Source organism: Protopterus annectens, chromosome 9.part0 (genome assembly GCF_019279795.1).
Source record: "Protopterus annectens isolate FY-2018-M chromosome 9.part0, PAN1.0, whole genome shotgun sequence".
Lineage (NCBI taxonomy): Eukaryota > Metazoa > Chordata > Ceratodontiformes > Protopteridae > Protopterus > Protopterus annectens.
The window spans coordinates 1,326,620,116-1,326,678,592 of record NC_056743.1 but is presented as its reverse complement, the minus strand read 5'-3'; the positions used below and the strand labels follow the sequence as shown (position 1 = coordinate 1,326,678,592).

At 43.7% G+C, this 58,477-nt stretch overlaps 1 long non-coding RNA gene across 1 annotated transcript; it reads left to right on the top strand.

The window, feature by feature from the left end:
• The first annotated feature begins 10,736 nt into the window (after window positions 1-10,736).
• Window positions 10,737-50,217, top strand: LOC122810949. The gene is made up of 3 exons (XR_006366162.1): window positions 10,737-10,828; window positions 38,290-38,410; window positions 50,087-50,217. It is a non-coding gene; the product is annotated as an uncharacterized LOC122810949 (long non-coding RNA).
• Window positions 50,218-58,477: the final 8,260 nt, after the last annotated feature.

The window sequence follows — 58,477 nt, the reverse complement described above, 5'->3', positions numbered from 1 at the left end:
GAACTACAAACAAGTAATCTCCGTGGTATCCCCGAAGTCTCTGAACAACCCACTAAAGTGTAGTGGGTCTAAAAACAAAACAGTGTAAGAAACTTGTGTGTGTGGAAGATTTTCAGTCCATATATTTCTAGTTAATCACTCTATATTAATCAGATCAGACAATAGTAGTAGAAGTAGTGAAAGTAAATTCGTCAAGTCAAAAAGTAATAATAGAAAATATATAATTCTACAGCATTACTAAGTATTCGAAAGTAATCCAAGAAAGGCAGGCAGTCTGTTGGATCTTCCAGAGCTCCTATGGAGGCAAAGAGGTAGGTGAGTAAAAGAGTTTTATCTTCCCTACAAAAAAGGGCTCCGGAGGATAGGTGGTATAGTTTGTTTTTAAAAGGTATCCCTTGGGCAGGGCAATAGTCCATAATCTGCAAAGCAGGATGATACCCAACCCCCTGCAGATTGACATATAATGAATCTCCCTGACAGGCATCATCTAGCTGGGTGGCTCAGTGGTAAAATTATAGGTTCAGCCCTTAACTCTGCTCACTGTCTGTGTCATATTTGCATGTTCTGACCATGTCTACATGCTTTCTGTAGATAGTCTGATTTCCTCCCACTTTTCGGAAAGATGCAGCTTCATAGCCAGACTAAATTATCTTAACGTATTGTGTTTACACACACCATTGTGGACTGGATTATGACTGAAAGGTCTCCAGGAAGGGCCAATTTACTTGCCTATTTAACAAATAAAAACTGTGAAGCAAGTTGTTGTATCTAATTGTTTTACCCAAAATATTGATGCTATCTTGTATGATGGTAGGATCTCACTTTATACATGTGCTTTTTATGCCTCACAGTAGGAAGTTGAGAGGTTTGCCGCATCATTCTACATCTCTTTAAAGTTGAAGTTCTTTCTACATGAACAGTGGCAATGTTGAAATCATCCCTAGTGCCCTATACCCTTTTAGTGCACTAGACACATTTATTTTGCCTCCAGGAAGATTGACTGCATTGATTCATTCTGTCAACATTAGTTGGCGCATTGTCACTATGGATCATCAGATTCATAGATATCCAAGGTCACTGAATCTTATGACTATTTGTCTGCATCTCCTTTCTTGAGTGGGCCATACCAGTCAATCCCTTAGTAAATTTGTGGATATTCATTCAGTCTAGATTATGTTTAAAGGGAGGTAGCAAGTCACATGGCTTAGCATGCAGGGGAAGTTGTTTTCAGGTGTCTAGGAGGTTTTGGGTTATTAACCTGTCCCTCCATTGTGCTTTATTTAGCTGCTGGAGAAGATTTAGGTCCATGTTTTAGAAATGGTGGAAAGATTGGACTTGTGGAGATACAAAAGCCTCACAGCAACTGGGTTTCTAGTGCTATGGTAAGTGCGACAGAGATCCCCACTCAAAAGTCTGTAAGCCTCAGAGTAAAGAGTGAGAGGGGTTCCACCTCTCTTGGTAGCTCAGGGACTTGTGCCTGTAATCTTTTTGGTTAGGAGCATTTGGGGTCTTTCTAATTGTTTGAAATGTTTAGTGAGATGTACCTTGAAGGAAGAGTTGTACTCTATAATAACTCATATTAATGCTGAATATAATGGAGTGATTACTTTTTTAGACCTTAATGATATTCCTTTGGAAATTAGCTATGCTAACTAAAAGAATTTTCCTATTGCTGTTATGTGATTAAGAAAAGAGGGAGTTGTCAAGTCGTGCTTCCATATCCTTAACTACATTTTCATTTTGCAGGTGTGATTGTCTGTACAGTATGATTAGGGGGTGCCCGCCAAAACTGATAATACTTCACTTTTTAGCATTTAGTTTGAGGTAAGTTTTGGTACAGCAAGAGTTTAGAAGGGATAATAGTCTGGAGGGTTTGGCTGTCAGTGAGTGACATAACATAAGCCTCTAGTTTGCAGTTGTCTGTAAGCTGTTAACCATCTACTTTAAATATTAAATATAATAAATATTGAAAAGAAAAGGTCCCAGTATCAAGCCCTAAGGAACACTGCTGGTCAGTTTCATATTTTCTGATGAGGCACTTGCCACTTTGACTGTGTGGGTTTTCTCTCTTCCATTCTGTTTTATCCACCATGCCACATATGGGGTAATTTTTTTAATGAGCATTTAGCTTCAATGTGCTGCTATCATAAGAAATGGTGGTGAAAGCCCTGACCAGGTTGTGTTCTGACAGATATCGTCTACAGCCTCCATAAACCTCTTGAAGAAGTTTACTAGATTCAGTAGACATGGTCTTCCCTCACAAAGTTAAGACTTTTGAGGGTCACGTCTAGTAATGACAAAGTATAATTTCAGTACTTCAAAAAATCATTCTTAATGTCTGAAAAGAAGAATTTAGAAAGTACCTTCATTCCTGTTACCCAAGTACTTGCGAGCAGCGAAATAAAATGGAGAGGGCCTTATAAATGTTGTGGTTTTGGCTAATATATTTTAAGTTGTTTCTTGTATAATGATACCTATCAACATTGTAAGCACAAAAATTCTGGATAAAGCCAAACAAATGTGCTAGTTTTAAAATCTTGCTCGTATAAACTTAAAAGTTGATGGAATAATAGGTTTTGCTTTAACATGCATTTTTCTGAAGGATATGAAGTCTGAAATTCCAATCCCTATCATTGTTTAATTCAATTGTCAATGATTTACCAGAAAGATGTGAGGAAAAGACCAACCATATGAGGAAAAATCTCGACAGTTGAGAAGTACTGATGTGGACAGTGGCTGTTAAAGGTGAGAAAATAACCGGGGTTGTGGTCCAGGATAAATACCTGTTGACAACAGTCTAAAAGCTATGCAGACCTGCCAAAATCAAGTACAGATTTACAGCTAATATGCTAAATTGGTGTGTAATAAAAGTATTCTCAACTCTGGTATGATGTGCCTAACATACATTTCTCAAGGATTCAAAAGCATGTAGTCTAAATTATGTAGCATTTGTCCTAACCTGGATGTAATGCCTGATTAGAAAATATTGTTTTACCTTTAATTATGGACATACGTCAAATTTAGATAGATTCTCATGAGTTAATTTGTTGGCTACTGTATCATAACATTTCTCCAGTCTTTGAAGTGTTTTACCCTTCTCTGTTTAAATGGTTTAGAACTCTTAGGTCAAACATCACTGCCTCATTGATACCAATTCTTCCTTATTTTATTAGTACTGTCATCCTTCGGGGCTTGTATGGCAGTATACATTCAACTTAATTTGCTGTTCAGAATGAATTATTTTTGAAGAGTTATTGGTATTGATTTCCATTCCCAAGGAGGTGCTGCTTTTGGAATTATTAAATGCATGTATGGTGCTCCACCTTTGTATGCATTTTTAAAGTGTCAGTTCTCAGCAAAGAGTCTGTCACTGAAATGTTTGCTTATGTGGGTTTACAGCAGAGGAGACATACATAGCACAACCTGAATGTGTTACATAACCTGAGTAAGCACCATGTGTATCACAAATAAGTAGTAAAAACTCTTTAGTACAAAATGATTCCAAAGTGGGACATTTAAATTGCTGTTAATATAATATGTATATTGCATTAATTGTAATGCCGACATTTATATGTCTGTTTTACTTTCTACATTATTTCTTCTGCTTATGTTATTCTGTTTTTTTTTTTTAATTGGGCAAATCCACTAGGCATTAATGCATCTTTCAGGGGCAGCCTTGGAGCATTGTCTAGGAAAACAAGGAAAACTCTATCAACCCTGTTGAAAAATGGGGTTCCTTTGCCCATTCTATGTTGATCACTCATTGATATGGTGCCATATCAATGAGTGATCAACATAGAATGGGCAAAGGAACCCCATTTTTCAACAGGGTTGATAAAGAGTTTTCCTTGCCACATGCTAAGCAGACCACAACTAGAACGGCCAAGAATAGGCTCACCATTTCTTTTACCAACAGGAATAGTCACATCAAGCGAATTATCAGCAACAATTGGAAGTTGCTAATATGTGACGATCACATTAGACGGTTAGTGAGTGACCAACCCATTATATCCTATAGAAATATGAAATCCTTAAACAGGATTCTATGCTATGACAACACCGTAGATGAGCCCAATAGGTCAAAGAGAATAGGCACATTTCCTTGCCGTTCATGTAATCAGTGCCAATATATAGATGATGACCAGACCTTCAAACATCCTATTACTGGACATGTCTATAGGTTTAGAGGGTATGCTGATTGTAGGACTACTAATGTAGTCTACTTAGCTCAATGTCAAGTATGTTTTAAGTTTTACGTGGGTAAAACTAATAGGACATTGAGAGAGCGAATCAGAGAGCATATTTATGCTATACACAAGGAAAACACCAATAATGCCCTGGCTCAACACATACTTGATAACGGACTCAGACATTCTTTTAAGTTTAAAGTATTGGAGAAACTTCAGAGAACACATAGATTAGGTAACCTCAAAAATAAGTTAGAAGAGATAGAAAACAGATGGGTGGTGAGGTTACAAGCACACATTCATGGATTGAATGATAAAATTACATTGAAGCCATATTTGGCAGCACGATCCTTGAAACATTAATTTTTTTATTCATAATTTTTACTTATTTTTATTCAAGTTAGTTTGATATATATCATATTTATGTGATGATGCAAATATTGTTTCATATTCTACATGTTAGCACTCATTTGATGTGTTTTTATGCATTTAAGTCACATCGCATGTTTTTTAGTAGTATATGCTTTTAATTCAGCTTCGATCAACTTCAATCATTTTAATTGTTTGTAATTAGCTTGGTTAAGTACATCAATTAAGTTGTATATAAGGAGTGCAGTTTTTGGGTATTTTATGAAGTCTGAAGAAGCGTCATTGTTGGACATGAAAGCGCTCATTTTACTTTTGGATCCTGCTTTTATCTTTTTCAAATAAATGGTGAACCAGCCGCAGTTGTCCGTGAACATTTTTTGAGGTAATCCAGCCATTGGTGCACTCTTGTTTTTATGCTTTTCAATTGACTGTGATTATTACGGAGTGCTTCACCCGGCAATTTTCATTTTTGTTCCTGGTTTTAAAAGGTGTCAGTGTGGGCAGAAAATGTCCATCACTGACAACCACACTTCCTGCGTCTACTGTCTTGGCCCTCTCCACTTGCAAGAGGATTGCTCTATATGCCATTCCTTCAGTGGGAGGGTCATGACAGATAGACGCAGGAAACTTATAGACAGGGGACTTCTTAAGCCTGCTTTCCAGGAGGCTTTGGACAAGTCTGACCAGGCTTCTAAGTCCTCGAAGGGGTCAAAGATGTCGGAGCCCATGTCATCGGCTCCGAGTTCATCTTCTAAAGTTCGTTCGCCGGTTCCACAGACTTAGGGGCCGAGCATCGAACGTTTATCTTTCACTGAGCCCCAGGTCTTGGAACCGGTGTCGGAGCTACCGCCACCTTCCATTCTTCGGTTCGTGCCATCTTCGGCCCCTTCGACCCGATCTTCCAGACCGTTATCCGATACTGATGTGGATCGTGTCGTGCAGAAACTTATGGTGAACACGGCCCTTTCCAAGTCGATTGCAGTTTCCTCCCAATTGGTGTCGAAATTAGAAGGCCTCCCTTTATCTCCAACAGGTCCTCCTTCGAGCCCCATCCAGTCGGCGGAGCCAGAAGAGGATGAGCCAATGATAGTGGAGCCCTCGGTGCCGAAACCGTCCATTGCACGATCGACACCATTGACGTAGACTCCTTCGGAACCTATAGGTGAGTCGCGGAGTCGACGATCTCTCCTTGGTTCCGGGACCGAGAGTCGTACCGACCTTTCGGTGCCGACTCTCCCTCTCGGAGCCTCGGCGCAGATTGGCTTGGCTCCGTCCTCGGGGTCGAGACCCGTGGGCCCCATGTCTGGGATTCTTCCATTTTCTTCGGAACCGGGGGAGTCCTCGACCCGAGGTTCAGGGGTTTTTGACCTTATGAGGAAGGTTTTGTCTACACAGACAACCACTTCATCAGAGGTGTCTTCTCCCTCCCCTAAGGATCCGCTCTCTGTTTCTGTTCCCACGACACATCCAAAGCGTGGAGCACCATTGCCTCAGCCACCCCCAGAGGGTGCCCCCTGTTCCTCGGAGGCCTCACCGGAATCCCCCTCCGATGAGGTTCCGAGGAAAAGATTGTGCAAGAGGAGGCACTTAGATTCCCCGCAGGAATCTCTAACTTCTGACACTGACTTGGATGAGTCAGAGGGGTCCCCAAAATCCCCCTCTGAGGATGTCTCATTTGCGGACATCTTGGAGATTTTAAAACAGAGGGGTGATTGGCAGTCCCTAGCCCCCACTGAGGACAAGTCGGTGTTGCTTGAGGTTTTTGGTGCTCAACCTTCTACCTCCTGGGTTACTCCGCCCTTCGATGAATTAATGGATTTGATTGCTCGAAGGGCGTGGGAGACACCGGACACAGTGGAACCGGTCTCTCGAAAACCAAGCAAATTTATTACCGCTCCCCAGGACAAGACTTATCTCACCAAAGGAGTTCCGGTTGACGCTATGGTGGTGGCTGCAGCCACTAAAAAGGAGATGTCTGAGTCTTCCTCTTCTGTTCATCCTCCTAATAAGGATTCTAGGACTATGGACAGATACGGGAAGCGCGTTTTTAGTTCAGCGACTTTTTCCATACGTTCGCTAAACTATTTGACACATTTTACACGTCTATAGAGGGATCTCATCAAAGAGCTGAGAGATACCCTCCAGGGTAACACAGATGCTGCTGTTTCAGATAAGGTAACAGCACAGTTTAACACCCTTACCTCCATAGTGAACTCGTCCATGAGGCTCATCTCGTATGTGGCTGAAGGGTCGAGTAGAGCCGCAGCTTCAGCGATTGCTCTACGAAGACAATCCTGGATGCGGCTGTGCTCATTTGCGGAAGCCTTCAAGTCTTCCTTCGCCAACGCCCCCTTTGATGGTGCCATTCTTTTTGGGCCCAAAGTGAAAGAGACACTAACTCGGTGTGAGCAAGAAGGAAAGACTCTGTCTGCTGTCGGAGTCCGTTTTTCCATTCCATCTATACCGTACCCCAAAGGGCAACAAGGCAGAAAAATGTGGTTCCGTAAAACTCAGGGATCTTTCCAGGGCACACAGAGTGACCCCCCCCCCAGAGGCAGAGGGGGGGGCAGACATGGATGACGTCGCCCCAGTGGCAGAGGGGGTCCGCAGAACCAAGGCGACAGAGATCCTATCCCTGGTAAGCCTTTCCAGCACTCCTGAACGGGGGCCCGACTGTCCTGCTCTGGAGGCAGTCGGGGGTCGCGTGGCTGCATACCCACAGGCCTGGCTAACTCTCACCTCAGACTCCTGGGTAAAAAGCATTGTAACCAGAGGATACAAAATCCCCTTTATGTCAACTCCACCCCAACAAAGAAGGTTTCCAGATGTGCCACCCCGTCTGCGAGGCCAAGCAGCAATAGAAATTTCAAAGCTGCTCAAAAAGAGTCATTCAGCCAGTCCCGGCGGACCAAATAGGATCCGGAACTTACTCAAGGTTCTTTTTAGTTCCAAAAAAGACAGGGGACTGGAGACCCATTTTGGATCTCAGCAATCTCAATACCTTCGTGAAGAAGGAAAAGTTCCGGATGGTCACGCTTCAATCGATCCTTCCATTTTTGCAGAAGGACGATTGGATGTGCTCGATAGATCTCAAGGACGCATACTACCACATCAAGATGGCCAGACCGTCCAGAGATCACCTGCGCTTCCGGCTGGGAGCCAGTCATTTTCAATTTCGAGCCCTGCCCTTTGGGCTCACCTCAGCCCCCAGGGTATTCACCAAATGCATGGCAGTGGTAGCGTCTCACTTGAGATGTCTAGGATTCCAGCTGTTTCCCTATCTGGACGACTGGCTCCTCACCGCCACCACCGAGCGTCACCTCATACAAGCCAGAGACTATACAGTCAACCTTTGTTCCCACCTAGGGATTTCCATAAACTTCGAAAAATCTGCCTTACTGCCCTCACAGCATATTTCATTCATCGGAGCAGACCTAGATACGCGCTTAACACTGGTAAAGCTCCCTCCAGTAAGGGCTTCATCCCTCAAGGAACAGGTTCTTCTTCTACTGCAAAGCAGGAAAGCCCCGGCCAAACTGGTGTTGAAGGTTTTGGGACTCATGGCAGCGTCCCTGATTGCAGTTCCTATGGGGAGATTGCACATGAGGCTCCTCCAATGGCTGCTGTGTTCCAGCAGTTACCCCTAACGCACGAGATTCTGATAACAGATTCTTGCAAGCGAGACCTCTCATGGTGGGTGTTCAGTCAGGATCTCACTATGGGTCGTCCATTTGTTCTACCGAATCCGACGGCCACGATAACCATGGACGCTTCCCTGATAGGGTGGGGGGGGGGCTTTTTCAGGGAAGAACAGTCCAAGGGGAATGGTCCAACATGGAGTACAACCTGCACATAAATGTTCTGGAAATGAGGGCGGTGTTCTTGGCGTTGCAACACTTTCAAACCCTCCTACCTCTAGGAACAGTAGCAGTTCAGACAGACAACATGTCTGTAGTCTGGTACATAAACAAACAAGGGGGAACCAGATCTTACCCATTATGCAGAGAGGCCATGAGAATTTGGCAATGGGCAGAGTCCACGGGTCGCTTTCTGATAGCAACGCACATCCCGGGGTCATCCAACGTCATTGCGGACAGGTTGAGCAGAGCCATCCTGTTACCTCACGAATGGTCCCTCAAACTACAGGTGGCGGAAAGAATTTTCCGCAGATGGGGCCAGCCTTGCTGCGATCTATTCGCCTCCCCAATGAATACCAAATGCAGAAGCTTTTTTGTCCTGCTACCCCCTCCAGGGGATGTCCCCAGGGACGCACTGATACACGATTGGCCCCCGGGTCTCCTATATGCATTTCCACCTACCCCTTGATTCCCAAATTTCTTCAGAAAGCCATGAACCTGGAAAGGACAATTATACTCATAGCCCCATTCTGGCCTCGACAGATATGGTTCCCCTTTCTTCGAGCCCATCAAACAGAGGAACCGTGGATCCTGGACCCAGTATCAGATCTACTGACGCATTCGTCGGGAGTTCCTCACCCGTCTCTTCTATCCCTCAAACTAGCAGCTTGGCTGCTCCACTTCCCCGCCTAGCCAGGTCTGATATACTTTCTCCGGCAGTTCAACGCATTTTGGTTGCCTCTCATAAGGCTTCCACTACAAAACTCTACAGGAGTAAATGGAAACGCTTTGTGTACTGGGCATCTAGCCAACACTTGGACCCCCTGGTAGCTCCTTTACATAAAGTTCTAGAATTTCTATCCATCCTTTTCCATGAAGGAGCCTCTACTTCCACACTAAGAGTACAGTTGGCGGCCATATCCAACTTCCATGTTGGTGAGGACGGTTCTTCTATTATGTCCTGTAGGCTTTGTAAGGCTTTTATGAAAGGTTCCTTCCATCTTCGACCGCCCGTCAGAGACCCTTTATTCCCATGGAATTTAAATTTGTTGTTGTCGCAACTAATGTTGCCACCCTTCGAACCAGCCTCTTCTTGCCTCCTGAAGTTTTTGTTGTGGAAGACTCTTTTTCTTGTAGCGGTTACTTCAGCTCGGAGAGTGTCAGAGCTGCAAGCACTATCAGTTAAACCACCTTACTTAATTTTCCACCCAGATAGTTTCCTAACGAACAAACCCATCTTTCCTTCCTAAGGTATGTTCTGTCATAAATATTAATCAGTCCATTGAACTCCCTACTTTCTTCAAAAACCATACCAGCAAGTTGGAATATATGCTGCACAAGTTAGATGTCCACAGACAGTTAAGATTTTATTTGGACAGGACTAAGGATTACAGAAAAATAGATCAACTTTTTGTTGCATTTGCAGACAATAAAAAGGGCATGGCAGTTACAAAACGTACACTTTCTAAATGGCTTACTGATTGTATAGCTTTTGTGTATTCTAAGTCGAATCAGGCCTTGCCCACCAAACCTAAGGGCCATTCTACTAGATCTGTTTCCACTTCCTTGGCTCATGCAGCTCGCCTGCCTTTGGACACCATTTGTGCAGCAGCCACGTGGTCTAAACCACATACTTTCATCGCTCATTATAGAGTTGACAAAGCCTCCAAAGACAGGACATCTTTTGGTTCCACTGTGCTCAGGAACGTTCTTCCATGAGTCACTCAGGGTGACGGAGCTAGGGACGCTACCTGTGTGTAAGAACAAACGGTGAGATTGAACACTCTCACATAAAGAAGTTATGTTCTTACCATAACGTTCTATGTGGAGTGTTCATCTCGCCTTTGTTCTTACATTCCCCCCCTTCCCTCCCTCACGTGTTTGGAAGAACGAGTAGGACTAGAGCCTGGTCCACATGCCTTTACCTCTTCTAGGTATATTGCCTTTTACCTCATGGGGTTTGTTTCATTACCCTTTAGTTAATTTATCAGTGAGATAGTGTCTCTGAATTTTTGTGGCGGTATGTAGCCTTAGCACCTCAGGGTTATGGTTGGTCTGGTTTGCTTGCAAACTAGATCTGAGTAATGGCAGGGAGGATTGTGGGATATAGCCTGGTCTCAAGCTTCTCTAAGATGCAGAGCTTTGCTATGCGGCCGACTCTGAGCCGAGGATCGGCTCCGAACCCGTGTGTAAGAACAAAGGCGAGATGAACACTCCACATGGAACGTTATGGTAAGAACATAACTTCTTTTTTTAGTTGTTGGGAAAGGATATTCATAAATGGTGTACATGTATTGGTTCATTTATCTGCTGAAAACATTACTTTCTTTTTCTATCTTGCAGGAGATTCTTGAAGATGGTATTTCCACTGAGGCACAGGACATTGCTCAGTCTGAGAGGTATCAAACTTTGAAGGTAAGACTTAGTTCAGAGAAAGCCTTTCTAGGTTGTATATTTTAAAGTAAACGGAGTTCACCAGTTCCAGCTTGCAATTGCATCCTCAGCTGTATACTCAAATGATTAATTTGCAAATTGCTTGAAACTTTTGTGCCTTTCTTCAGTATTGGCTTCTACTTACCTGATTTAACTGTGTGTTCCAGTCACTTCTTCCTGAATGAGGCAGTGCTTTTCTCCTTTCTGTAATGGTACTAACTTATGCAGGTGTGAGTTTGTGTAAATGCAGTATTGGCATGAGACCTCCTCTCTTCTTGCAGCCTTAACTTCATTTTTGGTCATTTCAGGCTTCATTCTTATAGCTGATGATAATGTCTTGCTGTAACTTTCTGTCAGGACTAAGTCTTAATTGTTAATATTTTCTTCTTGGTGGTGACTTCCCCAGTAAAGTCTTGTGCTTATTGTAGACAAAGTGCAACCTGAAAGTTTTATAAAAATTATTTGTCCTGTTTGCCTTCCACTGTTGAAAAGGTGGAACGTCTGTTTGTACGGTCAGTGAACTGACTTTGGAAACTGACTCAAGCTGCTCGTAGGTTTGGCTGTGTGGAGGGTGGGGTTGGAATGAAGCAGCCAAAGGACAGCTCTTCCTTCCTGGAAGGAGTGTTTGGAGAAATTTGATGCCTGGGATACCACTGCTGAAATCCAAGAGGCTACACAGAAGATTTCATATTAACTTGGGGGAGGTAGCAGTTGTGTCCTTGTTGCTCCCCACATGTAGGGACTATGACTGCAATGAGAATGGTGGCTGCTGGACTCCTGGCTGCACGCTCTCAATTCTCCTTGGGATCTCTCTCTTGCTCTCCTGTAGGCTGTGTAAGGTCAGGGCAGAAAGAATGTAAAAAAATGTACTGTTTCAGTGGTTCTAATAATGACAAGTAATTGGGAACATTGACTTCTGAAAGTCCCACTGAAGAGGGCACCTGGACTCCCCCGAATCCCTCATCACTGACACTGACTTAGATGAAGGAAAAGGTTCTCCCAGGTCACCTCCCGAAGATGTCTCCTTCAGAGAAATTATGGAAATCCTCCGCCAGAGGGGAGGTTGGTCAGCCCCAAAACCTTCTGGGGATGAGTCAGTGTTCCTGGAGGCCTTTGGCATGGGCTCATCTGCTTCCTGGGTGTCCCCACCGGCAGACCCCTTGGTGGACCTCATCATCACAAGGTCATGGAAGGAGCCCGACACCGTAGAGCCCATCCCCAAACGTCCTGACAAGGTTTTACCTCCTCCTTCGGGTAGACAACCCTGGTCAAAAGGAGCCCCAGTTGATGCTATGTTGGTTGCAGTGGCCACAAGGAAGGAACTAGCGCAGGAGAGTTCCTTCGTCCACCCACCAGACAAGGAGTCCAGGTCAGTGGATAGGTTTGGAAAGCGCATATACTCTTCAGTGACTTTTTCTATCCATGTGCTGAATTATTTGGCACATGTGATTCGACTTCAGCGAGACCTTGCTTCGGAATTCGGTGAGTCTCCCCCAGAGTCTTTATTGCCGCAGGACAAACAGCTGTTTTCGGCGAAAATGTCTACTCTGAAATCGGTCTCGAATACATCTATGCGGCTACTTTCCCACGCCACAGAAGGAGCAGCTAGAGCGGCTGGGAAAATGCATAGCCATGAGGTGTCATGCCCGGCTCAGATTGTGTCAGTTTGCAGACCCTTTCAAGGCTTCATTTATCAACGCTCCCTACGACGGCTGTTCCCTCTTTGGGAAGACGGTACATGACGCACTGGTCCAGAGCAAAAAGGATGGGAAGACTTTGGCTGCAGTCTGAGTCCGCTTCTCTAACCCTCAGCAGTCCTTCTCTAGGAATCAAAGAGGGCAGAAGAAGATGTGGTTGTGAAAATCTGTTTTCCCAGGATTCTCAGGACAGCTATTCCCCCCAGAGGCAGAGGGGGTCCCAGGAATTTCAGGTCTAGGGGAACCCTTTTCTTATAGACCCGGTCAACAGCCCTGAGGGGTTGCCCGACTGTCCTACTCTGGAGGCAGTCGAGGGACGATTGTCCTTACACCCAGTGGCATGGGAGTTCGTTATGACAGATCGCTGGGTTCTTCAGATAATATCCAGAGGTTACTCTGTTTCTTTCATTGCCCCTCCAAACATTACAAGACACCTCCCGGATGTTCCACCTGCTCACAGGGAGGCCGCAGCTCTAGAGGTTTCAAAGCTGCTTGTCAAATGAGCCATTGAAAAGGTTCCCCCTGACCAGTCCCAATTAGGTGTCTACTCAAGGTTCTTTTCGGTGCCAAAAAAGACGGGGGACCTCAGGCCCATACTAGACCTGTCCACATTAAACCTGTCGGTAGCAAAACAGAAATTCCGGATGGTCACTCTACAGTCCATTCTACCTTATCTCCGAGAGTGCGACTGGATGTGCTCGTTAGACCTTCAGGATGCTTACTCTGCCACATCAAAATACACAGAAGCTCCAGGAGGTTTCTGCACTTCCGGCCGGGAGCCAGTCACCTTCAGTTCAGGGCCCTACCCTTTGGTCTCACCACAGCCCTTAGGGTGTTCACCAAGGTAATGGCAGTTGTAGCGGCCCACCTGAGGCTTCAGGGTATTCAGGTGTTTCCTTACCTGGACGACTGGCTCTTCGCTGCGCACAACAAGCATCACTTGTGTCTGGCCCGAGATTATTTCATTCGATTAGCAGACTCACTGGGAATTACAGTCAATGTTCACAAATCCCATTTGCAAAAAGTACAAATTCTGGGCTTCATTGGGGCACAGTTAGACACTTTGCAGATGAAAGTATTCCTAACCCCAGACAGGATTCTACATCTCAGGGGCCACATATCTCAGATAGCGAACTCCCAGTCTTCAAAGGCGAGCGAGGTTCTCCGGGCTCTGGGCTCCATGGCTGCCGCCATATCTATTCTCCCATATGCACGTCTTCACATGCAGGTTCTTCAATGGACTCTGGTGGTCCAGTGGTCCTGGCTAGACCTACCCATGGAATTTCCAATCAAGATCAGCCACGTCTGCAGGACATCTCTTCTTTGGTGGTTAACGTCACCGGAGATATCAACAGGATGTCCATTTGCATCAACCCCAGTCCAAACCACAGTGACCATGGACGCCTCCCAACTCGGTTGGGGGGGACACTGTTTGGGAAGGACAGTCCAAGGCACGTTGTCCCAAACGGAAACCAATTTGCATATAAATGTTCTAGAGATGAGGGCAGTGCTTTTAGCGTTGGAAACCTTTCACACAGTCCTCCTTGTCTGATTGATTGATTGCAATTCAGTCAGACAACATGTCAGTCGTCTGGTATATCAACAAGCAGGGGGGAACCAGATCCTACCCTGTATGTCGCGAGACCATGAGAGTGTGGGAATGAGCGATTTCCACCGTTCGGTGTCTGATAGCAACGCACATCCCGGGGCGCTCCAACATCTTAGCTGACAGATTGAGCCGGGCCATTCTGATGCCCTACGAGTGGTCTCTGAAACAGTCAGTAGCGGAGGAGATTTTCCGGGCATGGGGCAGCCTTGCTGCAATCTCTTCGCATCTCCTTCTAACGTGAAGTGCAGTGAGTTCTTCGCTCTGATTCCCTCACCAGGGGAAGTCCCCAGAGACGCTCTAGTCAATGCTTGGCCCCCCGGGCTTCTGTATGCTTATCCCCCATTGCCACTCATTCCAAAGTTTCTTCAGTAAGCTTGCCCACTATGGTGCAAAGTGATCCTCATTGTCCCGTTCTGGCCTCGTCAAGTTTGGTTCCCATTCCTTTGGCCTCATCTATTAGCTCCCCCGTGGGTTCTGGATCCCTGCCTGGATCTAATTTCCCATCCATTGAGGACACGTACACCCGATCTGGGCAGCCTCAAGCTTACAGCTTGGTTGCTCCAGTTCCGTTAATCGCCAGGACTCTCTTTCATCCCAGGTCAAATCGCTTCTAGTGGCCTCTCTTAAAGATTCCACTAGAAAACTATATTGCAGTAAATGGAAACGCTTTTCCATTTGGGCTTCACAGAGAGAAGTAGATCCCTTTACAGCTCCTGTTCCAGCGGTGTTGGACTTCCTGACTAGTATTTTTCAGCAAGGAGCTAGTTCCTCCACAGTGAAAGTACAATTGGCAGCCATTTCCAGTTTTGACGTTGGCAAAGACAACATGACCTTAGCCTCCCCTAGGCTGTGTAAGGCTTTTCTCAAAGGTACTCTTCTGCTACGGCCCCCTGTCAAGGATTCTGTACCTCCTTGGGACCTTACTTTTGTTTTACAGGCATTGGTTGCCCCTCCTTTCGAACCTGCAGAGTCAGTGGACTTAAAATTTTTGTCCTGGAAGACAGCTTTCCTAGTAGCCATCACTTTGGCTAGGAGAGTTTCTGAGCTTCAAGCTTTGTCTGCCGTGCCTCCCTATTTGGTCTTCCATAAGGATAGGGTTTCCCTCTGTACTAACCCTTCCTTCTTAACTAAAGTGGCATCTGAAGCAAATATAAACCAGTCCATTAATCTGCCCATTTTCTTTCCCAACTTTCAAAATAAAGGTGAATACAAACTCCATTTGTTGGATGTTCATAGACAACTTCGCTTTTATCTTCATAGAACAAAGTCTTTCCACAAGACTGACCAATTGTTTGTTTCTTTTTCCAAAGCATTTATGGGAAAAGCTATTTCTAATGTTTCTTTAGCCAGATGGATCACTCTTTGCATTTCACATGGTTACAAAGCAAAAGGTTTATCTCCTCCTGGTATAGTTAAGGCTCACTCTGCCAGGTCCATGGTGACTTCTGCTGCTTTTTGGTCCAGGGTACCTTTGGACGATATTTGCGCAGCAGCGACATGGGCCAATTCACATACCTTCATTTCCCATTACAAATTAGATCTGATTTCGAGGAGTAGATCATCCTTTGGCTCTGCGGTGCTCAGGAATATCCTTCCATAAGGGCCTCCCAGGATCGGAGTAGCTGGGGACACTGTCCCACAGGTTGCAGATAAAATGAAGTTAACTACTTCAGATAAAGAAGTTATGTACTCACCATAACGTTCCATCTGAGTAGTTATACTTCATTTTTCTGCAACATTCCCTCCCTCCATCCCCCGGACCTTATCCTGTTTTCAGGTTGGTTATTGGGTTGAGTTGCATATATATTGTTAGTTGCAGCAAACTCGATCTGAGGGAAGATGGGAGACGGTAGGGCATTATGGGTAAGGGGAGGAGCTCGGAGCTTGGAGCAGATGCTAGAAAAAAATTGCTTGCTCGGATCCGATACGGATCCGTATACCCACAGGTTGCAGAAAAATGAAGTATAATTACTCAGATGGAACGTCATGGTGAGTACATAACTTCTTTTTTCTGAACTCACTTCTCGGTGCCATCCTTCTAAATGCTTTCTCTTTGGACTCTTGTTTTCCTGTGTTGCTCCCAAGGCCTTTCTAGCTCCCCTGGATCTAAAGGACATCTGCCTTCATATTCGTATCCATCCTCTTTTCAGGAAATGTTTGCATTTCTGTGATGTTCTTCATGTTTCACTGTTGCAGTCCTTACATTTGGGTTATCTGCCTGCAGGTAGCCCTCAGCCGGCCTGAGTATCAAAGTCTTGAAACCCTGCATCGGATGCTGTCACTTCTTCCATGACGTCAGGTCATCAGGGGTATAAAGCATGCAGCCGATGCCATTACATCAGTCTTTCTTGCCACGCAGTGCCCGAAGCAGAAGCAGTTCGCAAGTGCCGGTCAGCCGACTCCTGAAATTTTCGTTTTTGAGTTTCAGAACCGAAGTCTTCAAAAAAACTAAGTGCCCCATTGGGGATCCTTTTTCTTGCTCTAAACCGATGTCATTAAAAGTTAACAATTGTATTACCTGTGGAAAGCAAATACCTCATAAAGATTTTCATTCATACTGCATTTCTTGCCTAGGCCGAGACCACAACGTCCCTCGCTGTCGATTTTGTGCCTTATTCAGTCCTCGCACTATTCGTCGTCAGTTCATTTTTGCATCAGACTATTTCAATACTCTGTTTAGTTATCCAGAAATGGCTTCGGTAAGCCATCCGACTACCAACATTCTGAAAAAAATGTAAAGATAAAGACAAAGACAGACTGCATAGGTCCAAAGCTGCTGATGACGCTTCCGTTAAGCTAGTCGCCAGTTTGCCGGTACTCAGGCGCTTTTGCAGCCCCTGATACCGTTACTTCAGATTCACAGGCCTCTACTGAGACCCATGCGGAGTCCGGTATGCCGCGAGATGCTTCTTTGACCATGGAACCTGTGGATGTCTCTACCTTGGATGGGTCCAGAGCCACTGTGCAGGCACCGGCTTCTGAGGGTGTATTTAGGCCTACCGATGCCATCTTCTTCTTGAAGGCCTAAAACTCAACCAACGCCTAGACGTCCGGACCACATGGTCAGGCCCATATGCCTAAAAAAAAATAAGAATGGCTGAAGACCTTATTACTTTAATTAGGGGAAGCTAGCCTTCCCTCTCTCTAAAAGACCTAGAACTGATTTTCCTTCTGATTCTTCTGATCAGGATTCTGAAATTTCTGTTTCTTCTAATTACCAGGATTTCCCCTTATCTACCTATGAGGATTCTGATGCAGAGGACTCCATTCTCTCTGCTTCCCCTCCAGAAGATTTTTCTTTTGGTGAAACCTTGCACACTCATAGGGAGCATTTCCGCTGGGAAAGCCAGGATTACTCTGACTCCAAAAAGAGGCTTAGGGAATTCTTACTTCTCCCTCAACACAGGCCTTTAGCTATCCCTCCTGTCCTGGACATTGTAGATGATGCCTTTTTGGAATGTAGCATGGCCCCAGACACTTCACCTCCAGCTCTCAGGAAACCTGACAGGTATTACAGAGTATCTGACTCTCACAAGTTCCTCTTCAAGAATCCTACTGCGGTCCCAGAAACCATTTCCCAGGGACCTAAAGGCATTAAGGCTACTACTGCCAAAAACCCTACCCCCTCTGATAGAGATTCCAGGGCCTTGGACAGATGGGGTAAGAAGATATACACTTCTGCTACGTTGGCCATTAGGGCCTTAAACTGCCAGTTTCGTATGTTAAAGTATCAGCAGCATGTTATGGGACTACTTAAACAGAAAATGATGCTAATTCCTTACTGTGCTGAAAATAAAGAATTACAGGATTTAATGCATTCTCCTGAACAAGTTGGTAAACATACTTTACAATGTGGATTTGACTCTTTAGAAGCATCTTGCAGGGCTGCTGTCACTGGGTCTGTTCTTAGAAGGCATGCTTGCCTTAAGGAGCAAAATTTGCCAGATCATGTTAAAGCTAAATTACTGGGTGCTCCCTTAAACCAAGACCACCTGTTTGGCAACAAAGCAGAAGAAGTCCTCAAAAAAAGATGGAGGAAAAAGCTAAATCTATGCAAACTGTTAAAGATTTTCTGCAAGTACAACCTCCCAGATTTAGTAGGCATTGGCCTTCTAAGAATTGGTCCTTTCCTGGCTCTTCCAGGCCTTCTCAGTCCAAACCCAGGAACTGCAGACCACCTAGGCTACAGTCTCAAGGTACTCACAGGCCTAAGCAGTGGGGGGCTCCCACTTCCAAAGCTGGAAGTAGTAAAACACCCCCCTATGGAAAACTGTCACAATAACTTAACCTTAAACCTTCCAAGCCCTGCTCAACTGCCTGCTCCCTTAGGGGGAAAGATCACCTTGCATGCAAAAAACTGGGAACTCATTACCCAAGACAAACTGGTTTTAAATATAATTTCCCAAGGATACAAATTCCACTTCCACACCTTACCAACCTCAAACGGTTGGCCAGATCTACCCCCCAAATCAGTGGGCAGAGGCTCAAAAGCAGGTTATCTCTTCTTAGTATCAGGGCTATTCAACCTATCCCAGTAGAAGAAAAGGGGACAAGGTTTTTACTCAAGACTTTTCCTGGTATCCAGAAAAGACAGCTCCTAGCGTCCTATCCTGGACCTCTCTGTGCTAAACACCTTTTTGGTAATCCCAAAATTCAAAATGCTAGCACTTCATCAGCTGCTTCCTATGCTAGGCAAAGATACCTGGTTGGCAACCTTATACTTAAAGGAAGCTTACCTGCACATTCCAGTAAGGGAATTTTGCAGGAAATACCTACGCTTCAGGGCACTACCAGTTCTCTGCAATTCCCTTTGGCTTATTTACTGCGCCCAGGGTATTCACTAAGTGCCTAGCTCCAGTCATTGCATTTTGCAGGCAAAGAAATATTCAAATATACCCATACCTGGACGATTGTTTAATTCAGGCAGAAAGCCAGGACATGCTTCTAACTCATCTGGCATTTGTAAAGAAACTTCTAACCTCACTGGGGTACACCATAAGTGAAAATAAATCTCATCTAGTCCCCTGCCAACAAATTGTATTCCTGGGAGCAAGCTTGAACACAACTTCCCAGATGGCTTACCTCATGCCAGAGAAACCAGTTTATTTGACAGATTACTTCAAACTACAGGCCACAAATACCCAGCTATCTGCAAGGAAAATCCTACAAGCCCCGGGGTTCATGGCCTCTTGCATTCTGCTAATTCCATATGCCAGACTGCATATGAGGAAACTACAATGGTATCTAAAAAGCCTATGGTGTCAACATTCTCAGGACCTGGAGTCAATGATTCCTATCATTCCATGTATAAGGACAGAGTTCCTTTGGTGGGCAGAGGCCTGCTACCACAGCTAGGGACTGCCATTCACTCTACCCCCTGCCACCCAAACCCTAATAACAGACGCATCAGACTATGCATGGGGGGCTCACTTGGCAGGGCAGTGCATTCAGGGTAAATGGAACCCGGGTCAGATGCACCTGCATATCAGTCAAAAAGAAATGTTAGCTGTACAGAATTCCCTGACAGCCTTCAAGGACCACATTCTTCCAGGACAATTATTGGTAAAGACAGACAACACCACTGTTATGTGGTACATAAACAAACGGGAGAATCCCACTCGTACCCTGTCTGCAGAGTAGCAATGGCTCTGTGGAACACAGCCTTGAGCTACCAAGTGCACCTACAAGCTCAATTCCTGCCAGGCAAGCTAAATTCACTGGCAGACGACCTAAGCAAAAGTCTCTTGGACCCACATGAGTGGAAACTGGAACCAAAGATATTCAGCCTTTTGAGAAACAAATGGGGGAACCCGGAGATAGACTTGTTTGCCTCCCCTCAGAACTACCAATTGGACAAATTCTGCACAAGGACTTCCCACAGTCAAGCTTGGAATGTGGATGCCCTGTCCTTCACCTGGGAAAGCCTCTCAGTTTATGCCTTTCCCCCTCTGCCTCTCCTCCTGAAATTTCTGCTAAAGATCAAACAGGACAAACCAAGGACAGTACTGATTGCACCAGACTGGCTACGCCAGCACTGGTACCCCCTATTTTTCAATATGTCACTGCTGGAACCATAGCACTTGCCTCAGACCCCTTCCCTGCTGTCCCAGCAGGAGGGCCAGATTCTGCACCCCCAGCTTCAAACCCTGAACCTTGCAGCCTGGCTAATTCCCTGAACTCTCCAATAGCATCCCTCAGTAAGCAGGTGTTAGATGTCATTCTGGAGGCAAGGAGGCCTAGTATCAGAAAATCCTATGCTGAAAAGTGGAAAAGATACTGTTCCTGGAGCCAGACTCAGGGATTGGGCACAACAGTGCCCAACTTACCGCATATTCTTCAATACTTAACAGAGATGCTACACACGGGCCTTTCCTTCTCCTCAATTAAAATTCATGCCTCAGCCATTTCAGCACATTATAATACTGAGCCCGCCCCTCTTCTCTCACTCCCTGCTGAAATAATTCCTCAGAGGGGCCAAAATTTAAGACCACCCAGGAGAGCACCTACTCCAGCCTGAGACCTTAACTTTGTATTGGAAAGGCTCACTCTACCTCCTTTTGAGCCAGCTGCAACTGCAGAGTTGAAATTCCTTTCTTGGAAAACAGCCTTCCTTCTAGCCATCACTTCAGCAAGAATAGTGTCTGAATTACAGGCCCTCATGGCAGTGGAGCCATTCATAATCTTCCATGTAGACAGGGTGTCCCTCAGGACCAATCCTTCCTGTATGCCCAAGGTGGTATCCAGTGTGGCCCTTAATCAGTCCATTCATTTGCCAGTCTTTTTTCCTAATCCACAGAACAAGGGAGAACAAGTACTGCACTCTTTGGACATGCACAGACAACTTAGATTTTATTTGGACAGGACTAAGCCTCTCAGAAAAACTGAACAGCTGCTAGTTGCCTTTGCTGTAGGGGCAGAGGGGAAGGTCATTTCAAAGCAAACCATTTCTAAGTGGATAGACCATTCCATTTATTTCTGCTACATGCACCATGGAAAACCTACCCCATAGGGGATAATGATGATCACATTCCACCAGGGCTGCATCTACCTCTCCAGCCTTTCTCAGAGGTGCCCCTACCAGGATCATCCTAGAAACTGCTACCTGGAGCTCTGTATACACCTTCGCCAAGCATTACCACTTGCCTATTTTCTCTAAATCCAGAGCTGGTTTTGTCAATGCGGTCTTGCATGGCTTAATAGCTGGTCCTAATGCTCGCTAACTTCCTCCTCCCTTCCTTAGCTTTGGGAATCTACCCAAATGTAATGACTGCAACAGTGAAACACGAAGAACATAGTACAGTTGTGTATACTTACCATAAATGTAGATGTTCAAGTGTAGTCACTGTTGCAGTCCTGGTTACCCTCCGTCCAATCTCCCTGACTTCTCTTGGCTATACCTTTTTTCTTGTTTAGTGCATTTCACCTTTTTGGTGTATTTGCTTTTTGTTGGAGGTGTAACCTTATATATAATTGCTTCCCATTATGGGGGCACCTGACATCTGGGGCAAGAAAAACTGATGTAATGGCGTTGGCTGCATGCTTTATACCCCTGACGACCTGACGTCATGGAAGAAGAGACGGCATCCGACGCAGGGATCCAAGACTTTTTGATACTCAGGCTGGCTGAGGGCTACCTGCAGGCAGATAACCCAAAAGTAATGACTGCAACAGTGAATACACTCTAACATCTACATTTATGGTAAGTGTACTCAACTGTACTTTTCTTCCTCTCATTTTCAGTTCTGTTCTTTACCTTTCGGACTTTCAACAGTCCCAAGGGGGTTCACAAAATGCTCAGCTCCTGTAGTTACTTTTTACAGGCTTTAGGGTATATGTTTCCCAATTTGGACAACCTTTTACTTCAGGCCCCATCCTAAGCCAAGCTACTGCAGGATCTCCACTATCTTATATTCAGCTTCTGTTGCACAGTGTGGGGTTCACTGTCAACCTTCAAAAGTCAGTGTTGACTCCATCTCAGGATCACGTTTTTCTAGACTGCAGGATCCAATCTTATTCAATGCTTGCCTTCAAAGTTTTGTCCCTCACAAACTATTTTCTATCCCTGCTTCCCTGTCCTGTTTTCTGACCAAGGAGTGTCTCAGGGCTTTGGGATTCATGACCTCTACCATCCCCATGCCTCCCTGGGCCAGACTTCTTATATGGAAGTTTCGTTGGTATCTCAGATCAGTAAGACTCCAACACTGCTATCTGCTAGAGCATCTAGTTCTCTGCTGCTTTGTCTCAAACTGGAATTTCACTAGTGGATTAAACAGATATCTCTCAGTCCAGGTGTTCCTCTCCTATTTCTTCAACTGCTCCAGGAAATCTTCACGGACTCCTCAGAGCTGGAGTGGGGAGCCACTTATGGCACCCAGAAGATTCATGACCTTTGGTCCCCTCAGTAGAGAGCAGATCACATCAACAGCAAGGAAATAAGGGCTTTCCACTTACTCTGAGTACCATGTCCCTTAAAGGTTTATACAGACAATGCCACAGTCATGTGGTACATCAACAAACAAGGGGACACGAGGCCCACGAGGCCTTACCTTATGTGCAGACTAGCCCTTCAAGCCTGGAGAAATAGCCATCAATCTGCAGGTGACAGGTTGCCCTGACCCAGCATATATTCTACTTATTAACTCTATTATACTTTATGAGAATGCACATGTTAAATATTGCCTTTCTCATAAATTCCCAGGAAACCCTATCAAATGGTTTCTCTGCACCCAAACTAATCACCAGTAGTGGAGTTTTTTTAATATTCTGATTTTCCCTGAATTATCATTATTATGTTAATGTTACCAAATACTTGTTTCCCAGCCACAAAAAAAGTACAGTAGTGTAAAATCTTACTATAACAGTAGATGTCCTTTTCACTGCTGCAGTATTCATTAACTCTGGGATCTCCTGGCAAGGATAGCCCAACATTCTGCCAGCATACCAAAGCCTTTATTACCTAACAGCATTGTACGCCAGATGTATGCTCCCCGCACAAGGGTAGAGAATAAAGGTGATGTACGAACGTTCTCCAAACCAGTACAGAAGTGCACCAGTAGAACGTGGGCCCAAAGTAGAAAGGAGAACATGTAAATCCAGAAAAAGGAAAAGAAGGAGAAGCACTTCACAGTCGGAAAGAAAAAACACCCATGGAAAAGGTGAAAAAAGAACGGGATGGGAGTAGTAAAGGCAGATGCTTTGTTGGCGGCATGTAGAGTTGAGGTCCTCCTTAGTTTAGGATAAATGTGATCCCTGAGAGAAAGTAGAAGGTGGTTCTGTTCTTCATGACATAGTGGTGCAGCAGTTTGCATTGTTGCCTCACATCAAGAGGTTCTCTGGTTCGATTCATGGCTGGGGTGCCGTTTGTCTGGAGTTTGCATGTCCTCCCTGCATTCGTGTGGGTTTCCTCCAGGTATTACAGTTTCCTCCCACATTACAAAGATACGCATATGGAGCATTTCTCCCCGGGCCTCTGCTGAAAATTGGCTCATTCCAAGTCGGACTTTCCCAGTAAACAAATGTTAAATAAATAAATAGGTTCATAGGTTGGTACTAGGCTATCTGCCCTAAGGCCTATGCAAGCCTAGCTATAACAATTCCCTGGAAATTTTTTCCCACAATGTTTACTTCTCTGGGCCCCTGTCTAGCAGGGTGACTGACATGATCCCCGGGGTGAATTTCCTATCTCCCATCCAATCATCAAGGTTCCTTTTGAAGAGGGCCAATGAGGTGCTCTGCTTGACATGTATGGGCAGTCTATTCCAGAGTATGGGGAGTCTCTGGGTCAGGAACCTATCCCTCCAGCATGTTTTGTTCAATGTGATGATAAGGTTTAGATCCCTGGAGCGTGTGGCTCTGAGGGATTGGGATTTATTTAAGTGGAGCATGTCCAACAGCTCAGGGTTTGACATGGCCTTGTATGTTAAGCAGAGATCGGCTCTAGACTATATGCCACAGAGTATAGCTGGAGTTTTTTTAGATGGTCAGCATATGGCATCTGCTTTAGGCCTGTGATTCTTTTAGTGAGGTATTTCTGTGGCCTTTCCAGCTGTTGCAGATGTCTTGAGGTACATACCAAATGGGGCATTATACTCTATAATGGGTCTAATGAGGGATGAGTACAGTGGGACAATGACCTCCTTTTTTCTGGATGAAAAGCCCTTCGTGATGAGGTGTGCCATGTAGAAGGATTTCCTGACTGTTGTGGTGATGTGGTTATCGAAAGTGAGACCACTGTCCACTTGTGTCCCTAAGTCTCTCATCACACTTTCGATGTTTAGTGTCCTGCCACCTATGTGGTAGTTCATGGGTACATGTTTTTTCCAAAGGGGATGACTATACATTTCTTGGCATTAAGCTTGAGCCCATGGCTCTGGCACCAGGCATCTGTTTCTGTAAGGCCCTTTTGTAGAATATCCACATCGTTTGGGGATTCAATAATGGCTCCCAGTTTGCAGTCATCTGCAAACTTTGTTAACCAGAGTCCCTTAATGTTGGCCTGTACTTCAGAGAAGTAGATGCCAAACAAGAGTGGTCCCAGGACTGAACCCTGAGGTACTCCACTTGTCTGGAGCTAGATTTGGAGTTGGCTACTTTTACAGTCTGGTTCTGTCAGTAAGCCAGTTGGCAACCCATCGAGTGACGTAGGGATTTATGCCCAGCTTAGTAAGTTTATCTATGATTCCAGAGTGGGGGATGGTGTTGAAGGCCTTGGCGAGGTCCAGATAGGCTGTGTGGACCTCCTTATCCTCGTCCACAGCTCTGGAGACCGATTCGAAGAAATCAATCAGATTTAGGAGACAAGATCAGCCCTTCACAAACCCAAACTGGGTGGGGTCCAGTGTCTGGAGGTTGCCAATATCTTTCTTTATAAGTTCCATGCCCTTGCAGATCAGGCTTGTCAGACTGATGGGACGGTAGTTCCCGGGATCCAAGGTGGATCCTCCCATGTGGAGCGGGATAACTGTAGCTGTGTGCCACTCAGTGGGCACGAAGCCTGAGGTGAGGCTATGATTAAACTTGTCACTTAGGTGGGGTGACAGTTCATTTTGTAGTTCATGTAGTACACAGCCTGGGATGTCATCTGGTCCCATGGATGCTGTATTCTTAGCTTTGGAGAGTGCTGTTTCTACCTGTATGGCTGTGATTATCAGAATTTGGCAATCTTTTGGTATTGAGATGGGCCCTTTAGGGGGTGAGAGGGGAGTGAAGTTGGCACTAAATCGATCTGTCAGGATATTGGCAATATCCTTGATATCAGTATATTTAATGCCATTCTGTTGTAGTTCAGAGTAGATCTGAGCATTGCCATTTAGATTCTTGACATAACTATAGAATGCCTTGTGGTTGTCTTTGGAATCTTTGGCAATTTTATTTTCATAACTAGCTTTTGAGGATATTATGAGGGATCTCTGCTTCTTACTGAGGCTGGTGAGGGAGTTTTTTGCATCTTGGGATTTTCCTCTTTTCTGCAACAGTTTCTTCCTTCTGTTGTATAGTTTGTTTATAGCAGGGGACCACCAGATTGGCTTCCTTTTTTTGGAGAAGAGCATCTTGGTTTCTATTTGGGATGGCACGATTCATGCACGAGTGGATGTGCTCATACAGTGCCTTAGTGTAGGATTCTGCAGTCGAACTTCCAGATCCTGTCTGCGTGGGTGTTGTGAAGTTTGTCACTTCTGACTCCAGTAGCATGAAGTTGGCTTTGGAGAAGTTTTTTAAGGAGGTTTCCTTACTTGGGGGGTGGGGGTGGGATGTGGATGTCAAGGGTGATTTGCTTATGGTCAGACTTGACCAATGAGGGGGTGACCACTGGTGTGGAGCATCTATCTCCCATGTTGGTAATGACCAGGTCTAGGATATTGGAGCCCCTGGTGGGACAATGGATTAGTTGATCCAGGGTGTTGGAATTTATGAATTCCAAGAACCGTTGGGAAAAGGAGTTGGTACCCGAGTAGTTTTCCCAATTAATCGCAGGGTAGTTGAAATCACCTAGTATTAGGGTGTTTGGTTGTATCTTAATATTTTCCGGTATGTTTAGGAAGGTGTAGTGAGAATCTTGGGGTATGGTGGGGGATCTGTAGCAAGCTACAATTTGGATTGCAGTCTTACCTAGTGTTAGTCGCACCTGGAGAATTTCAGATGCATTGTGTTGGGCAACTAGCCTGGAGGTGTGAATATGGACACTCCTCCACCTTTAGTGTTTCGGTCTTGGTTTTGTGGCCGAAAAGTGTGGTAAGAATTGTAGCCTGGTATTGCAGGGGTGCTCTCTGGAGCCCTGAACCAGGTCTCAGTCACTGCACAGATATCGATGTTCTCCATTTTTAGGAGTGCCTCCAGAGAGTGCATTTTGAGGTGTAGACTTCTAGCATTGAGTAGCATTACCTTCAGATTTTGCATGCTTGTATCTGTTACGGTGGTGGTTTTATACTTTGAACCTTGACTAAAAAAGGCACTATGGGGGTGGCAAGAGCTTTAGCCAGTAACCTGAATCCCAGGGGTGACAGGTGCAGACCATCTCTGGCAAAGCATCGTGGTTTGTCGATCATGTCTTCTCAGGCAGACAAATACTGGATCCCCTTTGAATGACACCAGAAGCTTAGCCAATTGTTGAAGTCAATCATTTTGTCCTTATACTGTGGTATCATTCTGGGCGAAGGCAGGATGCTACTCAGGGCTAGGGTCATACCTGCCTGGGTCACATGATCCAAGAGCTCTTCCATGTCTCTTTTCATGTAGTCCAGGGAGGTACGTCTCAAGTCATTTACTCCTGCATGGACAATGACAGAGTCGTATTTGTACTTGTTGTGGAGTGACTTGAGTGCATGTGTTATGTGGCAGATCCTGGCAGCCAACAGGCAGCTGACTGTAATTTTCTCCTTGTTCAGCCTGGTGAGAGGGACATCAGTGTGCCTGACTATAGAGTCACCTATGACTAAAGTGTTGGGTACATTGTCTTGCCTTAGGAGCTGTTGTTGGGTAGCACACTGGTGTTGTGAGCTATGTGTCACTTTGGTTGTGACTGGTGTTTGTTTGCGTTTTGGCTTCGGAGGTCCTTGTTGCTTGGGCAGGTTAATGTTAAGGGCCTCCGCATATGTGGGTTTAGTTTTGCTATGTGTGGGAGTTGATGGTGTGGGTTTTGAAGGGCTATGAGTTGCTAGAGGTGTAATGCAGGTGTTAGCCTTCTCCTCTTGACTGTCTAGCACAGTCTTGACCAGAGAGAGCCTTGCTTCCAGTTTGGCTATGTAAGTGCATCTCTCGCAGGTTGTAGTGTTGGGTGGTAGGAGGAGAGGATTGTCTGTGTACATGAGGCAGTTGCCGCATTGCCCCAATATGCCCAGATTCACCAGGTGGACAGGAGAAACCACCAGAAGCTGACCCTTGCACATGCCTGTTTAGGTGCTTTTTTTGTAAGGTTTAAGAGCAGTTTTCCCTTACCTTTGCAAGGTACTTTGCAGTTGTAGGCTGTTTAGTGCCTATGATTAATTTCTCCTTATTGACAAGGAGGTTCTGGCTTCCTAGTGCTTTACAGCAGGTTCTAGAGTAAGTGCAAGTCACAGGGGTTCAGATTTTAGTGCTACTACTGAGAAACCAGCTAGTTTTAAGGGAAAATTTGAAGAGCAGATTTTCTGGCACCTGGAATAGTTTAACTGTAGCCTCATAGTGCTGCACAATGTGAAAAATGTGCAAACACACGCGTTTTTAAGCCAGAAAGTTGAAAGGGATGGAAATCCGCCCAAAAAGGCTAATAAAATTACAATTTTAGAGCTGGAAACCACTCCTCTAACGTTAGATAGGCAGTACAAAGCTCACCAGTCCCATTGGTAGGCAGTAGGACTTCTCTCTGCCACAGCAAGGTCTGCATAGCTCTGAGCACAGAAAATAAAGTCCTGAGACAAGGAAGGCCCGGGATATGGACTGGCTAGAAAAGGTGGGAAACGAGCAAACAAGATAGTATATATATATTTTTTGTTGAAACAGGCTAAACAATGCAATAATACAGTAAATAAACACAGAAAAGTCTAACACACTTGAGTGTGTAGTCCTAAACAGTAAATGCAATTAAAACTCTACAAAATTAGCAATTTAAAACTTTCTAAATGAAGCAAGGCAAGTGCACAACTGAAAAACGATTTAAGTGGCAGTAATACAGCAGAATAAGTAGCTACTCTACATATACAGAGAAGTCTATATATATACAGAAAAGCAGCTAAAACACACAAACCCTTCAGATGCAGTGCAACCTCGAGTACTTGAGTTGTAGCAATATTAAGGCAATTACAGTTATAATAAATGCTCTAAAATACACTCTATATTTCCAAAATGTTTGAGAAGCACAGCCAGAACATAAGGAATTTCAGGCAAAAAAAATGTTTTTTTTGAAAGGGAAAAAGGAGAAACAGAAGGCCTTATCAAATGGTCTCTCTGTATTAGGTAGAATGAGCTAATGACACTAGACTGGGAGGAGTGTCCCAGATGAGATTTACAGTAGGGGCGGGCAACTGCAAAGCCACCAAGTATAACACAAGACACCAACAGGGAGGGTCGGTGGGGACACTAAAGCTATAAAGCTATTAGCCTACAAAGCACTAGAGAAAGCCACAAAATGAAAGTTATTTGTAAAGATATAGAATGCTTTAACTGCAAACAAATCAGTTACCCGTGCAGATTTCAATAAAAGTGCTGTATATAAATTGCTAGAACAATAAACTGTATAAATAATCGAAAAAAAACAGGATACTTATATATCTCAGCTAAGAGTTGGAGTCCACACCTCTTATCCACTCTGCTCTGTGTGTATAGACAGAAACTCTCTCAACGTCAACGTTAGGGCTTAAATACCAGAACAACAACTTTTGTGTTTTTGTAAAAAAAAAAAAAAAAAGAACCAGGCCCCACTAGCCTGCAGCTATTAGCCTACAAAGCACTAGAGAAAGCCACAAAATGAAAGTTATTTGTAATTCATCCAGGTGCTAGAAAGGGAGTTGATTTCCAACTTCCACTTGCTATGACCAAGTAACCAGGAAAAACACACTTGTACACCTTGTTTGGTGAGGTGATGCAGAACTTGCCAGTAGGCCACAGAGAGATGATGCAGAACCTTCCAGTAGGACAAAGAGAGGTGATGCACAACCTACTAGTAGGTCACCGAATGGGGTGTTGCTCTCTTGACCATTCACATCCTTGTATAGGAGAATGTGCTGGTGGTCTGCATCTGACATATTGCCTCTTCTTTTCTGGAAATGAAGATATGGTAGACATGTTTGATAATGATTTTTTTAAAGCCCCAAAATTCTGTTTGGTGTGGCAGGGTCTGGATGAGTTTGTATTCAGTGCTGTTTCTTTTCCATGTTGGAGAGATTTCATGCAAATGCTTGAGCCTTTCTTCTGATAATACTCCCGACTGCCAGATTCTGAGAACAAAGACTAAAATCCATCCTTGCTAACTTTTGTTGTCTGAAAAGGGAGTGGTTTCAGGCTGTTGTGTTTGTTTAAAGTGTAAGCCAGGGGGAAATCTACTTCATTTAGAAGGACAGTTAACTCCACTTTTCAGACCTGATTTCTCTGGTAAATACCCATATTCCACTGGATCGTCTTTTAAGGACATTGAAACAGCCAAAAGACCATTCTGTCAGCAGGTTCTCCATCTTGACAAAGAAGTAAACAATCCTCACTGAGAATTTACTGATGATTTTCATCTGTTTTTACTATTTATCCCTTTGAGTTTGGTTTTAGTTATTTGTCAGATTTGTTGAATATTTCTTCTGCCTTTGTGCATCATGGTTGTATGGCCAGCAGAACTGAAGGAGTTTGCATCTTTACCCATCTCTGAAGAACTGATTTTCTCCTTGGACTTCATGCTTGCCAGGCTTACAATTTGAACCAGGTAGTACAGCAGCTCTGAACTATCAAGTGATGCTGTTTTGGGGTTGTCATTACCTTCACTTGGTTGATGTTGGAACTTCAGGCCTTGATTTGTTTCAGGTTTGTTTGATAATTATTGAAGAACTCCGGACATAAACCAGTCATTTCACCATCACATTTTTTTCTGTAGTCAGGATCAAAGAGTTGGAAGACAGAGGGAGACCTTAGTACACTTAAAGAGCATGAGCATCTATCATGTATTGCCTGAGGGAAGGTGTGTGAGCTCGGAAAAGTGTACCAGCAGTTTTTTTCTTTTGCTGTCTCTGGTGTTTAGTGAAGGAGAGTTTAACAATGGCTTAGCAAACTATATGCATGCTGATTGGATTATTAACTGCATTGTCTTTTGCCATCAGAATACTAACCACCCACTGGTTAGCGCCGTCAGTCTCCACTTCATTATGAGTGTGGTTGCTTGTAAAATCAACTTCAAGAATGTCTCTGTATGGCAGACATTTTTGCCCTGGCCAGTTAGTTACGTGTTTATTCCCTCATCAAGCTGTTTTGCTTCAACTGTGATTCTAGAAGTTGGGCCTTGTTTGTTGTCTTGATAGTTCTTCAGGAACTGGCATTTCTGAGCTCTTGCTTTTTTGCCTCTTATGGATCTTGTATCCCTGGGTAGTTTGTGGTGTTTCTAGAGAATCTTGCAACCTGTTGCTCACTGCAAAAGACTATGAATTAATGATATGTGAGTACTAACCATGTCAGCTGATATTCAAGAGGATCCTCTGTACTTGATGTTTATTAATCTTCTTCTGTCCCTATGTTTGAATAATCCCTCCACCCAATTTGCATTTAGATGACCTTATAAGTTAAGCGAGCTTATCATCTTATGTTCTTGTTTAGTCATTTATTTTTATATAGTTGTCTCTTTCTAGACGTTCTTGTTTGACTTCATGACATGGGGCTGTAACTGCCCTTTGTCTTGTTGTGTAACGTTGTGGTACACACAAGTTAAGGAATCGCCCTGCATGCTGAAGGCCAGAGATTGCAAGAATTGTGTGCTAAGAGACCGTCTTCAGAAGAGTAATTATCTGTCATTCCTCACTGCAGAGCACTCTTTCCTGGATCAGTTGATATTGGGAGTAGTCCTGTGTAGCCTTTATGTGTAAAGCAATGAGGTGAAGATGATTCTTTGTTGACAGCACAGTAATCATTCCTTTCTATAGTGCTGACTTGCGCATGTGCGAGGAAGATGATTTACGATTTATGTTTTTGTGCTGTTGTGGAAAGTGGCACTCTTAAGAGTTCTTTGATACAGATGTTCATCGTGTTACACTGCTGCAGTCATTACACTTGGGTTATCCTGCCATCAGGCGGTCCCGTAGTCGGCCAGAGTTCCAAAGTCTTGGTCCGGCGTCGGTTGCTGTCGCTTCTTTCCTGACGTCAGAGCACCAGGGGTATATAAGTTGCATCCGACGCCATTTTCTTCAGTCTTTCTTGCTGCGCGGTGCCCGAAGCAGAAGTAATTCGCAAGTGCCAGTCGGCCAACTCCAGATTTTCGAAGTCGAATTTCAGATCCAAAGTCTTAAATAAAGCTAAGTACCCCGTTGGGGAAACTTTTTTCTTGCCTCAGACCGATGTCAGAAAAAGTTAATAATTGTATTTCTTGTGGGAAGCAAATACCTCATAAGGACTTCCACTCTTACTGTATTCCATTCTTAGGCCCTGATCACGACGTTACTAGTTGTCAGGTTTGTGTAGATTTAACAAACGCACTATAAAAAGACGCTTTGATTTTGCTTTGCACTACTTTGGCCGAAGGTTCAATTATACTATGCCATCGGATCAACCGACGACCTCAATACCGAAAAAACGCAAAGACAAGGATAAAGACAGGCATCCGAGGTCCAAAACCGATGACGAAACCTCTTCTAGGCCGTTCGCCGGTTCTCAGTGAGGCGCTTTCGCAGCCCCTGACACCCGCTACCTCAGAGCCACAGGCCGCTTCCAACTCCCACGTGGAGACATCTGGGCCTCTGGAAACTCAAGGTATTGGGCCTACGGAAACTAATCCCTCAGATGGGTCCAGAGCCACTGAGCAGGCATCAGCTTCTGAGGGTGTTTTCAGACCTTCACAACTTACCATTAAAGCAACAGCCAAGACAAAGATACCATTAAAGACAAAGAAACGAGTACAGCATTCTCCTGGACAGTCCTCCATGCCTAAGAAACAGATGCTTAAAATGGCCGAAGACCTTATTACTCTAATCAGGGATTCCCATCCCCCTCCTGAGAAAGGCCTAGGCAGGATGCAGACTATGGTTCCTCTGATCAGGTTTCCATTTCCTCTGATTCCTCTTCAGACCAGGGATACTCTCTACCCCCCTATGAGGACTCTGATGCTGAAGAATCTATCCCTTCAGCCTCTCCTCCTGAGGATTATTCTTTTGGGGAAACTTTACATACCATGAGGGAGCATTTCCATTGGGAAAGTCAGGATTACTCAGAATCCAAGAAAAGGCTCAGGGATTTCCTTTTATTGCCTCAGCACAGGCCTCTGGCTATTCCGCCTGTGCTAGATATTGTGGATGATGTGTTCTCTGAATCCAGCCTATCTCCTGATTCTTTGCCCCCTGCTCCAGCCAAGCCAGATAGGTATTTTAGAGTCCCTGACTCTCACAAGTTTCTTTACAAAAACCCTTCTGCTGATCCAGAAACTATTTCCCAGGGTCCAAAAGGGGTTAAGGCTTCTTTTGCAAAAAATCCAGTACCCTCTGACAGAGATTCCAGAGCTTTGGATAGATGGGGGAAGAAAGTATACACTTCTGCAACTTTAGCAGTAAGAGCTTTAAATTGCCAGTTTCACATGCTTAAGTACCAACAATATTTAATGGCTCAGTTAAAACAGAAAATGCTTGCAAGCTCAGAAGCTCCTGATTGTAAAGAAATGCAGGATTTATTGCATGCAGTTGAACAGGTGGGAAAACATATTCTGCAATGTGGTTTTGATTCTGTAGAGGCCTCTTGTAGAGCCGCAGTTACAGGTTCTGTGATTCGAAGACATGCTTGGTTAAAAGAACAGAGTTTACCTGACCATGTTAAGGCAAAATTATTGGATGCTCCTTTACAGCATGATACCTTGTTTGGTGTTAAGGCAGAAGAGGTGTTAAAGAAAATGGAGGATAAAGCTAAATCTATGCAAACAGTCAAGGATTTCTTACAGGTACAGCCACCTCGGTTTAGCAGAAATTGGCCAACAAAGAATTGGTCCTTTCCAGTGTCAGACAGGCCACAGAGAGGCAGATACAGACGCTCAAGAGGCAGATCTCAACCCCAAGCCTCAGACAATGACAGTGGGGCACCTCAACCCCAAAAGGAGGTGAGGACAAGTCTCAACTTTACAGGAAACAGTCACAATGACTTTCCCCTTCGTATGCCAAGCACGTCCCTTTTGGAAACCCCCTTAGGGGGAAAATTAGCACTTTTTTTCTCAAAACTGGCAAACAATCACCCAAGACAAATGTGTTCTGAATATTGTGTCTCAAGGTTACAGGTTCCACTTTCATACTTTACCAAGGCTAAAAGGAATGCCAGACCTGCCACAAAATCAATGGGCAGAGGCACAAAAACAAATTTCAGACCTCATGGACATGAAGGCTATTCAAAAAGTACAACAGGAACAAGAACAAGGATTTTACTCAAGACTCTTCCTGGTCTCCAGAAAGGACAAGGCCTGGAGGCCCATACTAGACCTTTCAATTCTGAATACTTACCTGGATATTCCGAAATTCAAAATGTTGACATTACAGCAGCTTCTACCCATGCTGGGCAAGAAGGCTTGGCTTGTTACTCTGGACCTCAAAGTGGCATACCTGCATGTCCCTATCAGACAAAATTGCAGAAGGTACCTCAGATTCAAAGCGGGTACAATGCACTACCAATTCTCTGCACTGCCCTTTGGCTTATCTACTGCACCCAGGGTCTTCACAAAGTGCCTGGCACCAGTAATTGCATTTTGCAGACAAAAAGGAATTCAAATATATCCATACCTGGACGACTGCCTCATTCAAGCAGAGACAAAGGACATTCTTGTACAGCATCTGGCTTTTGTAAAAAGGTTGCTAATTTCTCTAGGGTACACAGTAAACGAAAAGAAGTCAAAACTAGTGCCCTCGCAACAGATTATATTCCTAGGTGCCAGCTTAAATACAACGGCCCAGATGGCTTACCTCACGTCAGACAAACAAGTTCAACTAACTCGGCAAAAAAGTCCCATCTCCCTGCAAGAAAAATTCTGCAGGCACTGGGATTCATGGCATCCTGCATACTACTAATACCATATGCCAGACTGCATATGAGGAAATTACAATGGTACCTAAAAAGTGTTTGGACTCAACACTCTCACAGTTTAGAAGCAGTAATATCAATGATTCCCTGCCTACAACAGGAGTTTTGATGGTGGGCACAGGCATGTCACCTAAACAAGGATCAGCCTTTTACCCAACCCACAGCCAGGCAAACTCTAACTACAGATGCTTCGGATTATGCCTGGGGAGCACACATGGCAGGAAAATGCATTCAGGGCAAGTGGACCACAGACCAGATGCATCTTCACATCAATCAAAAAAGAGATGTTGGCTGTTCAAAATGCCATAACAGCTTTCAAGGACCTTTTACATCCAGGACAATTATTACTAAAGACCGACAACACAACAGTAATGTGGTACATAAACAAGCAAGGGGGCACTCATTCTTATCACCTATGCAGGCAAGCCATGACCTTGTGGAACACAGCTCTAACATATCAAGTTCACCTGCAAGCACAATTCCTACCAGGAAAGAAAAATACTCTGGCAGACGATCTAAGCAGAATTAGCATGGACCCTCACGAATGGAAATTGAATCCACAAATCTTCAGCATGGTAACACAAAAATGGGGATGCCCAGACATAGATCTTTTTGCCTCCCCACTGAATTGCCAACTACAAAAATTCTGCACAAGGACTTGTCACAAACAAGCATGGAAAGTGGATGCTCTTTTGTTCAGCTGGAAAAACCTAAAAGTTTATGCCTTCCCGCCACTACCTCTCCTTTCAAAGGTACTTCTAAAAGCCAGACAAGAAAAACCACAGATGATCCTGATTGCTCCAGACTGGCCACGCCAGCACTGGTACCCTATCTTAAGGAACTTGGCTGAAGGCCCACCATGGATTTTGCCTCAAATTCTACACCTTCTGACTCAACAAAACAATCAGATCCTGCACGGTCAGCTCAAAACCCTAAACCTGGCTGCATGGCAGATACATTAGTCACACAGGCAACACCTCTATCTAAAGCTGTTATGGATGTCATTTTGGAGGCCAGGAGGCCTAGCACCAGGAAAGCTTACTCAGAAAACTTGGTGAGATTCTGCGGCTGGAACCAGGCTCAAAGCCTTGACCCTCTTGTTCCAAACATTCCTCAGATTTTACAATACTTAACTGAGATGCTGGACAGAGGCCTATCCTTTTCATCAATTAAGATCCATGCCTCTGCCATTTCAGCACATTACAACACGGATCCTCCTTTATTCTCTCATCCCTTGCTAAAGTAGTACCTCAGAGGGGCTAAAAAGATAAGACTGCCCCGGAGAGCACCAACACCAACTTGGGACCTCAATTTAGTTTTGGAAAAACTGACCCTACCACCTTTTGAGCCAGCCAATACAGCCGATCTAAAATTTTTATCGTGGAAAACAGCTCTGCTCCTGGCAGTAACTTCAGCACGAAGAGTCTCTGAGCTACAGGCATTAATGGCAGTGGAACCTTTTATAATTTTTCATCAGAACAGGGTATCTTTAAGGACAAACCCTACCTTTATGCCAAAGGTGGTATCTAGTGTGGCTCTTAACCAAACCATCCATTTGCCAACTTTTTATCTGAACCCCCAGAATAAAGGGGAGAAATGTCTACATTCTTTGGACCTACACAGGCAGCTACGCTTCTACTTGGACAAAACAAAAGCTTTCAGGAAAACTGAGCAACTGTGTTTGTAGCATATGCTGCAGGATCACAGGGCAAGGCTATCTCAAAGCAGACTATATCCAAATGGATAGGACACTGTATTCGGTACTGCTACACACAGCATGGAAAATCAGTCCCATATAACATTAGGCCACATTCCACCAGGGTAACGGCCACTTCAGCAGCCTTTCTCGGAGTACCTACCAAGGAAATTTTGGAAGCTGCAACTTGGAGTTCAGTGCACACCTTTACCAAGCATTACCACCTGCCTCTTTACTCTAAATCCAGAGCAGGATTTGCCACTGCAGTTCTGCAGGGCCTCATAGCCAATCCTATCTCTTTATAGACCAGCCACCCAACCTTAGCTTTGGGATTCTACCCAAGTGTAATGACTGCAGCAGTGTAACACGATGAACATAGTACAGTTTTGTACCTACCATAAATGTAGATGTTAGAGTGTTCACACTGCTGCAGTCCAGGTTACCCTCCCTCCATCCCCTCTGAACTAGCTGGACTTACTGTACTTTTTAGTGAGTCCTGTCCCTGATCTGCATTTGTCTAGCCATTGTTGTAAGTTTTTCTTAAGGTCTGCAGGTTGGTTCGGCCCTCTGGAGCTCCTTTCTGCACACAGCCGACCCATTTAGTCTTCCATCAGGATAAGAGCCCCCTGGCCTTTTTTGATCCTTTGTGGAGTTAAGGCTGTTAGGTAATGCACCATTCTTTAAATCCTGGAGACTGACCTAGCCCAACCCCATTGGAGGTCTACAATTTCCACAATAGCTGCCGTGGGAGGTGCATGCATGCTTCTGCACATGGGCTAGCTCCATACCAAGCAGCATACCACTTTCAGCACTGCTACACTCGGGTCATCGTGATGTAGGCAGTACTCCTGCATTCCTGCAGGTCTTGCCAGTGTAGAGAACAAAAGCTACATGCCTTCCTCAGGATGGTCAAGCCAAGATCAACCACTCAGTGTTATTTTTCTCTACCCACTCACTCCATCTAGATGTCTGTGATGCAGTTAGGACTTTATTCCCCTGCAGTATGGTGCTGAGGGCCATTGTTTTTAATTCTATACTCTGAATTGCTTACTAAAATGTATCCTGACCAGGATGCTCACTGGTTGTATGGCCATTGTGATGTAATTTGCAGATTGTACATATCAAAATGGTCAGTGATGTGTCAGTGTAGTAACATTTTTTAAACATTATAATTTCACTGCTGCCGTAGCTAAACATTTTTATCACGAGGTATTTAATCCAAGTGAATATGCATGGCTACCAGTGAGAAGTTTTTGTTCCAAAAATTGCTGCATCATGCATGACCTCTTCCGATTACGACTCTTCTGTGTTTTGAGTGACTGTTTATACTCCTCTGCTGTAGCACAGTTCAGCCTGGCTTAAATAGAAAAAAAGAGGAGTATTTCATGGAGGCAATCACTGAATGCAGAGTTCATCCTGTGCTGAGAGAATGTTATATCTTTCTCTTGTATGGGTAGTTCCTTTGGTGTTTGATTTTCTGTGTATGTTTATATGTGCAAAAACACACACGTAAATGTATGAGTGTATGCTGCTGATGTCATAGCCCGATGTGTACTCTTTTTAGAATTTGCATTCTATCTTGTTAAAGATGCATGTATTTTTCCATACGTACCCTTTGCCTTGAGTGAGTGCTGAATACACTGTGTTATATACAAATACATTCAAGTCTGAAGACACACACACACACACACACACACACACACACACACACACACACACACACACACACACACACACACACACACACACACACACACAAACCTGTCCTAATGCCATACCTCCTTGAGGCTGTATTGGAGGAGTAATATACTTGACACCCTACCAGTTTCTTGCCTTGGGAGAGGAGAGCAGGTTGTCAGCTAGTTAGCCTGTTCCCATACCAATGGGATCTTTGACATGATTTGGGCATGTTTATGAATGGGTTGTTGTCATTTACTTTAAAACAATCCTTACAAGATACTGATATTTTGCATCACTGACTGTAATTATTTTCTTTACAAGGTTTCTAGAGTTTAGCAATGATTTTCACTGCTGCTTTGACATGTTTTGGTTTGCAGAACTATAAAAAATTGCTTTCTTGTTCTGCACTGGTTTTGGCAAATTTGATTACTTTATTGGATTGTTTAGATGGTTACAGCTATGACGCTGTTAGTGCTGTACAGATGCCCTGTGCTGTAATCAAGTTTGCTTAGTTTTTAATGATAACCTGTCTGATTTAGTGTTGCACTTGCAGCTGTTCACAGGGATCTTTGGAGTTGGAGTAACGACAGCAGAGCGGTGGTACCAGGAGGGACTGAGAACTTTGGAAGACCTACTTGGGCAGAGCCGTTTACTAACAAGAGAACAGCAAGCAGGTAGTAGAGAATCTGTGATCTGTACCTATAGAAAAACAAATGCATCCAAACAGGTAGAGAAATATAACTCATTGCAAATAAGTGGTAGGAATGACTATGATTGCAATACCTCCCTGATGTAATGTGTAATGTCTGGTCTGTGATTGGGTTTCTCTTCTCTTCCTCTCATTTCCTCCATGGCATGTGTACTCCTAGACAATGCACAGTAGGAGAATGCAACTAGCTCCTGACCCAGCCAGTTCTTTTATACCACCCAGTCTTGAACTCATTTCTGAAAGTAGGAGCGTGCACTCAGCTGTTTTGCCCACCAGTTCTTTTATGCTGCCCAATCTGGATCTCATTCCTTATACTTATCATAGAAACCCCAGCTTTTAATATCTAAATCTCAGAAGCCTTCAGAATTTGTGTGTAATGAGCCAAGGCTTACAGCTGCACCCCCCTGTACTGCTTGGGAGAGGGCACATTGTAAGGCATTGTCATAACTATAAGCAGATCTGATGTAAATTTTTGTTCTTTCTCAACAGTTGGAGAATCAGCTGTTACTATAGGTCGTGGCCACCTAAAAGCTCTTGAGTTCCTCCCTACCCGCAATGCACCAACCCCTAACATACCCTGGATCTTGTTTGCTGCTTTCACAAAGTAGACATGGTCATCCATAGCTCTCGAGTAACATTCAGCTAAGTGATATTTTTCTTAGCCTTTAACTTTCCTTTGTCTTTTTTTCTACATTTATACACTTAGGGTATTTTCGCTTACCATTGTTGGCAACATTTCCCCTTTTTTCATTGTGCTTCCTAATTAATTTCATCTTACACACCTGTATACCATTGTTGGTACTTCTTCCTCCCTTGCCCTTCTAATCTTGTATTAAAAAAAAAAGAAACTTTCCTTTTACTCCCTGCCTTGTCACTAACTTTTGGAGTAGCAAAAATGTCAGAGAAAGGCCCTTTGCAGTTTAAAAATGCTAGCAATGTTAGCGTAAGCTTCCTATTTTCAATGCACAAGATTTATGTGTATATTGTTTGGGCCCATATCACCTGAACGTGGATTGTTCTATTTGTAAAAATTTCAGTCCTCATGCAAAGGTCCCAGAGACCCTTGGGTTCTTCCACTCTGTTGTCAGTGGAGCCTCTGAAAAAGAAACAGAAGACTGATCTGAAGGCTTCTGCTTCGAAGCCGACTTCAGTCACAGCAAACCTTGTCAGATCTGATGACCTTGGATCCAAAACCTCTTCTTCGGACACAATACTCCCCCCACCACTGACCCAGTGGCATCCAGGTTACCATCCCCTTTCATGAAGAGATGACACTCAAAATCTCAAAAATCGATGTGGATAGGATGATTAGGAAATTTGTGTAAGAGTAAATACAAATGGGTGTTCTTCCAGCTCCTACCTCTTCGGGTCAGGAAGTCTTGGTTCCCACTACTTCTCCACCATTTCCTCCTTCTCTAATCCAACCATCTGTTTTGGAACCCCTGGATCAGAGTCTCCTGAAGCCATCTGTGTCAGCTCCAAGGTCTTCTCTGAGCACTCTGGCTCAGAGTTCAAAGCTGGATGACTCTTGAAGCTGAAGTTTTCCTTCTGGATCCAAGGTGTTGGAGTCGACTCCAAATGTTATTGGAGCCATCTCTGGCCCTCGGACCCTTGGCATTGGACATCACCCATGGCAGAGGTCATTACTGATGACTGACTGCCTTTGGGACAGAGGGAGTCAATAGGGTGGAAGCAAGTCTTCTTGGCTTCGTCAGCGTCTTTCTCCCCAGGGCATTTTGCTTTTAAAGTGGTGGAAAGTGTTTTTTCTGCTTTAGCAGGATGGACAGTTTCTCCCCCCTCAGATCTCCCTTCAGGATCTCGCATGTCTTTGCTCCTTGAGCCCCAACATTTGACTCCACAGGGGCAGCCAGTTCAAATACTCCAAGTTACCCAGCAGGGTATCACCATCTCTTCTGATACTTCTCCAGAGCATCCCACCAAAGAAGTATCTCAGAAGAGAAAGTGTAAAAGGAGGCACGTGAATTCCCCACAGGAATCTATCACGGAGGATACTGATTTCTACGAAGGGGAAGGATCCCCAAGATCACCACCTGATGACATCTCATTTGGAGACATCCTAGAGGTCCTTAAACAAAGAGGTGTTGGTCCTCCCGAAATCCGTCTCCAGAGGAATCAGTATTCCTGGAGGTGTTTGGATCTGGCCCATCTACCTTCTGGGTAGCTCCGCCCACTGATGAGCTAATTTATTTGATCTTGAAGTGGGCGTGGAAGGAAGCTGACTCAGGTTCAACTATCTCTAAGAGATTTGATTGAATTCTGGCACCACCAGCAGAAGAGAGTGTTGAGTAAGGGAGTACCTGTGAATGCCATGGTCGTGGTGATAGCCACTAAGAAGGAACTTGCGGAACAAAGTTCCACTGTCCATACCCCTAACAGGAAGTCAGGGGCTTTGGACAGATTTGGGAAGTGTGTCTACATGTCATTGACCTTCGCTTTTAGGTCGTTGAACTATTTGGCACATTTTACTAGACCCCAAAGAGACTTGATTAAGGAGCTGTTGAAGTCTCTTTCAGGGACCACTACTGCTGAGACTCAGACGTCTGTGGCCTCACAGGTGGCGACCCCACAGTCCATTTTCTAACTCCTCCATGAGGCTTCTGTCATTTAGCTGAAGTTACCTCAAGGGCAGCAGGTTCAGGCATCTCAATTAGGAGGCATGCCTGGATGCACTTGTGTGACTTTGTGGGACCCGTCAAGTCCTCTTTTGTCAATGCCCCCATGGATGGAGCTTCTTTATTCAACCTCAAAGTGATGGACACTCTCCAGGTGTGAAAAATATGGAATGACTCTCTCTGCTGTGGGAGTAGATTTTTCAACCCCCTCAAAGGACCATTTCTAGGAACCAATGAGGAGGATGAAAAATGTGGTTCAAAAAATTTCTGGATCCTTTTCAAGATCCACATGGAGACAGTTCCGTCAGAGGCAGTGGGGGGAACTCAAGTGGAAAATGCTACCCATGCAGCAGAGGTGGCCCGCAAAACCAAGGGTCTAGAAATTCCTTCTCAGACAGACCCTTTCAGCACTTCTGAAAGGAGGTCCATTTGTCCCCGTCTGGAAGCAACTGGGGTCATTTATCCCTACAGCAGAGCACCTAGCTGGATATCACAAAAGGTACCTGGGTGCACAGGATCATTTCTAGAGGTTATATAATTCACTTTTCCTGTCCACCTCCATCCTCATGAAAATTTCCCAATGGTTCCACCCAATCAGAGGAAAGCAGCAGCACTAGAAATATAACAGCTGCTAGGATATAGAGTCCTCCAAGAGGCTCCACCAGATTAGATAGAATCCGGAACTTACTCAAGATTCTTTTTAGTTCCAAAGAAAACAGGGGACTGGAGACCGATTTTGGATCTCGGCAACTTGAATAATTTGGTTTGATACACAAAGTTCAGTCCATTTTTGTTCTTTTTGGGCAAGGACAGACCTTGATGATGCGTACTGTTACATAAAAATGGACAGTCCAGAAAGTACTTACGCTTCAGGTTGGGAGCCAGTCATTACTAGTTCCGAGCCCTACCCTTTGGTCTCACCAAATGCATGGCAGTGAAAGCAGCTCACTCGAGGCTGCAGGGATTTCTGGTGTTTCTGTATCTAGACAACTGGCTCATTACCGCCCTGACTAGGCATCTGCTAATAAGAGCGATCAGATACTTCAAACTTGCTGTCTTCTAGGAATTAGCATTAACTGCAACAAATCTCAGTTAGAACCTTCTCAGATACAGGAGTTTATAGGAACAGTTTTCAATATGATATCAGTAACAGCTTCTCTTTGTCTAGCAAGAGTGCATACTATCAGATTCTTTAGCAGGATGGACAGTACCAAAATTCCTGCCCGGTTGATCCTTCAAGCCATGGGGTCAATGTCAGCTGCTATAATCTTAGTTCCGCTAGCAAGATTTCATATGAGAATTCTTCAATGGATGCTAGTAACCCAATGTTGATTCTTTATCAATGAATGTCAGCCCAAATAAGAATAATTCAAGCATGCAAGAATTACCTTTGGTAGTGGAGTTGATCAGAGTGGGTATTACAAGGTCGTCCTTTCATCCTCCTTCAACCCAAGGCAATAGTGACCACGGATGCATCCCAGATTGGGTGGCTGGGGGCACTTCCTGGGGAAAACAGTCCAAGGCACTTGGTCCCCCAAAGAGGCCGACATGCATATCAATGTCCTGGAAAGGAGAGCAGTGCACTTAGCATGGCAGGCCTTCCAAGACTCCCCCCCCCCCCCTTTTGGGACAGTTGCGATTCACACAGACAATATGTCTTTAGTTTGGTACATCAACAAACAAGGAGGAACCAGGTCTTACTTCTTGTGTCAATAAGCCCTTGTAATGTGGTAGTGGAAGATCTTGTCCAACCTCTTTCTGATAGCAGCACACATTCTGGGGAAGTCCAGTGTGATAACAGACAAATTGAGCAAGTCTATTCTACTACCTCACGAGTGGTCTCTCAACATGAAAGTGACCGAAATTATTTTCCATCAGTGGGGCCAGCCTTGCTGCAGTCTTTGCTTCTTCCCTAAACAACAAGTGCAGCAGCTTCTTTGCCCTGATTTCCTCCTCTGGGGGAATCACTGAGGGACGCTTTCGTCCAGTTATCCCTCAGTCTCCTCTCTTCTTATCCCCAACTTCATTGATCTCCAAATTTCTACAGAAAGCTGCCAGATTGAAGAGCAAAGTCATCCTTATTGCAGCTTGCTGGCCTCAACAGATTTGGTTCCCCTTTCTTTGGCCTCATCTGCTTTACCCACCTTGGATTTTGAATCCAATTCCAGACCTCTTGTCTCACCTGAAAGGAATGGTTTACCCCAAAATTTCAAACCTAAAGCTGACAGCGTGGTTTCTGCACTTCCATTATTAGCCAGACAACCTATACTCTCATTCCTTGTCTGTCATATACTTTTATCTTTCCATAAAGCTTCTATGAGGAAACTTTACAGAAGTAAATGGAAGAGATTTGTTTTTTGGGTACATCAGAAACATATTGGCTTTTTTTCAGCCCCTGTACAAAGTGTCCTTGAGGTTTGGCAACAGTTTTCAATAAAAGAGCTAGTTCCTCAACCATTTGAATTCAGTTGGCAGCAATCTCTACTTTCCACATTGGATTTGAAAATTCTTTCTTTGCTTCATCTAAATTTTGTAAGGCCTTCTTGAGAGGCACTCTTTTGTTGAGACCACCTTATAAAGACCCTACTCAACCATGAGGCTTGAATTTAGTACTGCAGTCCTTAATTCACTCTCCCTTTGAACCAGCAGCAAAATGTGAGCTTAAATTCCTGATCTGGAAAACAGTTTTTCTAGTGGCCATTACCTCAGCCAGAAGAATTTCTGAACTTCAAGCATTGCCCTCTTAACATCCCTACTTGATTTTTCATAGGGATAGAGTAACACTACAAATCAAACCTTCCTTCCTAAGGTAGTGTCAGAATCCAACATCAACCAATCCAGGCTTTCTTTAATCTGCCTGTCTTTCCAAAATTTGAAAACAAAGGAGAGTACATGTTATGTTACACTTGTTAGATGTTCATAGACAATTACGTTTCTACTTGCATAGAATAAAAGAAATGAGAAAATCTGATCAACTATTTATCTGCTTTGCAGACTCCAAAACAGGTTAATCGGTTTCAAATTAACTTTGGTAAAATGGCTTACTGACTGTATATCCTTTGTCTACAGTAAATTGAGTAACTCACTGCCCAAACCTTTAAGAGCCGACTCAACTAGATCCATGGCACCCTCATCAGTTTTTCTATCTAGGCATTCCATGGACGACATATGTGCGACTGCAACTTGGCTAATCTTCATACTAGATTTAGTCTCGAGGGGAAAAGCTGCTTTTGGTTCAACCATGCTCAGGAATAGCCTTCCTTAGAGTCCACCCAGGGTTTCAGGTTGCTGGGGACTCTGTCCCATCTGTTGAGGAATGAATGAAAATTGACAAAATCAGATAAAGAAGTTATGTACTCACCATAATGTTCCATCTGTGCTGTTCATTTTCATTCTTCCTCAACTCCCTGCCCACCAACCCCCATCCTTCTGTCATTATGAACTTCTGTAAGAACAAGAGTTTATAGGGATACCACTGTGCCTTATGTTGAGCTTCAGATAATGGCTTTTTCTGTCAGGAATATTATATTAATATTTCTTACTTTATATCATAATGCAAATAAGATCTAAGGTATGTTAGGGGTTGGTGCATTGTGGGTAGGGAGGAGCTGGAGAGCTTTTAGGTGGCCATGAGCTATCGTAACAGTCAAGTCAGATCCAACGATCGGATCCAGACCTATCTGTTGAGGAAGAATGAAAATGGATAACACAGATGGAATGGTATGGTGACTACATAACTTATTTTTTAGACCTAATGCCCAGCAGTGTGGTCACAGGAGGATCACTTTTGCAGTCACAGGACTGTTTAGGAACATCATCAGAAGACTGAAGAAGTAAAGAGAAGGCAATGGTTACCTCCTTCTGAGGGATTTTTTTTCTTCTGAAATGTCCTCTGTCTTTACATTTCACGTCCTCATACTCGAGTAGTGGGGCTCAAGTTTGGTCCCATCATCCCCTTCAGTGTAAGGGTCCATAAGAGATGCAGTCCCAGCTGCAGCATATCGCAGGGTGCAAAACCAACCATTCTGTGATCAGTGATATTTTGCATATGACTGGTTATTTCTTCAGGAGTGGCCTGTCATTATACTTGGCCTTAGCTCAGTTGTAGTACTATCAAGAATCAAGAACATTTCTCCGTAAACCTCTTTCCCTCACACCCAACAAGTCTTGAGGGTTCATGTTGAGAAGGGTCCACAATATATTTCTTTGCTACTGTCCATGGTTCAGGCCTTATTCATTTGCTGGCAATCCTATGGGACCTAGAGGTCTTGGAGCCTTTCCTAAGACATAGGTTTTCTCCTGGGAGGGGCTTCACTTAAAGACCAACGTGTATATAACAGCAGAGCTGTTGGGCCAGGCCCAGACTGTGCTTTTTAAGGGGGCTGTAGTGTAGCCCTCTTCTTCAGAATGAAGCCTTGAGTTTTATTTTCACTGTTTCTTTGTCCTGAGGGGATGGAAGCGTGTCATCCCATCCTGGACCTTGGAGACTTCATCAGTCACATTTACATCAGATTCTGGATGGTGACTTTACAGGGTGTTTTGCCTATATAGTCACATTGTTCCAGGATTGTGAAACTGCACATGATGGATGCCTTTTTGCACTTCACCATTTAGGTCTGCACAGGACGTTCCTTTTATCTTTTTGTCAGGGAGCACAAATTTTACTTCAGCGTACTGCTGTTTAGTCCTGTCTGTGCAACCATAGTGCTCACTGAGGTACTATTTTAGCAACAGAGACTTTATAGAAGAAGGAACAACATATGTTACCCTACATGAATGAATGGCTTTTGGTAAGACCTGTCAAAGGACTCTCCCTAACAGTAATGAGTAGTGGACGCTTCAATGACTGCAGTACCTCTAGACAACTGTTAACTGAGAGAAGTCCTCTCTTATTCTACCTTTGAGGACTTCCTTCATCAAACCCTCTGAGTGTCAGTCTTTTCTGAATATCATCAGTTTGGTAACCTAAACTAATCTGCAGAGGAGACTCTATGCCAGAACCTTTCTGCATCTTCTGAGTTTAGTAGCTTCCACTGTCTTCTCTGCCTTTTGCACGCAGGTGTCTTGCAGTGCCGTGTGAGGTTCAGTGATTGTGAAGTTGCCACCTACTAGTGGATCTTGAGTGGTGGGCAGTCCCTTGTCTTGTCTTCACTGCAGCTGAATCTTTTTCAAGTGTTGCTGATGATGGGTGTTTTCACTGGAAGCTCATCTCTGCTGCTACATGGGTTAGAGGAAGCAATCCCTTTAGGAGCATGAGCTGCACATTAGCCAGTAGGCGCTAACTGCTCTTCTCATGAAACTGAAGGATCTAGAAGGCTGCTTCAGGTGTCCCTCCTGATCCAGTCTGACTATCCTGTGATGCTTAAACAAGCAAGGAGGTAAGTGGTCTTCCTCATTGTATAGAAAGGTAGTGAGAGATTGACAGTGTGTTGTAGTCAAGGAACATCAGCCTAGTAGAAGTTCACATCTCTTGTGAAGAGAGCATGCTAGCAGACTCTGAGCTCTGCTCCTGAAAATGGGGATTAAGGAGCTCCCTAATATGGATCTTCCAGAAACGGGGAATTCTGGAGATCTATGCAGCAAAGCAAGATGGGAGGTGACAGTGTATGCATTCTCTATCCTGTAACAGGTGATGTTCCAGCGTATCATAATGCTATTTCCCCTTATTCCATTCATAATGACAGAATTCAGCCAAGAAAATCCTTTGTTTTTGAATGACATCTGCTATACCTTTGGACTTGTCTTTTCCTGTAGATTTGATCTGAATTTCAGTAGTGGTTGAAGTTGCCAAGAAACCTTCCACCTGACAGACATACTCTGTCAAGTAGTAGAGGTTCTCCATTTGGCCATAGTACCCTACACTTCCCTTTCCTTTCAGTATTATCTGTTTATTAATTTACATGTTTGCTGTGAAAGTCTGACTGGGCATCAACTAACCCCTTTTCATCAGAGGCTCGTGGAGAAAATTTCCCAGCACAAAGAGCAAAACACATACCTGTGTGGTTTAAGTCTAGGTTATTCCACAGTCCAGGTATATGTGGCAGATGGTTTTGCCCATCATAATCTTGTGAAGGGCAGGACTGTTACTTGGCATTAACTGGTCAAACAATTCCTTAAAAGTTTCTGTATCTCTGAACTTCATCACTGATCATTTTCCCTGTCTGGTATTTGAGTTTGCTGGTTTCATAATTCTGAATTTTGTTCCTTGGAAAATGATTTTCATAGGGGTCATTACATCCAGCCAGTACCTCAGTGCTACAGGACCTTTTATGTAAGGAACCTTATCTGTTTTTTCACATAGATCTTGTGTATTGCTTTGAACCAACCTGCATTTCTTCCTAAACTTGATGTTGGAATTACTCTTAAAACCAGTCTGTCTGTATCCCTATATTCTTTTTGGTGCAGAAACTGGGGAGAAATAACTCTTCCCACTTTAGATTTGGACCACTAGCTTATTTTCTACCTGAATTGAATGACTGATTTTAGGAAGACAAAACATCTGTTTATCTCCTATTCCAAGAGGAAGGGAGGAGATAGCAATTTTCGAGCAAACCCTTTGGTCTGTCTTACATAAGGGAACCTGCAGTGTAGTATTGTCTGTCTAGAGCTTTTTGCTTAGTTTCCAAGGGGATGCTGGTAGTTCTGCAAATACCCCTTGAAATAACTAGCCATCATTCCGTATCACACTCTGCACATGTGGAATCTACTTTTTTCACAGAGGGGAGAGATCTTTACTGGCTTTGTTCAGTAGTGACTATATCTTTTCTTTTTGAGCTGGCATTTGATGGGAGTATGTCCAATCAGTTTTGGGCCTTCTTTAACTGCCCAGGCTTTTCCAGTTTTAGGTTCATAAGCAAGTACTAAGCTAGCTGCCCTTGTGGGACATTTTAAGCCTGTCCAATTTCCCTGTCTTGAGAACTAAACCATGTACCTTGTGTTTGCGAGGTAAACACCTTAACCATTATACCACCCATTTTGACAGCTTTGACCTGCATTTTATACAGTTTAGTTTATGTGGAAAGTGCCATTTTCTTGATTCCTGATTGTTTTATGATAGTGTGCTTTGCTTGTATTTCATTTATTTTATCTTTGATTTGCATCTTATTATTTAAGTGCTTTGTGTTAAAGCACCTAAATAAACTTTGATTGAATTTGAAATCAGTCAATTTTATTTCACTTGTTTATCCTTTGTTGCCTGGGTTTATCCCACTAGGTTAGTGGCCTCTTTCCAGGGGAGACCAAAGTTATTAATACTGTTAAGGGATATTTGGCCAGGGCATCTGGGAACTTAACTCTACCCTTTTTGATAGGTGCTGTGGGATCTTTTATATCCATCTGAGCCACCACCAACTAAAGCAGATGGAACCTGTTTTAACATCTCATCCAAAGGATGCCACAGTTAGGAAGGAGTGCTGCACAGCAGTGCCAGATACTGGAAGATTAATCTAGTCACCTGTTATTGTAGTAGTACCCACAACCTTCTGATCTTGTAGCACCAAATGTAGGTGTGCTATCTGTTGAGCCACTGACACTGCATAATCCTGAAATTCTTTAAGGTACAAATAAATGTATATGGTCAGATTTGATAACTCATTTCTCAAGAGGCCGGTTAGCAACATAATTCACAAATGTGGTCTGCATTGTGTAAGGCTGTTACACTACACACAAAGTGTCAGTCTACAACAACTCTTTGCAATGCAAAATAAGTGCACAATTCAGAAAATATTGATTTGCCTTGCCGTGCTATGGGTGGGGGGTAAAGGTGCGAGTCCTTGTAAATAAAAGAGTCAAGCAGTGAAGCATCTGTGTAAATTGTTACATCCAGCCAAATAATCGCAATAAACATGTTTCATGTACACAGTAAGGGTGCACCAACTGAAGTTGCTTCATGGCAGCAGCAGATCGTGTGATCCACTTCTCACAAATGTCCTCAAACCTCCATATTGCAGTGTAAAGATAAACTTTTGCTAAGTACAACATCATGAAATAACACCATCAGCTATGCAAGCAGCACATCATCCCAAACCACAAGCAAATCTCTCTTGTGTGAACAGCTGCCACTAGCAGCCTCAACATGCTCACAAATGCAGAGCTCTAACCACCCCCGCTTCTATGCTAGGACTGTTGTTTGTATGCAGCATATTATTACCACAGTTCCTTTTGATGAGTTGCAGTAATACCACCTACTAAAGTCTATCTGCTGTACCTTCAAAATGTAGAGCAGATCATGTTTATCAATCTAGCTATACCTGACCATCGTGCCAATAAGTTGGCTTATGGCTTTCAAAAAGCTGCACAAAAATGAACTTTATGGCATAGACTTTTCCTTGAAGAATACAAGTCTATGGATCTGTTTTTCTTATTTATATGGAAAAAGAAACTGTTGTGACATGTAGTTGCCTTAGATTTGTTTAGCTAGACCTTCCTGTTTTGAATCCCAGCTGTATTGGTTCCTATGCTCAACTGGCATTCATGCATTTTAAGTTTTTCACCAGTGTTTTAGTGGTTTTCTCTACAATTTTTGTTCAAGGAAATGCTACCTTGTATCTTGGAAGAATTACCTTAAAGGAAAGAGATGTACAGCTAATGGCAGTGAGCTAGCTTTCCAGTCATTTTCATGCTATAGTTCAACTGCTAAATGGAAATCTCAGTTAATTAGTGGGTACATAATTCATATAAATGGCCACCCATCTAAATATTCCTACAGTGATCAGAAGTAACAAAATTGCATCCCACTAAACATGTTGTATTTTTTTCCACAGTAGTTTTTGATACATTTTCATTTGGTATAGTATAGCATTCTGATGCTGACACTGTATTACTGTCACACCAGAGCTAGATTTACCAGATTTTGTCATTTTTGGCACTGTGCAGTTGCTTGACGCTGGGATCAGACTTGAGATCTTTTTTTTCTGTTGGAGTGAATATGCATGGCTGGTACATTATTTTTGGTGAATATATGGTGTTATTTACTATTTTTTTTTACAGTAGCCTCTTTCTTCTTGTAGGGCTTCTGTATTATGAAGATTTACAGAACTGTGTGTCCATATCTGAAGCTGATGTGATTCGCCAAATTGTAGAAGAAACCATTCAGGCTATTTTACCAGAAGCACATGTAACATTAACCGGTGGATTTAGAAGGTAGACTCTTTAGTGTTCTTTATATTTTTTTACTTCCTTTAGTCTGTGGTAATGTGAATGATACAAAGTCAGTGTTCTTGTTGATATAATTGGGTCCTGAATCAAAACCTGATTTTATGATAGCTGTAAAAGGATGGTGATGTTACCATAATGTAGCCAAACTTCAAAGTGATAGAGCACATGTTCCAAAACATGTGCCAAAAACAATGTGTGTAAATCACAGTAAATACACATTCCTAATAATATTTTGTTTTTGCGCATGTCATCTCTTGGTCTTCATCTCCATAGGTTTAACCTAGTCACCAACCTTCTAGTGGAGAGATGCCATCATTTGATTTTTTACGGATTCCTCTTTAGTAGAAGTTCCTTAGACTCAGCTTTAGAAGATCTGTACTCACAAAATTATAGGATGAAATCCTTACATAGCGAGTGTATTGCACAGTGCAGAATTAACAAAGATATCTGTCAGAGGCAGGGTGTGGGCAATTCTAGGACACAGTGTACCCACACAATGGTATGAATAGTGCAATATGCAGTACATGCTAATGAGTGCTTGACAACAAGTAAATGAGGGATGCTGTGCAAATGAGCCCCTTAAAATATGCAAATGAAACAACCAAAATGGCAGAGCTATTCCAGACCTATTCAGAAATATACAAAAAAGTGGTACTACACAGTAGCACACACCCATATGGAACACCCAAATTCATGATGTACACAAGGGCCATGTTAGGAATAATAGCAACTGTAGCACAGCAACACGAGTTGTGAGCTAACTTTAGAGCTAGTCTTTAGAGTGCTGTGTTTCCCAGCCATCTGTGCCAACAGAGGAAATGCATAGCAGTGCCTGATGTACCACCACCTAACAAGCCAACAGTTTGTGGACCACTTCTGTGTGGACAGGGATACTGTAAGAAACCTAGCTGAACTGTGTTGCCCACAACCATAACTGAGGATTGTGTATGCTATGCACATTCCTCTGGACAAAAAGGAATGTGTAGCGTTAACTGTCTCAGCTACTGGGGACGTTCCATGATCTTCAGGGAACATGTTCGGTATACTGCAGACATGATCCTCATTAATCCTAAACTAGCTCCTTGATATTATGTTGCAGCATTTGGGAGAGCATATCTAGCTCCCTGGGACAGCATGGAAGTGATCCAGCACTGTCTAAGCCTTCTATGACACAACTCCTTTCCCCGAGTTGCTGGTAGTCATAGACTACATCTGTGTTGTTTTCAGAGTCCCACTGAACCAAGAAGACATGTGATACAGTAAAATTAAGGACTTCCACTCCGAAATTGCCAAATTGTTTCTATAGTGGTTAGTTCATTATTGATAATGTGGCTGTAAATCACCTGGGTGGTTCAAATGTGTCACACATTTTGCGCCCATCTGACTTGTATAGAGTCACCTGGTATGTAGATGCTCATACTTGTCAGACAGACCTGTATACACCCAGGTACCATGCATGTGCTGGGAGTAGGCTAGGGATATCAGGTTGTGTGTTACAGACCGTGCCTGATATGCCATAGAGCCATGGTTCATGACTGGGACACAGGACATGGCATGTATCACAAAGCATGCAGAAACCTTGAACACAGTGTGGCAGAACACTTCTGATGTTTAGACACTACAGACAGGGCACTTCAGTGTGGTCTGGAAATACACAGCATAACATTTGTTATATGAGCTATGTTTCACAACATGGTATTGTGAAAACAAATGAAGCAGCAGGTGAAACAGACTTTCCATACAAGTTGTAGAAGTAGCAGAATGGCAGAGAGAGGAGTCAAGAAGGGAACATGCAACAACAGAACCACCTCCAAAGCTGAGGTGGAAGCGTTACATTGTAACAAAAGCAAAGAGATGGTGTGACACAGACAGCTCAGAATAAAATAATGCATGCAGTATATAGCCATGACATCCGATATTATACCCGCACGAGTTGGGGTGTGTGCAGGGCACAACCATCATCACTTGCACAAGTTTGGAGGGGGCACACTGACAGGGAACTGTAGCATCATAATGTGGATTAGGGTCACTGAAGCAGGAGATGACTGCTACATACTCTGGAAGGCTGTATGGAGTCAGAAATAGCTTCCTCCAGTGATGGGGCTCTGTTACAATGACATAACCATTGTCAGTGCCTGGCATCAATCCATTCCAGGGCTGGGATGGGATAGAGTTACAGGACCTTGTGCACCTACCCTGAAGAGGCATCCAGAGTGTTTAGGTTGAGGGTTAGCACTCCCACAATGTGGGTGAAACTGGTCACCAAGGTGCCAGGCTATGTGCCCACAGGTGACACTGAAGCTGTTACACAGATCTGTGTAATCTGGCATGGGGTGACCCATATTTGACTATCTCTTATCTGGGCCCTCATGAATGCAGAGGCAACACTTGCCACAACCTACCATAGCTGTACAGTTTGCTCCATGTCCCTTTTCTCCGGGTCTCTGTTCAGTTGTGCATATCCTCCCACATGCCATGAAGCACAGTTATTTCAACAATGCTGTGTATGAAGAAGCTGCTTATGCCAAGGTCTCTGACTAGTACATCTGCTCATCTTTTTTTGAGTGGTGCACGAATGTCAGGGACAGTCCTGGACTCATGGTGGTGCCACACCTCCACATATATTCCCCTGAAGTGGGTGTCAAATGTTGTGTAGGCTGGGGATATGTGGATCCTATGTGCGATTTGTCATGTAAAGGATATCTGTCGTACTATGGTGAAGCTGCATGCTTGACCAGCGCCTCTATAGGGGCCTCTGTAATGCTGAATGTGGGTGATCCCTCCCCCTCATAACACTGCAGATGGTGCTGCTGTGTCATCAGATTGTGTCACTTGCATGCATATTGCCATCATTGTCCTGATGATGTCAGCCCTATGTTTCCTGTTGTGCTGGACTCTGCATCAGTGGAAAGTGAGAGATCATGAACACACATGGCACCATTATCAGCCTACACACATGTGCATCCATAACATCCTGTGTTATTTATAATAGCTGATATGGAGACAGTACTATAGAATGCAGTGGAAGGTGAATCTTGTGCAGGATGTTGCATTTGGAGACCAGAGGAACAGATATGCAAGTGGAACTTGGTGATCTCTTTACTTTGATCATGCAGTGATGTGTGCTACAGTCTACTCCTTCACCTACTGTCACACTTTGGTTGGTGCCAGGCCTGCAGCTGCATCCAAACCACCTCCTGAAACTAGGGACCAGTTGCTCTGACTGGCAAATGCCACCAAAAAGTACATTGAGTTCTGTTAGCTGCTTTAGACTTGGTGGTCTACTCCATCCATTGCACCTGTTTGTCATAATGCCCCATGCTTTTCCTTTATGTGAAGTGTCTTATCAGTAACCCTCCATTGCATCTATTTTACAGACCTATAACAGCTGCTCCCAGCATTCAAATACTGTTAGAGTCCCTATCAAGTCACATCTAGATAATGCTTTTCTTTTGCTGAGCAGGTGCATGCCATGTGTATGGAGAGTCTGCAGTATCTATCTGGCTAGCAAATGTTTCTAGGCATCACTTCCTTCAGGTGAGCATGCCAGCACTGTACATAGCATAGAAACAGTAGTAGGCAAGCAGTCATGGGGGACACGCAAGATGCCTAGTCATATACACCATTATGCAGCCACACTTTAAAGTTCTTACCCCTTTTAATAGTGCTCCCCTCCCAAATCGAGCAGGACCATGCATGATAAACATAATGCAAATTTCTGTATATCCATGCATTCACCAAGAGTAGCCTTAAAAGTAGCCAAAGTAGTACTTTGTTTGACTTGTATTAACTTATTTATTAGGCTGCCAATATGTTGAGTTAGGAGCACATTTGTCCAGTGAGTCTTGTTTATTTTTTGCTGTAGATGTATATCTCTAGTACAGGTGTTTGCAGAGCCACTGGTTTTATAAAGAAATCTCAGTTCAGATTGGAATGGGTCAAGCTGGTAAGCTGCTGAATATAAGGAGAGTTGCGCTAATGTGTTGGAATAGTTAAATGATTTAAGACCTTTACATTTCTTGGTAAGAAATCTTTGGGCCCTTTCCAGGTGAGTGATATGCTTGGATTTACACATATCAAAGGGAGCATTCTATCTGATGATTGTTTTGATAAAGGAAAAGTAAAGTGGCAAACTGATTTTGGGATCTTGAGGACATTGCCTTAGAAATTAACTGGGTCAGATAGGATTCCTGACTATGTTGGAAACATATCCACATACGTTTCGTATGACTTTGTCTGTCTGAAATGGAATGAGGTGGGAGCATTTTTATGCTAAACATTACAATGCTGTACTTTGCATTTAGTTTGGGTCCATTTTTAGTACACTAGATATGTGCATATTTCAGCCCTTGCTAGATTTTTTAATATCAGTAGATGTGTGGCTACTGGCACCTAGCTTACAGTCATCAGCAAATTTGGTTAACAACACTTCAGTGGTACTGGCTTGGATGTCGGCAAAATAAATGCCAAGCAGGAGAGGGTCTAGCGCTGATCTCTGTGGTACTCCACTCGTTACAATTTTACATTATGAGGGGTTACCAACAACTTTGACATCTTGGATAATTAGTCTGCAATCCAGTGGACAGTGTAGAGGTTTATATAAAGCTTGTCTAATTTCCACTAATACCAGCATAGGGGATGGTGTCAAAGGCCTTAATCAGGTCAAGATAAGCAGTGTGCATCGAATGATCATTTCGACAGTCTCCATAACCTTTTCAAACAAATTTAATAGGCTCTGGAGATGGGACCTGCCCTTCCCAAGACCAAACTAATTGGGGTTTAGATCCTTCAAGTTGTCAATATTCACATACATAAATTCTGCTATGATGCATTCCATGGCTTTGTATATAAGGCAGACAATTACTCCAGTCCATGGGGCATGGGATCACAGTGACTGCTTTACAGGCACCAGGCACAGACCCTGTGAATAGGCGGAGGGTGAACTGCTCATGCTGTGGCTTGGATGGTGCATATTCTGCATTGACGATAATGCAGTCTCTTATGTTGTCTTTTCCCATGGAGGTATAATTTTTAGCCTTTGACAAGGATTCTAAGACTTGTTTCAAAGTGATTTTGGGGGAACAAAATTTTCATGGATAGTGGTGGCAACAATGTGGTAGGTAAGGTAAGTTACCACTAAATTTGTCTGCTTATACAGTGATTGCATTCTTGGGATCAGAATGTATGGTATTATTATGACTGAGCTCAGTGCATTTTTGGACCATTTTGCATAATTTCCTAATATACCTGAAGAGTGTTAGTTGCTTTTGATATTTTTATTTTAATTATTGGCTTAGTTTCTGGTGTCACTCCAGGAGATCCAGTATCTGTCAGCAGGAGAGGATATGGTCAACAGCCAATGTTGCTTTGCCAAGGATGAACCGCACCAGCCCTCTCTAGGCTTTCAGATTTTATCTAGCCCCTTAGAGCCTTTTTATGCAGTGCCAAAAAGATAAGACTATCAAAATAACGAAAAAGTCTCCAAGCAGCCCTAAGGTGTTACTGCTCAGTGCTAGGAATGTAAACAAAAAACTTCACACCCTTCAATGCCTCCTTAGTCTGGAGAATGTAGACATCTGTTCCATGACCACACTTGGTTTAAAGCCATAGAAAATACACTGGCAGTGCAAGGGTATGGTGTCTTGCATACATTTAGACCAACAACAGTACAGACTGGGTCCAAAAGTGGATGGGTTTCAATTTATGTTTGCAGTAAACATACCTCCAGGTTGGTTAAACAGGATGTTATTATGGAGTCATCTATGTGAAAGTCACAATAGAAAAGGTCCCTTACCATATCATGGCTAGCTCCAGGTCACCATCAGTGCCCCTAGAGTCTCACAACTCTTACCTAAACCTACTAGACGTGCTCATCATCTGTCAAACACCATATTCATGGGTGACTTAAACTACCCATCTATAGGCTAGGAAACTTGCTCTGCTTCATACTCATGTGCACAAAACTTCCTGGACTGTTTGTTCCAGATTGTGTGTGTTACTGTAATGCACGCTCCAACCAGAAGATCAAACATACTGGATCTGGCACTCACCAAGATGAGAGAGCGTGTGGTCAGATCACAAAGCTGTCCCCTTTGAGGTAAAAATCAACCAGGAAAATCTAGCTAAACTAGTAACAGTTGGGAACTATTCTAAGACAAACTACAAACTGTGATAGTTTGTTAAAATTCAAGAATCGCCCTAACCCTGAGACTGAGGTTGCCTATGCAGAATTATTGGGAGCCCCTATACAAACACATGAATGGCTGCAAAGAGGCTATAGTACTTACCTGAAGTTAACCCAGAACACCACCAAAACCAAACCACACTGGTGGAATCCCACTTAAACAGGTTGTATAATAAAAGAAAAAAAAACATGTCCAGAATTATGAAGAGCAACTTTCTTAAAGACAAGTGCTGTCTTCTACAACTAAACAAAAAGATTTGAGGCATAATTAAGTCTAACAAGGCCAACTCTGAGGTCAGAATAGTCTCACAGGCTAATGACAGTCACAAGGCCTTTTTCATCTAAGTTCGGAACATTAAAAATAACACACAGTAGTGTGCCAAACTGGTGAACAGTACCACCTTCAGCAGTTGGGTGACACAGCAAATCTACTGGCTGATAAATTCAGCTTAAACTTCACCACCCCCCCACCCCCCACCCCCACTACCCTGGGCTCCTCCTGGTGAAATCCCTTTCACTGTACTCCCCCAAACTATTGGCAGGACCAGGTGCTGGTAGTACTCACTAAAGTGTAAAAACATTGCCTCAGTGGGTCCTGACAACATTCCCATTTGCATCCTAAATGATCTAAAACACAACTTATGAAGACAACTTGAAGCACTCTTCAACTATAACCTTGAAACAGGTCATGTTTCAAGTGATTGGAAGACCACAACAATTATTCCCTTCCACAAGGGTGGACCATCAACTTACCCAGGGAATGCAAACCCATCAGCCTAACAAGCCTAATATGTAAAGCCCTGGAGTTAATTATTGTGGAATTGATAAAAACTTTGGCAAACTACAGACACTGGACCCATTTGGCTTCAAGGGAAGGTTGTGCCTATTAAACCTGGTAGACTTCTTTGAGAGTATCACTAAGGCAATGGATAAAACCGTATGTACTGCATATCTTGGCCTGGCCAAGGCATTCAATCCAACACCCAACTCAGGCATGTAGAGAAGTTCTCTTGAGCTGGGCGTAAATCCCTACAAAACTTGCTGGATTGATGGCTGGCTCGCTAGCAAGACCCAAAAAGTCAGGATCAGTGAGACCACCGCCACCAGAAGACCAGTCACCATTGGAGTACCCTAGGGCCCTGTGCTGGGCCTGTTTCTGTTTGGCACCTACTTTTTGGAAGTCGAGGCTAATGTTTAAGACCTCTGGCTCACCAAGTTAGCAGATGACTGTAAAATGGAAGCTGTTATATATAGAGCAAGACACCAACATCTTGCAAGAGGGTTTAACACAGACAAATGACTGGTGCCAAAGCCATGGCCTAAAACAAAATGCCAAAAAATGCATTATAATGCGCTTTTTGAAACTGTTATCTCAAGTTAATTACTCTCTTGATAAAACATCCCTAAATGTGGCCCAGTAAAAGTATCATATTATAGGTGAGAGTATAGCATTCAGGTCCCAGGAAGTTATAGTACCACTCTACTCAGCCCTTCTCAGACTTGTTGAGTACAGTGCCCCCTTTGATATGTACCTAGCCAGACACTTGAAGTAGTAGGAACACCCACAAAGGTTTCTCAACAGGAGAATTCAGGGATGAATACCCTGCCTGTATACTGATTGGCTGTATTTGGTCAGTCTCCTACAGGTTGTCGAGAGGGAACCTTCACCTGACTTAAAGGCTTCCTCAGACCTATCCCTAATGGGTCTGTTGCGCATGCACAAAACAAACTGCACCAGAAACTCTAGATCCAGGGATATGAACTTCACTTTTGAAATAAACAGAATATGCTGGAGAACAGATAAGTCCAAAAGGATCCCCATGCTATCGATTAGGCTCCTCCCTTGTAAAACAGAGTTCATCCCTAACCGTATTCAAATGAAACATTGACAATTGAATAATAATTCCTAAATTTGCCCCCATGTCCCTTATTATGAACAGAGCCTGTCAATAAGAAAAGTATTATCCTAACTAACACCTCCCCCCATACAAATCCCTTCTTTACCTCCCTACTAACATCCACCACTACATAGATGTCCATAAAAATGGGTTTGTGGTGC